General features: G+C 44.6%; 1 long non-coding RNA gene across 1 annotated transcript; it reads left to right on the top strand.

Annotated features, from left to right (window-relative positions):
- Positions 1–30024: 30024 nt before the first annotated feature.
- On the top strand, positions 30025–41958 carry LOC115094637. Its single transcript, XR_003857607.1, has 3 exons — positions 30025–30118; positions 38867–38957; positions 41836–41958. It is a non-coding gene; the product is annotated as an uncharacterized LOC115094637 (long non-coding RNA).
- The last annotated feature ends 30131 nt before the right edge of the window (positions 41959–72089 follow it).

Raw genomic sequence — 72089 nt, 5'->3', positions numbered from 1 at the left:
ACTGCAGACTATTTAGACATCCATTTGTAGGTTGTACTCTAAGGCACTATTTATCAATAAGAGTACAACTACTAGGGTGAGGACCTGTATGCCTATACTGCCTATCAATGTTAATGTTGGACCCATCCAAAACATCAGTTCTGGCTATACCACTGGTTGTCAGACAGACTTGATAGGCCTCTCTAGCAGACCTGTGAAGCCCCAAAGACAGGCAACACACTGGAGATGCCCTCCCTGACCTCGGCACCAGACATCTTACTCTCTCAAGAATCTTCTCAAAATTCACTAAGCTTGCTTTATCTCCTCCTCTTCTTCCATTCCAAACCCATCCCCTTTGGGAAAAAGAAAATGCTGTCCATCACTCCTTTGGCTCACACCTCCTAAACTATCCCTGATTCTCCCTCTACTGGGAGATTTTACATTTTACTGAATGGCACTTTTCTAGTGAACCCAGAGAGGGGTCACACTCGCAGCCACTGAGAAAAAAAATTAGTTTGAGAAAACATGAAAGACAATTTTCTTTTCTATTTTACACATCCCCTTATTCATATTAGATACATTAATTTCACAATGTTAATGATAACAATCAAAAGATGGTAGTGGCAGATCAAGGCCGTATTCCAAGAAGACCTCTCGGAATTTTTATGGTCAGCATGGAAATTTACCTTGACAATAGAGAATTTTTGAAATAGTGCTGCCACCTGCTGACAAAAAGTGGTTAAGACATCTTGCATCACAGTCCAGATTAACACAGGATTTTTTTCTTTAGCAAAGAAAAATGACAAACACAGAAAGTTACTCATCTGTAACTTCCATTCTGTGACCTGAAATTTGTCACTCTCCATGAACTAATAGCACAACAATCAAATCCACATACCCTCACCAGTCTCTACAGGGGACCAGTAGTGAACCCTTCATCACTTCTTCTGCACTAATCTCCTGGGTAGAGAAAATGATCTTCCTTATATCCTTTAAAGAATCTGTGTTAGAGAAACTGCCACCACAACACAGTCTCCATAGAAGACAATATCGCACCTTTTAGTTATCATGAATCTCTGGGTTAGAGGCCCACACATGAGCTGTTTAACATCTCCACGTTGGTAAAATTAATATTCTGATCTCTTCATCCTCCAAATTGTAGCTGGATGCTGCATGGAAAACATATAGTTAATGAGAGAGAGTATTATCATATGCTAGACACTCCTTCCCTAGAGAGAAGAAAAACATCCTTTAGAGGATAACTTACAAAGATCTCCACATAGTTCATATATGGCTTGCAGAGATGTACTATACTATTTTATAATCTGCACAGATTCATCTGCATAAATTATTATATAGTATAGTATAGTAGTATCTGTGCCCCCAAATATATGTGTGTACATTCACAATATTTGCAAATGTTTGCACGTATATGGTGAATGTATGGACATGTGTTTTGATGCACGTGTGCGTACTTATGGTTCTTCCAGGGTGAGCTTATTCCAAGATGGCCCCTCCACAAAGGCATCATAATTTTACCACCTGGTACATGTCTAGGCTGGCACCTCTAGCAGTGAAGATGGAAACCAGACTGTTTCCCATCCAGGAGAGTGGGTCTGGGGGTCTGCCGAAATAACCAAGAGCCTCCTATCCCCTTGGGGTAAGTATCAGGCCTGGATTTGTCAGTAGATACACTAGGCCTCTGCCTAGTATGGTAGATGTCTGGGGGGCAGCAGAAAGGCTGTTTATTTGTTGCTTTTCAGCTGTGCTGAATCTCAGCAGAGAATAATCCTCTGCTTTCTGATCCATCCCCTCTCCTCCAGGCAGCATTAGGGAGCAGACACAAAAAGAAGGGATTAGGTAGGAAGGGCACAGTAGAGATCATTTGAGAGTGGGATGAGAGAGGTATAATCTGAGAGTGGGGGGGGCATATGTGTGTGTGTGTGAGGGAGAGACAGAGAGGGGAACAAGAGTAGGAGGGCAGTGATTGTGTATGAGTGAGAAAGAAGGGATTGTGCCAAATATATGTGTATGCTATATTGAGTGGGATGTTAGAGAGGAGAGGCAAGGAGAAATAGGACATGGGCATGGTAGGGATACCTCCCTCCTCTTCTCCCCACCCACTGCAATTCAAATCCTCCCTCCCTTGAACTTGGATTCTATAACATCACTTCCTTTGATCCTTTCTACCTCTCCCTTCTTCCCAGATCCTGGAACCCACTCTCCAACCTTTCCTACTCCCTTCTCCCCTTCCTCAATCCAAGAATCTCCCTCTCTTTACCTCCTCTTTTTCATCCCAAATTCCTAATCTTTTCAATGTTCCGCATCTCTAGTTCTTTCCTTCTCTTCTTCACCCCATTCCTGATCCTCCTCCCTTCCTCTCCCCATCCCTGAGGTCTCCTCCCTGTACTGATACCTGAGAACTTTTCTTCACCCAATAAAAATAAAATGAATTATACTAGTAATTATAGCATAAAATGACTCTTTTTAATAATGTTATATAAAAAATGGAAATGGTTTTACAATTTCCTTCAGAATTTTTAAATGTGTGCCATAGGAAACTAGGGCACATACATATTCTGCTCTCTGTTATGAAACCTTGGAGGGTAGGGAGAGGGAGGGAAGGAAATGGGAGAGGAGGTAACTGAGGGGGGAGGGGGAGACAGTACCAACAGTGCCTAGGGGTGCCAAAATGCCAAATCTGTCACAGGTATGTAGCAAATAGAAATAGGATGGAGGAAGTTGTTTGGGAGGGGGAGGAGGTAGGTGTTGGGTGAATGGAGGGGGTGTAATAGGGTGGGGTAGGTGGTAAGAAGGGGAGTGGAGGTAGGGGGCAAATTCCAAACAGGATTTATAGATGCACAAAAGAGCTACATGGTGTTGAGAAAAATGGGTCAATGGATTTTTAGGGAAAAAATGTAACATTGCAATGATAAGGTCATACTACCAGAAACAGAGAAATTAAAACATTTGATTCCTTTTTCTCTCTATAGTTTGAGGACCTCATGAAAAAGGCCCAGAAGCTTCAACTGAAGGAGGGGGAGTGGGTTGATCAGCTGCATGCCAGACAGGAGGAGGATGTAAGTAATTTCTTCTCTGCCCATCAGGGACATGTCATCCTTGTCAGTCTATTAGCGGCTTCCATTACAGGCTTCGTTATTGCCCTGCCGATCAACAAGATGCTGTCATTGCTAATAGCTGATAGGATCCCTCATACATATGAGTGTCTTCTTGTTAAAATCCTAGCTTTATGGGCAGCACTGTCCTGAAATACTACTTTTACATTACTCACTAGGCTACAATCAATGTAAGAAGAGTATTATAACCCACTCTTTATACTATTATCTGGGATTGTCAATGTCTCCCTTCCTACATGGACTGATAGACATGTGGTTGCATCTTGGCTTGGAATACAAAGAACACTCTTTCCCATACTTCCCAGCCCCTGGGGCTACCACCTTGCTCTTTGTTATGGTTTCAAGGTGTTTGAGTGGATTCTTGGGTACTGCGGAGATGGCCACTCCCAAGGGGAGGAGCCCCGTGGGGAACTGCAGACACAGAGAATTTGTGTTTATTATACAGCTTGGTGGTACTGCCCAAGGGGTGGAAGCAGTGAGGTAACCCAGTAGAGTAATCCAGGGGTTGTCGGCAGCTGTCCTTCAGAGAATGGTACCATTGCGATAAGGGTGTTGCGTCTGTCGGTCTCAGACGGCTTCGACCTCTGTGCCTCACCTTTCTTCCTTCTCTTTCCTCGGGCCTTGGGAGGATGGCTACTGCTGCGTCTTTGTGCCACTCTCTCCAGTGTCCCCAGAGAAGCAACGGCGACGGTGTTCACCATGGATTTCCTGAGGGCCTCTTAGGGTGCGCGCGCGCACCCCACCCATGCCTTTTTCCACGCCATGGCGGGAACCTCGGGGGCGTCCCTTCTGAGTGATGTCACACCATCCGGGTATTTAGCCTGCCCTTCGTTTGCTAACAAATCAATAGTGATCAGAATATGATCAAATTTGAATTAATGACTGGAAGAGGAACAGTATGCAAATTCATGGCTCTCGTGCTAAACTTTCAAAAGGGAAACTTTGATAAAATGAGCAAAATTGTTAGAAGAAAACTGAAAGGAGCAGCTCCAAAAGTAAAAAGTGTGCAAGAGGCATGGACATTGTTAAAAAATACCATTCTAGAAGCTAGGGGTGTGCATTCGTTTTTGCCGTATTGGTGATCCACAACGTATATTGCACTATTCATTGTATTCGTCGGTACCTGTGACATAGTGAGGGCAAAGGCGATCGGCACCATTTTGAGTACTGGCATCAGACGGCTAGTGTGCAGGAGGTTGCTCCCGGACCCCCGCTGGACTTTTGGCAAGTCTTGTGGGGGTCAGGAGGCCCCCCCAAGCTGGCCAAAAGTCCCTGGGGGTCCAACGGGGGTCCCGGAGCGACCTCCTGCACTCCTGCCATCCGATGCCAGTACTCAAAATGGCGCCAATAGCCTTTGCCCATACTATGTCACAGGGGCTACCGGTGCCATTGGTCAGCCCCTGTCACATGGTAGGAGCACAAGATGGCGCCAATGGCCATGTGACAGGGGCTGACCAATGGCACCGGTAGCCCCCGTGACAAAGGATATCGGCGCCATGATGAAACCGGCACAGAGGGTGTGAGTGCAGGGGATGGCTTCCGGACCCCCCGCTGCACCACCAGGGAGTTTTGGTAAGTCTTGGGGGGGTTCAGGAGGGTGGGGGGTTGTAGTTAATTTTAATTTTAGCTGGGATACAAATAGAAATCGCCGTATTAATGCATCGGGGCGCCATACGGCCGAATGCAACGTATCTGCTCCTCGACGAATCCGAATCATGAATGCAACGTATGGCGTCCCTCTGCACATCCCTACAGTGGAGTGCCTCAGGGACCTGTATTGGGACCCTTATTTTTCAATCTATATAAATAAAAATGTAAATGTTTGTTCAAAATCTTAAATCTCCGAAAGTTCTTCACCGATTGCTTTGAAATTTTGACACAACATTGCATTTGAATATGCGCGTGTTTTTATATACCTATAATTATATAGATGTCACACCTGTGACAGGTAAAAACATGCTTTTTTGGAAAAACAGCGCCATCTGTTGGACATAGTTTGTTGACACAGTTTCCATGGTAACTGTGCATTATGACGTCATTACGTCTGGTTCCGCGTGGGTTATTTAATTAGTTTATCCTGGAGTAACCGGTCTCTGTCCCACGTTTTTTGCGAAGATACCATTGAGAGACTGGGAGTCCGTTTTGAAGGAGGTTGGCATCGCGCTAATATGAGCTAAGTGCAATTCTTTTATTGTCCCGCTATTTGCATTGATATTTTCCTTTTCTTGCAAGGTTGTTACCCCTGATGAAGCTGCCAGGCAGGCAGCGAAACACCGGCCGCTGTCGGGAATTTTGCTAAAACATTCACGGGACATTGGACATTGTTTACATTTGTCATTCATGAATAATACTATTTTAAGGCTTAAATGCTATTATAAATCACCAACAGGCCTCACGGCTGGTAAGAGCCACAGATGAAGAACAGACCGGACGGTCTGACCGGGTGAGGTTAGACACGTCATCAGGCTTGCAGATGTGGCTCCTGCCTTTAGAAAAAAACTTTTTTGCTTTATACACTTATCATCTGTCTGCATGCCTTAATTGGTTTACAATCATTAGAATAGGTGCCTTTTGTGTTTTTTATTTGAGTTTGAGGACCTACTATACACTCTTTTTTGTTGAGATTTGTCAAGTCGTTGAGCTATGTCAGGAACAGAACCGCTCAAAACTCTTAGTTACTCGGATGCTGATTTACAAGCCTTGTTGGCTAAACCATCGATATTTGGCACCACAACTGTGTTAACTACAAACGAACAATGGACTGCTTTAAATAAGTTGTTTCGATGTTCGATACATACATCATTACATGCTGATACCCTTTTGGAATACTGTAGACAACAACGGATCCCTAGAGGACTGCGCATATTCAAGGAACCTCATCTTTATAATGAAGATTCTACTTTTCTCCAAGATTGGAATGCAATTTTAAACAAGTGTAGTCTAGATTTAATGATTCTGATTATAAAAACTGTACAGACTAAGATATAGAAATTAAAACAGAAATTGCATCTATAAAGGAACAATTAGAGAATACTATGGACTATGAGGCATACACAGAGCAACTCAATAAGTTGAATAAGTCTATTGACAAATTTCAAGCTGAAATTAAGAAAGTGAAATTAGAAAAATTTCAGAGGGATGAATGCGATTATACCCAGGGGTATGTATACCCCTGGATGAGTGAAAAAGCTAAGAGCTGGATTTTAAAAACATACGCGCGCGCGCGTACTTTTGTTCGTGCACCAGGCGCGAACAAAAGTACGCTGGATTTTATAAGATACGCGCATAGCTGCACGTATCTTATAAAATCCGGGGTCGGCGCGCGCAAGGGGGTGCACATTTTTGCAACTTGCGCACGCTGCCTGTTCCCTCCGAGGCCGCTCCAAAATAGAAGCGGCCTCGGAGGGAACTTTCTTTCTACCGCCCCACATCTTCCCTTCCCCTACCTAACCCCCCCCCCCCGGCCCTATCTAGACCCCCCCTACCTTTATCGGAGAAGTTACTACTGCCTCCGGGCAGTAATAACTTACGCGCGCCGGTGCGGCAGGCCCTGACACAGGCCGCTGTGTCGGGGCACTCGGCCATGCCCCCGGACCTCCCACACGCCCCCGGACATGCCCCCGACCCCTAACCGTGCCCCCTGGCCACGTCCCCGACCGCCCCTTTTTGCAAGCCCCGGGACTTACGCGCGTCCCGGGGCTTGCGCACGCCGCCGAGCCTATGCAAAATAGGCTCGGCGCACGCAGGGGGGATTTGGGGTAGGTTTTCGGGGGGTACGCGTGTATCTTATGCACGTACCCCTTTGAAAATCTACCCCTAAGTCTAAAGCTCACAAAACCACGTTTGACTCTGGAAGTGATGACTCATCCGGAGAGGACATTCCTCATAGACCACCAGCGAATCAGCAGAACAACGAGTCTCATGGTGATAACTGTTTTTTAGGTCTTGGCCGGGCCGGTCGGCGCCCACCCCGGTCACGAGGAGTCAAGTGGCAAGACGACCCTCCATACAGTCACAGACAAACTCTATCTCAATCTCGTCAGAATCCCTGATATGTAATTTATCTTCAGTTACTCTCACTCCTTCAGAAATCAGAGTCCTTGAAAGAGGATTAACTTTTATTCCATCTCCAAAGGCAGATTTGTTTAATATTGAAGTGGCTCTTTTTAAATTTATCTGCTCTCTTTATATTAAACACTTTTTCACTTATCAATTGAGGGGTCCCGATATATCCATTTTGAAAAACAAATCGACATGGATGCCTCAAGGCCCCTTAGATCCTGTGATTGCTACTTTTCATCAAAAGATTCTTTCTGATTTACATGCTCAGTTTACCAGCAAGCGTTCTTTCTCTAATCTCACTAGACAAGAATCAATTGCATTAAAATCTTTGCGAAATAATCCAAATTTGATCATAAAACCGGCTGATAAGGGTGATAAGGTAGTTCTCCTTGATCGTATTGAATACCTCACAGAGGTCTACAGACAACTTAATAATTCTGATTTTAATTCACCTCTGTCCACTGATCCGACTAATGAATTGGCAAAAGAAATTGAGATTTTGGTTGACCCTGGCGCTGAAACTGGTTTTTTGACATCTCAAGAAGCTACTTTTTGAAGAAAAAATTTCCAAAAGTTCAGTTTTTTTATCTCTTACCCAAGATACATAAAACTCTTACGCATCCTCCAGGAAGACCCATTGTGTCTAGCGGGGTTCTTTATTAGAACCATTATCCAAGTTTATTGGGTTTTTTCTGTCACCTTTTGTACCATTACAAGAATCTTATATTAGAGACTCATCATTCATGATACAATTTTTGGAATCCTTTAATATGGACACATCTCATCTGCTTATGGTCACACTTGATGTAGAGGCTCTATATACGAGCATTCCGCAAGATGAAGTTATAGAAATCGCAACAGAGTTTTTCAACATACGTCCATCACCACAAATAATTCCCACTGAGATTTTACAATCTTTATTGCAGATTGCCTTCACAAAAATCTTTTTTGCCTTTGAGGGTTCTTTCTACCAGAAAATAAAGGGGACGGCCATGGGGGCAACCATGGCCCCTGATTTGGCTAATTTATATATGGCTAATTTTGAGAAGCAATGGATTTATTCTAATAATCCTTTCTTACAACATATTATAACATGGAAAAGATACATAGATGACATTTTTCTTCTATGGTCTGGGATTATGAGTTTATCGTCCATTCATCACTTTCTTCAATGGTGTAGCTGCAACTGATTTTTTGGTTGGACCCAAAATTAACATGAGTGGACAAAACCGACTAGTTGCACTCTTATCAATAAATAATGCCTTAGTGTGCACCCTGTAATAGATTTCTAAGTAGTCTGCAACAGACATTGTTTATCATGAGTGTAACTTTAAAATATGTTAACTCAGTTTCAATCACATACTTAAACATAGAACACAGAAACTTAGAAATCTTTAAGTGATGGCAGAAAAGAACCTAATGGCTCATCCAGTCTGCCCAGCAAGCTCCCATAGTATCAATTTCCCATACTTATCAGATAGATACTCAGACTGCCAACTCAGGGCTCTTGGTTACTGTTTGAGTCCAATTTCCTCCCCCCCCCCCCCCCACTCCCCCATCATTAAAGCAGAGAGCAATGTTGGAGTTGAATCAGAAGTGTACTATCAGGCTTTTTGGTTAAGGGTAGTACCCGCTGCATCAAGCAGGTTACCCCCATTCTCTTGTTGGTTACTGTTTGAGTTCAATAACCTTTCCCCCCTGCAGTTGAAGCAGAGAGCAATATTGGAGTTGCATCAAAAGTGTAGTACCAGGCTTTTTGGTTTAGGGTAATAACCGCTGCATCAAGCAACTTACCCATAAGATATGCCATACTGGGTCAGACCAAAGGTCTATCAAGCCCAGTATCCTGTTTCCAAAAGTGGCCAATCCAAGTCACTTGGCAAGTATCCAAACATTAGATAGATCAAAAGCTACTATTGCTTATTAATTATTGTCATAGCAGTTTATGGATTTATCCTCTAGGAACTTACCCAAACTTATCCCCATGCTTATTTATTTTCCCAAACTGTACAGTTCAATGTCCATGTTGGTTGTTGTCTGAATCCAATTTGTTTTTTCCCCCTGCTGTTGAAGCAGTGAGCAATGATGGAGTTGCATCAATAGTATGAAGGCTTATTTAAGGGTAGTATCTGCCACACCAGCAAGTTACCCCATTACTTCATTCCCTTCCCTCTTGCCTTCAGGTATCCACAGTGTTTATCCCATAGAGATGTGAATAGTTTTTCTGATGGATGAAAATATCATATGATATTTTCTCATCCATCAGGTATCAGGGGGTCCCCGAAAGTGATAGAAAAACCCCACAAAATTTTTGTGTGGTTTTCTTATTGTTTTGGGGGTGGGCAGGAATAAAGGGCACACAGAAAAACAACTCCCAAACCCACCCCAACCCTTTAAATTTAATTATTTAGAATACCCTCACCCTCCCTCACCCTCCCGACCCCCCCACAACTTTTCTAAAGTACCTGGTGGTCCAGCTCTTGGGCCATCAGCTGCCACTAATCAAAATGGCACCGGTGGCCCTTTGCCCTTACCATGTGACAGGAACTATTGGTGCCATTGGCCGGCCCCTGTCACATGGTAGGAGCAATGCATGGCTGGCACCATCTTAAAAAAAATGGCGCGGGCGTGTGGTCATATACATGTGCATATGCTTCCACATGGAGTTGTTTGAAAGTTATCCTCATATCCTCATATCTTTTCATGACAGTAGATATTAAGAAACTCTGCAGTTCTCTTCCTTGAGGCCAAAACTGCTAGTGGCAAATCAACGCCTAAGTTCTTTATTCAGCTAAAAAGCATGGAACTGTTTAAGTGGATATATGGACATTCAAGTCCTGAATCAGCCATTCTGATAAAGTAAATTTGAATCTCGAGCCTCCCTGAATCTGCTGCAGCACTCTTTTTTTGAACTGTATAATACTATAAATGTTTTTCCTGTTATTATACAATACCTATGATAAACATCCTTTAATGAAACAGGCCCATAAGAGTTTATTTGTTTCCCATAAACATAAGTTTGGATCTACAATCTTTCTTCATGTAGTACTTTGGAACAAACTGGGAATATATCTTAATAAAATGCAAATGTTAAGGGGGTTCTAAAAAAATACTATAGCTACTTATTAAGTAAAGCATTGCATTTTAAATGAGTATAGCTTCTAAATAACTCCCATTTATTTCTAGTGTCTTTTAATCAAATATAGCAGGTAGAATAGCCAAATAGCAATGAAAATGATGGTGTTTATAGTCTGTAACTAGAAAACAATTATAAAAATACATATATAATCTTTTGTGTTTGTTGCTGATATCAATGAAGCTATGGAACAAAAACCGCATTTAGAAAATAATAATTCTGTCATTTCAGAAGCACAACTGAGATCAGTTTACAAGCAGATGCAGTGGGGTATTTTATCACTTAATTATAAAACACATTCCTATTATATTATTTGTTCTTAGTTCTATTTTTTATACTTTATTTAGCAGTAGAGTATCTCTTCTATCACATCTCATCTGTTGTACATTAACTCAGACTAGATAAACCCTACTCTTGCAGCTTATTTTTAACTGACAGTATACATTTATACAATTATTTTATATAACATTCTGAAACAAATTTGCTTGCACAAATTTTGACTCTGGTTTGCAGTTTGGATTTCCTTATGTAAGACAGAGACTAGGACACAATCCCAAAAACACAAAGAAAGAAAGTTTATTGGAAAAAGCAACTCAGATATAAGTAGAAGTGGTACTCAACTCCTTCTTCTCTCCTCCACTCAGTCTCTCACTTCCTACTCCCTAACTCTACAGACATTATTTGCTGCACATTGCTTCTTAACAGTAGTTATAGTGAATAAATGCATGGATGTGGCATATTCTAACATATTAAACATACAATTATGCATTACAAAACCTCATACCTCATCTTGAAAGGTAAGTCTTCCCCCCACACATACACACAAAGGCACATAGAAACATTAGATAACTCTTACATCCACAAGATTCATCTCACTATGTGCTGCATTGTAAGGGGTTAGCTGTAAAAACCATACTGTTTGATGTCCTGTTGAGGTTTGCCATCATAACTGTGTCCTTACCTTTCTCTTCACACTGTTGGCCTCATCACTGGCCTGCTTCAGAAGCTGGTTATTGTAGCTCTTCAGTGAGGCCCCCATCCTGTCCCTAAAAAATAGAAACTGACTGACCTCACTTTTGGTGAGTAGATGTTCTATAGACAAAAGGCCCATTCCAGTCATATACGTTTAAGAATGACCAGCGCATCCTGTGATTACTTATGAATATCTTGCAATGAGGGGGGAAGGAAGCAGAATGTTTGGCCTATATGAGATACTCAAACAACTGTGGTGAAACAAGGACACAATCAAATGTTCAGTAAATATACCAAAGATGCCCCTTGTGCCCCTTTTAGTTATCAAAGTAGCCAGTCATAATAGGCACTTCTGGCAAAAATAGTACTTTCCTTTGCATTTTATATATAATTATAGGTCAACAGTTCATTTTTTAATGTTTAATGTTTAATAAAAAAACAACTTAAAAAAATCTTTAAAAAAATCGTCTGTTGGCCTATGATTATATATAAGGCAAAGAAAGGTACTATTGTTGCCGGAAGTTCCTATTATGACTGGCTACTTTGATACTATGACGGTTCTACCAAATACCGTTATAGAAATTCCAATAAACAAATAAATAAATAGCTAAAAGATTTGCAAAAGGGGCATCTTTGGTGTAGTTGCTGACCTATAAGAGAAATACCCAGCAATTACACCTTTCACCAGCTATGTTCCCCCAGAATAACCATTTCTACTTCTCAATGCAACTAGAAACTTGCATCCACTCTTCAGGACACCTCAGAACTTGGGATGAGTGGGAGGTGCAGTTGCTCTGAAAATGTCAGTAGAAGACTTAACTGGCTATTTTTCACCTGGTGGTCTAAGAATCTGCCCCTTCCCTATTAAAGGGTAGTGGGATTTCGGATGTCATCAGCTGGGGCAAGAGTCATCACTGTGATCATCTTATAGTCCAGAAAGAACTGGTGAACTGGCACAGTGAGCACAGTGATCTTGCCAGGTACAGATCTTGCTGGACCCTGGCAGTTCAAGTACCCATGATAGTGATCATATTAAAGGAGCATTTACTATGGGGCAGATTTTCAAAGGGGTACACGTGTAAGATATGCTCGTACCCCCCCGAAAACCTGCCCCAAGTTCCCCCTGCGCGCGCCGAGCCTATGTTGAAAAGGCTCGGTGGCGCATGCAAGCCCCGGGATGCGTGTAAGTCCCAGAGCTTTCCTGGGGGGGAGGGCATGTTGGGGTTGTGTTGAGGGGGTTGGTCACGGTGGTGCGTAATTCCGGCCTGGGGGTGTTTTGCGGGCATGGCATAGGCCTCTGAAACTGCTCCCGGGCCAGGGAATCGTGCGGCCGGGGCAGGCGTAACTTTTCAAACAAAGGTAGAGTGGGTTTAGATAGGGCGGGGGGGGGGGGGGGGGGGGGGGGTTAGGTAGGGGAAGGGAGGGGAAGGTGCGGGGGGGTGGAAGGAAAGTTCCCTCCGAGGCCGCTTTGATTTCGGAGCGGCCTCAGAGGGAACGGAGGCAGGCTACGCAGCTCGGCTCGTGCAGGCTGCCAATTTTGCACAGCCTTGCATGCGCCAACACCAGATTTAAAAAATCCGGCGTACGCTTGTTTGCGCCGGTCGCGCGAACAAAAGTACGCGTGGGCGTACTTTTTAAAAATCTACCCCTATATGTAGTAGATTTGAATTTCAGCAAACTTTTTGTTGCTGTCCTACAATGGATTCTCATAAACAAACTGATCAGCCCCAGTGTTCACCCTAAGGTGATTAATTTTGTTAAAAATTGGTCGAATGATAGACAATGAAGGTGTTTTCAGGTTTGCTCTGTGGTTGTGGTAAGACACAAGGCTAATATCCCCCCGAGCAGCATCTCTGGCAAGATTCATGATCCCAGACACAAGACCTGCGTCCTTCAGGCATCTCCCTGACAGGTCCCACTATCCAATAGGGTCATTTATCAAAATGCTATAAGGTGTTTTTGCATGTGTTAAACACCATAATGTATGGTGTGATGCAAATCTGAAAAAGAGGAGGAGTGGGTTTACTGTTTTGTGAAGCCCTATTGCATGGCTGTCATTAATGGCTGCACCCTAGATAGGTATTTATATCTCTATGGGAGGCCCACCTAGTAACTCGAGATGAGGTTTAGGTAGTATTGTAGGGGTTAGGGGCCACTTTGACATTCAAAGTGAGACGTACGAACAGAACAGTGTTCTCTTGTGAAGATTTGATGACCCCTCGGAGTGAGGAAACTCACTCAAAGATGATATTTGTGCAATGTTCTCTCAACCTAGCTTGATGGATGCTCTAACAGGATAACATCAAGCTAGGTTGAGAGAACATTGTACAAATCTCATCTTTGAGTGACTTTCTTTACTCCGAGGGTCATCAAATCTTCACAAGAGAACACTGTTCTGTTTGTACGTCTCACTTTGAATATCAAAGTGGCCCCTAACCCCTACACAAATACCTAAACCTCACCTCGAGTTACTAGGGGGGGCCTCCCATAGAGATATAAATACCTATCTAGGGTGAGTTTATTCTGTTTCTCTCTCTCTCATATTCTGGTACTTATCACAAATTGTGGTAACATAAGTATTACCATGAAAATGCCCCTTTTTCTATAGCAGATGATATTTTGTGCATTTTGATAAATCTATGCCTCTGTCACCTGGTTGATAACTTTATTCAGGAATATCTAAACTTCATGTAAGCTTTATTTTACATGAAGTTTGGCTGCTCCAGAACTCTGGCTTATTGAAGTCTTCAGCAAGTCTTTGCTCCCAGCACCTTGTGTGGCTGTTTTCAACATTTCTTGTCGTCCATTGTGATATTCCTGGTTTAAGCTTTGTGCTGGCAGTTATCATCTGACTTTCAGCATACATCCAACTTGTTAAAATTCATGGTCAAGCTCTCATTGGCTCAGTTCAGTTTATAGGCCCTCTTTGGTCATATTGGCCAGTTTAGCAAAAGTCCACAGCACTTTCCTGAGTTGTACATCTGCAATTATTTGGGTTTCTTTCCCTTCTGTGCTGAGTTCTGGCAAATCTGCATGTGCAAGTAGCTTTTAAAATGTCAACTTATGTGCATAAATGTTGGCCCCTGCCCAAAAACACCCTTAGACTACCCCTTTTTATATGTATGCGCAAAAGCAAAAATACATTCATATGTTTGATGTTTATAAAATACCATGAACATGAGTAGAGGCTACTTATTCATGTAAATGATCATTTTTATGTGTATAACTCTTTGCAAATTCACCCCAAGGCTAAATTTATCATCTCTTGTCTGAATGTACATGTTAATTCAATAATAGCTAAGTTTCTTTAGCAATCTGGAAAACTTGTTAAACTTTGTAGTCTGGCTGAATTTGAAGTAAGCAGTGTTAGTTTGCTTATTTCACAGCAGGTTTATTTTCTTGATAGTAATTATGCCTCCTGTTAAATAACTCATGTGCCAGTACATTCTGTATTATAATTTTACATGACAGAGTGTCTTTGAATTCAAGTGCTGTATAATATCAGTCCTAATCAAATGTGTTCATTTTTTCTAATTTCGCTTTGGCACTTTTGATAAAAGCTGTAAATAAATGAAAGAAGAAATGTATGTATGATATAATGTATAACTTAAAACAATTATTATTTTGTGGTATGGTTAAAGGTCACTGAAATAATTGCAGTCAGAATATGGTAGGAAGTTTCATTGTGTTCAGGTTTCTGATTTCTCTGCTTTTTATTGCAATTTTTTTTATTTTTGCCCTTAAATTTCCCAATTTTATTATTTCTTTACAACACATTTCTTTATAAGCTTTATATTATTTCTATTAGATTAGGTTGTAGGTCTGTATAATCTGAAAATGGGGAGACTTTAGTCTTAGAAAATAAGCAATTTCTTATAAGCTCAGCACTATAATTTACTGTGATGTGGTTTCAGAAAGCATTACCATTTTATCAATGGTTAAATCTATCTGCTAAGATTATGAGCATGGCATTGTATTGATTTTTAATTCAAATTGTAATTTATATTTGTATAAATATATTTTCATGTCACTCATTGCCCAACTAAACCTTTGTTAGTCATCAACAGCATAAATACAATGCAGGCAATTTTCAAAAGGATTTACGTGTGTTAATAGACTTTTGAAAATTGCTGCAATAGATGCTACTTGTATGCACTCAATAGATTGGAAATAGTTTCTCCATCTATTGTGTTCTATCTTTCCAAGTTTCTAAAATAATATGGAATTTAATTTGCCTTGTGAAACATGAAAGTATCTATGTTGTCTTGGAAGCTTATGTATAAATACATCTTTGGATAATTCTTATGTTTGGTAAATATAAGGTATCAACTTGCAAAGATACCAATTTTCTCTAGGATCAAGAAGGATTGACTAGAGGTACTCCCAGCTATTAAAAAAACCATGAGCTTGCTGCATGTTTTATTAATGTTCAGTTATACAATGAGGAAATATGGTATAGTAAATCCTACAAAAAACAGTTTACATATCTTTTCCATCAGACAAATCATCATATATTATTTTACACATAATTATTTACTGGCTTAAAATGAAAGAGAAAACTAAAAAACTGCATTTTATTTGCTATTCATTTGTTTCAAACAGGTTGCAGTTAAAGATATTCCAACGGAAACATGCTACTCTTTCACAGATCCACTCATGCTAACATTTGATGGACAGTCAGTATTTAATCTTGCAAATATTGCTTTTGATAATATTACTTCCAAGCATAGTCTTTTGTATCTTGTTTTTACCTCCAGTTCATCATTTTTTATTTAGATTAGGGTATTAGGGCTTGATTCACTAAAGGGTGAATTTTCAAAAGTTTACGCATGCAAAAAAGCACATATACAAGTGTATATGACTTATACACACAATGTATATTTTATACGTGTGCAACTGTCACTGCAACATACTTATGTATATAGGCCTTCACATGTAAAACTAGGGGGCATGTGAAAAAAGGAAGCATTTTAGGGGCATGATTTGAACATACATGCATAATTAGCTATTTTAAAAATGACATTTTCTGATAGGCAGGCTGCCTTATCTGGTTGAGTGGACATGGCAGCAGGCTAAGTGGTGGCAATGAGTGTTCTTGGGACAGATTGGGCCATAAGGAGTATAACTGGGACATACTGGGCTAATTGTGTGTGCGGGATGAGTGATTGTCCCTTGGATAGACAGGCTCATACTGAGAAGTTACTGGGACATAATAGAATATATTGGGAGGTGGGATTCCATAGTGGTGAAACCATATCCATAATGACTTTCATGTTCTTATGAATACTCATTTCACAATGGTTGAGAAGGGAGAGAGGAGAAAGAGGAGGTACCCTTTACAGAGAGTATACAGGACTAGGGCACAGTTTTTTGTTCTCTCAGAAGAACAAGACCTGCATAGGTTCATATTCAACAAGAAAACCATACTATACCTATGCCAGTAGTTAAAGCAGGAACCTGCTTCCTTACACCCACAGGGGCCAGCCTTGCCTGTACAAATCAAGGCCAATACTGCCCTGGTATCTTTCGCCACTGGCACCTTCCAGATACCTTCAGGGGTCATGAGGAAATAAGTCAATCTCCTACTTCTATGTGTATAAATCAGTTCCTGGCAGCCATTTTCCTTCTGGCAGCCATTTTCCTTCTGTACTTACGTTCCTTATAGTGCCATATCTCAGTTTAATTAGGCCTTGTTGTTCCTTGCAAGTTCCTTATTGTCCAAGTTCTTTATTATTATTCTGTTTTCATTGTAAGCTGCCCAAGAGGCAGTCCAAGTTATTTATTGTTAGTTTTTGTTTCATTGTAAGCTGCCCAAGAGGCATCAGTTTGATTTCACTGTAAACCGGAGCGATATGTATTTTATACAGGAACATCGGTATATAAAAATAATAAATAAATAAATAAATAAAATACACCAATATATCTCTTTCCCTCTGAACAGAGCAACATCAGGAAATAATGACTGAGTTCTACCCATTTGCACAATTCTCCTCTGTCTTGGATCTATTTATTTCACTCATGTCACTATAAGGGCACCAGGAGAACTATCTCCCTGTCCAACACTAAAGGATACCTAATTCTGATCTCACTGTGTACCTCCCACAGTTGATAGAGGATATCCACTCAAAACCTGGCTTATGATCCTGCTAGCTAACCCACAAAATGCTGCAGTGGCCCATCAGCAGACCAGGCCAGTCACTGAGAGAACCTTTGGTTTACTCAAAATGTGTTTCCACTGGACAGATCTGGTAGATGACTTCTCTACAAAGCCCCCTAAGGTCTGTGTGATCTTTCTACTTTGCTGAATGCTTCATAAACTGGCCAAAACCACAGGCCTGTCTCCTCCTGAAGGACAAGAAAATCATATAGATGAAAAGGAGGAGGTGGAGACACATGACCTCAGTCAAGAGGAATTGCAGGAGATACATTGCCAGACTCAGCAGCAACCTTTCCTAAAGCATCCTCACCCAAGTTTGTCATCACTCCTCCTAAATGGCTCCATACCCTCTGGGCCCCCAAGCCAGCAAACATTTCCTCCACCTTTCAGGTCTCTAATCTTCTGTAGTCTTGATAGGTCAAGGTCTATAAGCCAGCATTATAAAGGAATGTAAGTGGATTCTAGCTGTGTGTTCCTAATTTGTTTTCTTGTAATAATGGTGACTTATTGGCTCACTCTTGCTGTATTGCTGATGCTGTAGCCATGATTTATTAGAAACCAACAGTGATGTTCAACTTTTCTACAAGGTGTTGCTCCAGAGGGAAATGAGACAGTCATGACCACTTCTTATCATTTTATGCCAAACAAAAATCTTTATATACTATGAGAATAACATTCAAACAATTGTGCAAGGAAGCATATACATATGTATATGGTAGCACATACATTCACAATAGTATTTTATAACTCACTTTTATTGCATACATATGTATTATAAATTATGTTTATCTCTACCCCTAAATATATGTGGGTTATGAATGCTTACATGTGAATACATGCAGTGCATTGAAAGTATTTCAATACATATAAATGTGCATACTTTTCCTATCTATTTTCCTTTCTATTTTAAAAATATATGTGCATATATTTTACATGGGAAAATAAAGTAGGACTTATATAAAACCTGATTTCTGTGTGCAAGTCAGTATATTTTAAAACATAGGCACACAATTGAAATTATCAATTTACAATTACTTGACTTGCTCACCCAGTCATCGAGTCCATCCCGGTCCTTCAGCTTGAGCTACCCCAGTTTTCCCAGACTTCCAACCCAGCAAATACTATACAATAAATAGTTAATTATCACTTATGCAAGATAATAAGCAGGTGTAAAATTATGCAAATAAGTTGCTAAATGTACATGTGTAAGTCTCTCTTAAATGAGCAACCTACATGTGTAATTGCCAGCTCTATTCTGGAATGATCCTAGATTGCCCCTTTTTTTACCCATGTATATGTGTACACAAAACATAATGTACATATGTACTTTTTTTGATATCTATAAAGCATGGAATATGTGGGTAGATGCTGCTTATATGCATATCTGCTCATTTTTATGAGTCCAACATTTTGAAAATGCACCTCTTTTCTTGCATGAATTTCTAAAAAGAAATAAGGTGCCGAGCCAGGTGGTGATGGCTAATGGGGGGTGGGGCAGGGAGCAGGAAGCAAAGGGGAAAGGGGTGCCCACACTCATCTTTTTCTCTCTCTCCCCAAGAGCATATTTCTCTTCCCTACTCCCAACTACCTGCAATGGTGGCTATGTAAATCCTTTATATCTTCAGCAGCCTAAAGGATCAGCATTCCCAGCTGCTTCTTTGAGCATTCATCAGCTTGTTCTTGATGAACTGCTGATGCTGTGTCCATGGATTACTAGAGACCAACAGTGATGCTCAACTTTTCTACAAGGTGATACTCCAGTGGTGTGAGAACATGAGATAGTCAGGCTCTTTCCCATCATCTGTGTCCATGGTGGCACTGCCAGCTACCATGGACACCGAGACTGCCACCTTCTTCCTCTCCTTGGTGGCTGGCCTGATGAGCACTTCCAGATGTCCCATCCTTGCAACAACTGCAAAGCATTTTTAAAATGTGTAGGTTGGCATGTCCTACTGATCTTGCAGGATCAATAGCCAGGAAGTACCAGCTGTGAATTTTAAAAATTTTCACGGTTTCTAAAGTGTGTGGCTCCTATATTTTCACTGTAATGTCTCCAGAGCCTTGTACTGCAGCAAATTCATGGAAAGTAAATTTGTTGCAGTTCAATAAGGTTCTGAGATGGTGATCTGGCATAACCCAGCTGAATAGCACCTCACTGATGCAGGGTTTATTAATATTTTTATAGCAATGTTTCACATTTGCTTTTGTCTTGTGATTGAATTTGAGGCTGCTAGTGTATGATACTATTTGTATCCAAATGTTTCCTTTGCTACCAGGGATGTCTTTATGGAGTAGGGCTGCCATCTAGCTCCAGATTCTCAGGACAGGTTAATCCAGTCCTAGTTTTTATCCTATTGCATGAAGGGACATGTAGTCTTGCTTTTGTTAGGGACTGCAATAGAGAAATCAGAACTACAAGTAGTAGTGCATTTAGTGGAATAAAACCAGGATTGGACCATCCTATCCCAAAAATCTGAAGCCATTTGGCAACCCTATTGTGGAGTGTTGCCCAAAGTTCTCCAGGACTAGTTCCAGAATGCAGTTATTTTCTTTGAGGTTCACGTGCAACATCTGTTGGCATGGCCATGCCCCTGCCACTGTTTTGCATGGTATAGCATCCAGCACCTCCTCCTCTTAGAGAGATGCAAAGAAAATATTGTTTCAGTTTGGTTCTTTTTCTGAAACAAAATAAACATTAAATAAAAAAAAAAATATATATATATATCTACCTTATAAATGGCCTGTGACCGACGGCCCACAAATGCGCAGTAGAGACCAGCTCTACCGCGCATGTGCGGGCGAGCACGTCGCTCTGAGGCAGCTTCAGAAAGAAAAAAAAATGGCGGCGTCCAGTGGCAGCAGCGGCGGTACCGGCAGCGGGCGGCGACGGCGGTAGCGAGCGACGGCGGTAGCGAGCGGCGGCGGTGGCGACGGCGGTAGCGAGCGGCGGCGGTGGCGACGGCGGTAGCGGGCAGCGACGGCGGTAGCGGGCGGTAGCGAGGGAGGGAGAAGAGAGAGAGAGGGAGGGACAGACTGAGTGGGAGGGAGGGACGGAGAGAGAGAGTGGGAGGGAGTGACTGAGTGAGAGGGAGGGATTGAGTGAGGGGGAGGGATTGAGTGAGGGGGAGGGACTGAGTGAGAGGGAGGGAGTGGGACTGAGTGAGAGGGAGAGGGGGGACTGAGGGAGGGAGTGGGACTGGGAGAGAGAGGGAGGGAGTGGGACTGAGGGAGAGTGAGTGGGACTGAGTGAGTGAGAGGGAGGGGGGGGGGGGAGTGACTGAGTGGGAGGGAGGGATTGAGTGAGGGGGAGGGACTGAGGGAGGGAGTGGGACTGAGGGAGAGGACGGAGGGAGTGGGGACTGAGTGAGAGTGAGTGGGACTGAGTGAGTGAGAGGGAGGGAGAGAGGGGGGAGTGAGTGAGACTGAGTGGGAGGGAGGGACTGAGTGATAGGAGAGGGAGGGTGGGGAGGAGTGGGTGAGGGAGGGGGTGGTGAAGAGTGAGGGGAGAGAGAAAGAGGGGGAGGTGAGAGACAGAGGGATGTAGCCCGTTTTAACGGGCTTAACGGCTTGTATATATATATATATAAAGAACTAAAACAAGGCATTCTCTATTTCCCCTGCCACTGCCAACTGAGATAAGGCTTTTGTTCTCTCCCACTGCTGCACTCACAAATAAACCTGAGACCTAGGGCCTCTCCACCACTCTGTGCCACAAATAAGCTGGTCCCAGGGCCTCCCCAGCTTTCACTTACCACTTCCTTGGAGGTCTTTCATGAAGAAAGGAGCAGGAGCAATTCTTAGTTGTTTTTGCCCTTCCGGCTCCCATTTAAAATGAATCTGGCCTCAAGGCATTTACATTTTTTATAGGTGCATTGTTTATAGCCAATACACTTTATGACCTTAAAACAATATGGCACTGGCCAGCCTTGAGGCTGGCTCTATTTTTAAATGTGGGCTGGCAGGGCAGGAGCAACTGGAAATTGCTCCTGCGCTTTTCTTTATGGAACACGTCCAGAGAAGGGATATGCGGGGCCAGGAAGAGACTGGTCATGACTTACTTGACGGAGGCAAGTTGGAGGGGTTCAGTGAGGCCCTGGCTTTTGTTCTTGGGAGGGGGCAGGGAGGTGGTTTGGAGAGGAGCATTGGAGCCAAGGGAGGCCCAGACTCAGCTAATATCACTGTGGAAGGGGGGAGCCTGGGGAGGTCCTCCTTTTTGTTTGTTTGCTTTTTTATTTTTAAAGCAAACTGCAAATATTAACACATTTTTTGATGTTTTCAAGAAAATCTATTTTCAGTTCTTTCTATTCAGAACGAACTGAAAATAGATAATTTCTTTACAAAAAAGCAACAAATTCCTTTAAAACAAGTGGACATCTTGCATTTCTCCTCCTCCTCCTCTTCTGCAATTTCCTCTACCTCTTCAATATACATAGCAGGGGTGTGCTTTTGGGAGTACCTGTCCCATTTACAAGTTTTCCTTCTTCCCCTGCTATGCTGTCCTGCATTTCTCCACCTATTATCTAAAGGACCTAACTAGGGCTAAGTGAGGTTCTTTGTGCACCCCTGTAATCTGACTGCTCTGCCTCCACCCTGCCGCACCACCACCTTTCCCTCTTTTTCTCAACTAACACTGTATCAATTCTTCTTTCTGTAGCTTCCACACTCCTCCTCACACTGCCACCCCTTTCCCTATTTTCCTTACTACAGCTACGCACTCTTTTCTACTCAGTCTTTTACCTCTCACACATCTTATATGCCTATTCAAGCATTCAAATCCTTCAATGCTCCATTCTATAGCCAACTTCATTTACTCTTTCAAGACTCTTATTGAATCAGAAGCTTGATGGAAAGAGATACGCACTCAACCACTCACTATTTGGTCTCACCTACAGACCTGGAATAATCATCAAGGAAAGGACAGATAATGCTCAAAAAGAGTATAAAATATCCAACAAATTTTAAAAGCAGCCCAGGTGCACGCGTATCTCCTGCTGCGCACATATCTCACTTGATTTCAAAAAGAGGTGTGGTCTGGACATGGTTTGGGTAGGTTGTGGGAGTTTCAAGGCAAGGCCAAGAGATGTGTATATAAATACTTATGCGCCCCAGTGCCCACCTAGGTCCACTACTGTGTAACTTTACTTCTGCTGTGGAGGAGATGTAACCGCAAAAATTAAATAGATTAGCTATTTCTGTTGGATTTAAAGGGTCTTGGGTAACTGGGGGGAGGGGGGGGGGGAGTGCAGGCTATCATTCCAGGGGGTTTGGAGTCCTAGCTTTAACTGGGCAAACTGGTGGACTCCTGTTATAAAATGCCCTGACTTATGCATTAGATTCAGGAATTGCGCACCTAGCCGTGCCCCTACTTCAAATTGGGTACACGTGCACACGGCAAGGTTATTTTATAATGTGTGCACATATGTGCGAGCAAGTTATAAAATGGCCATGTATCTGGGTGTGCACTGATGCACACGCACGAATGTGTGCCCGCTTTCCGGTTTGAAAGTTTCCATCTAGGTCAATTGCTACCATGCTCAAGGCTGCACTGATTTGAAAAGAACATGTGCCCAATTTTACAAGGTTACAGCCTAAAAAAGACAAAACCTTCCTGAAGAAAGCTTCAAATTTGTATTGTGACAATGGCACACCATTCTCATGAACCAATAACTGCCACTGTCCTCCTCCCTGACGTAGCTTAACCTCCATATATGCTTACATTCTTGACACCAGTCAGAAAAAATGATCCACACTACTATGCAACATTAAAAACTAGAGATGTGCAGTGATACTGCAATTCGGCTCGGGCTTCATTTTTGACCTGCAGCGGAAAATTTCATTTTTCCCGCGGTTTGAGCTTTTTTTTCAGGGGACGCCGAAACCCGAAAAATGAATTTTTCTGAAATTTCGTAAAAATTGCATTCCTTTTTCGATTCTCCAGAACCAGGATGAATTAGACAATTTCTTTAAAATTGTCTAATTCATGAAAAACAAATGCACATCCCTATTAAAAACTGACCCAAATCTCTCTGTGACTGGGAGAGGAATGGATAAATAGGAAAAAAGTTGTTTATCCTTTCCAGTAATACTAGGCCTATGATACACATCATGAAACTAATAGGTGGCCCAAGGGTTCCGCTCTCCCAAGAGCCAAGTGATGCATGCTGAGCCCACACCATCGGCCCCTGAAGGCTGCACTCTCACAAAAAGTTAGGTGCTCAGCATGGATGTGTCTAACTTATGTGCCTACATTAAGATGAATGAATAGCAGATCTAAAATTATTGCTTCAGTTTAAGGTATCTAAGTTACACAAATCCCCAGCCCAAATATGAGGCACCTATTTTCAGGTGAAATTTAATTTAGCTTCTTAAAATGGAGGCACATAGGTCAGGAGCTCAGAGGACAACGTTTAGTAAGTCATAGGGATGTGAATCGTGTCCTCGATCGTCTTAACGATCGATTTCGGCTGGGAGGGGGAGGGAATCGTATTGTTGCCATTTGGGGGGGTAAAATATAGTGAAAAATCGTTAAAAATCGTTAAAAATCGAAAAATCGAAAAATCGAAAAACCGGCACATTAAAACCCCCTAAAAACCACCCCCGACCCTTTAAATTAAATCCCCCACCCTCCCGAACCCCCCCCAAATAACTTAAATAACCTGCGGGTCCAGCGGCGGTCCGGAACGGGCTCCTGCTCCTGAATCTTGTCGTCTTCAGCCGGCGCCATTTTCCAAAATGGCGCCGAAAAATGGCGGCGGCCATAGACGAAAAAGATTGGACGGCAGGAGGTCCTTCCGGACCCCCGCTGGACTTTTGGCAAGTCTCGTGGGGGTCAGGAGGCCCCCCACAAGCTGGCCAAAAGTTCCTGGAGGTCCAGCGGGGGTCAGGGAGCGATTTCCCGCCGCAAATCGTTTTCGTACGGAAAATGGCGCCGGCAGGAGATCGACTGCCGGCGCCATTTTCCGTACGGAAAATGGCGCCGGCAGGAGATCGACTGCAGGAGGTCGTTCAGCGAGGCGCCGGAACCCTCGCTGAACGACCTCCTGCAGTCGATCTCCTGCCGGCGCCATTTTCCGTACGAAAACGATTCGCGGCGGGAAATCGCTCCCTGACCCCTGCTGGACCTCCAGGAACTTTTGGCCAGCTTGTGGGGGGCCTCCTGACCCCCACGAGACTTGCCAAAAGTCCAGCGGGGGTCCGGAAGGACCTCCTGCCGTCCAATCTTTTTCGTCTATGGCCGCTGCCATTTTTCGGCGCCATTTTGGAAAATGGCGCCGGCTGAAGACGACAAGATTCAGGAGCAGGAGCCCGTTCCGGACCGCTGCCATTCCGGACCGCCGCTGGACCCGCAGGTTATTTAAGTTATTGGGGGGGGGTTCGGGAGGGTGGGGGATTTAATTTAAAGGGTCGGGGTGGGTTTTAGGGGGTTTTAGTGTGCCGGCTCACGATTCTAACGATTTATAACGATAAATCGTTAGAATCTGTATTGTATTGTGTTCCATAACGGTTTAAGACGATATTAAAATTATCGGACGATAATTTTAATCGTCCTAAAACGATTCACATCCCTAGTAAGTCAGTTAGGGCAAAAATATCTGGTGAAAGTTATACATAGAATTTTTCTGGGATATTTAGCAAGGCTTCTGCATGCAAGTCTGCATCTGTTTATACTTGGATAAAGTTACAAATGTAACTTTACTTGGTATATTTAGAACAGGTATTTTCCTGGCCAGAATTCTGCATATAACTTTGGCAGGTAATCACTCAGTATATGCAGTAGATGGCTAAAATGTAGTTCTGCCCCTATAAAGCTTTCATTAATGCCCCTTTTTGTCTGGTTAATTTTTGTGTGCATAACAATTTGTAAATGCAAATGTATGCTATTGGCTATTTCAAAACTCAATTCTGGTACACATAATTTCAAAAGGTTACACACACAAAGGCTTTGATCTATCAGCATCTTTTGAGTATTGGCCTAATAGTTATCATCAACCCTGAACAAGTAATCTGAGTTGAGTTATATAGTTACATATATTTGTTTATTTTAAAATTGGGTAACAGTAATAATATTTATACTAGTGTTCATTCCTATATTCAGTCACATCTCAGCACAATGCAGACTGAATATTGTCAAGCTTGAGATGTAGATTTGATGTTATTTATTATTATTATTATTATTATTATTATTATTATTATAGAGTGGTGCCAGGCCAGGGCATGGACAGGGAGGGGGGGGGAGGTCTGGCCATGCATTCTTATTACATGGTGACATGGCATCGGGCGTTGGGCCACAGTCCCAGATCTTCTCATACTCCCAGCAATGCAGCAGTGGCGTTGTGGTGTGCTGACGTTGGCATGTCATCGCATGTATGATTTGCCACTTTTGCGATGCTGACTACATAAAAAACTGGCACCTGATGCCGGAAGCACAAGGGACGAAGGGTAGGGGAAAGCCTTTTGGGGAGTACAGGGAGGGACAGAGCAGTTCAGGGTGGTACTTGGCTCCCCCATTGGGGGCTTCAAACAGGTGGCCATGCAAAAGGTGGACTGGACAGTCAGAAGAATTGTTGGACCAGAGGCAGCATGGATTCACCAGGGGAAGGTCCTGTCAGACAAATCTGATTGACTTTTTTGATTGGGTGACTAGGGAATTGGATCGAGGAAGAGCACTCAATGTCATCTACTTGGATTTCAGCAAAGCTTTTGATACGGTCTTGCTCAGGAGGCTTGTGAATAAAATGAGAAGCTTAGGAGTGAGTGCCTGTATTGCTTAGGAGTGAGTGCCTGGATTGCAAACTGGTTGATGGACAGAAGACAATGTGTGATGGTAAATGGAACTTACTCTGAAGAAAGAGCAGTGTTAAGCGGAGTGACGCAAGGATTGGTGTTGGGACCGGTCCTGTTCAATATCTTTGTGAGCGACATTGCGAACGGGATAGAAGGTAAGGCTTGCATTTTTGCAGATGATACTTAGATCTGCAACAGAGTGGACATGCCGGAAGGAATGGAGAGAATTAGACAGGATTTAAGGAAGCTGGAAGAGTGGTCGAAGATATGGCACCTGAGATTCAATGCGAAGAAGTGCAGAGTCATGCATATGAGGTGTGGAAATCCAAAAGAACTGCATTTGATGAGGGGTGAAGGGCTGATTTGCAAGGAGCAGGAGAGAGACCTTGGGTTGATAGTGTCTAATGATCTGAAGTCGACGAAACAATGTGACAAGGCGATAGCTAAAGCCAGAAGAATGCTGGGCTGCATAGAGAGAGGAATATCTAGTAAGAGAAAGGAAGTGATGATCACCTTGTACAGGGCCTTGTTGAGGCTTCACCTGGAGTACTGTGTTCAGTTCTGGAGACTGTATCTCCAAAGGGACAGAGACAGGATGGAGGCGGTCCAGAGAAGGGCGATCAAAAAGGTGGATGGTCTTCATAAAATGACTTATGAGGCGAGATTGAAGAACCTAAATATGTATACCCTGGAGGAGAGGAGGAGCAGGGGTGATATGATACAGACTTTTCATTGGAAAAAATTCAGTAGAATGAGGGATCACGATTTGAAACTCCAGGGAGGAAGACTCAGAACCAGTGTCAGGAAGTATTTCTTCATGGAGAGTGTGGTGGATGCCTGGAATGCCCTTCTGGAGGAAGTGGTGAAGACTCAAACAATAATTTCAAAGGGGCATGGGATAAACACTGTGGATCCATAAATGCTAGAGGATGGGAATGAAGAGAAGAGCCATGGGGGTGGCTTGCTGGAATGGTGGCTACTACCTGGTGATTACTACCCTTACTCAATAAGCCTTCACACGGTTAATGAAACTCCAACATTGCTCTCTGCTTCAATGGCAAGGGGAAATGTGGAAAAGTGGATTTGCATTCAGACAGCAACCACCAAGGACTGAACTACACAGTCTCAATAAACAAATAAGCATTGGGGTAGCTTGCCTATTGCGACAAGCTACCCCAAACCAATTAAGCCTGATACTTCACTTTGAATGCATATACAGCATTGCTCTCTGCTTCAATGGCAGAGGGAAATAGGGATGTGAATCGTTTTTCGACGATTAAAATTATCGTCCGATAATTTTAATATCGTCTTAAACCGTTATGGAACACAATACAATAGAGATTCTAACGATTTATCGTTATAAATCGTTAGAATCGTGAGCCGGCACATTAAAACCCCCTAAAACCCACCCCCGACCCTTTAAATTAAATCTCCCACCCTCCCGAACCCCCCCCAAATGACTTAAATAACCTGGGTGTCCAGCGGCGGTCCGGAACGGCAGCGGTCCTGAACGGGCTCCTGCTTTTGAATCTTGTTGTCTTCAGCCGGCGCCATTTTCCAAAATGGCGCCGAAAAATGGCGGCGGCCATAGACCAACACGATTCCACGGCAGGAGGTCCTTCCGGACCCCTGCTGGACTTTTGGCAAGTCTTGTGGGGGTCAGGAGGCCCCCCCCCCAAGCTGGCCAAAAGTTCCTGGAGGTCCAGCGGGGGTCAGGGAGCGATTTCCCGCCGCGAATCGTTTTCCGTACGGAAAATGGCGCCGGCAGGAGATCGACTGCAGGAGGTCGTTCAGCGAGGCGCCGGAACCCTCGCTGAACGACCTCCTGCAGTCGATCTCCTGCCGGCGCCATTTTCCGTACGGAAAACGATTCGCGGCGGGAAATCGCTCCCTGACCCCCGCTGGACCTCCAGGAACTTTTGGCCAGCTTGGGGGGGGCCTCTTGACCCCCACAAGACTTGCCAAAAGTCCAGCGGGGGTCCGGAAGGACCTCCTGCCGTGGAATCGTGTTGGTCTACGGCCGCCGCCATTTTTCGGCGCCATTTTGGAAAATGGCGCCGGCTGAAGACAACAAGATTCAATAGCAGGAGCCCGTTCTGGACCGCTGCTGTTCCGGACCGCCGCTGGACACCCAGGTTATTTAAGTCATTTGGGGGGGAGGGTTCGGGAGGGTGGGGGATTTAATTTAAAGGGTCGGGGGTGGGTTTTAGGGGGTTTTAGTGTGCCGGCTCACGATTTTACGATTTTTCACGATATTTTACCCCCCCAAACAGCAACAATACGATTCCCTCCCCCTCCCAGCCGAAATCGATCATTAAGACGATCGAGGACACGATTCACATCTCTAGAGGGAAATGTGGAAAACTGGATTTACAGTCAGACAACATCCAACAAAGCATTGATTTGTGCAGTCTGGGTAAAGCAGCATCGGAGGTAACTTTCTTGATGCGGCATTTACTACCTTTAATCATTAAGCCTTATGCTTCACCTTTGATGCAACTCCAACATTACTCTCTACATAAATGGCAGGGGGTGGCAGGAAATTTGAATCAAACAGTTACCAACAAGGGCTCTGAACTTGGTGTTTGGTTAAACAGATAAGTATGGGAAAATAATTGTGGGAGCTTGTTGGGCAGACGGATGGGCTGTTTTGTCTTTTTCTGCCATCATTTCTGTTTCTATGGATTGCAGGACATTGATCCCAATCTGTCCCTTTGCTCCTGCTCCCCACACTGCAGGCTTCTGCCTTGTTCTCACCCTTCCTCCCAGAACATTCAGTTAGTAGCTTAGTCAGCATTCCCTGTATATGAAGTTGTTTCTGATGTTATATATTTGTATTGTTGAAGCTGTGGGATGGGGGTGCCCGAGCCTGGAAGGGGGTTTGTTTCATATCCAAGGCAATGCATGGTATCACCAGTATGCTGAACCATCTCTGCTAGGGACTGTCTGTCTTCAGGGCTGGATGGCCCCGGGTTGACTGCAGACCAGATATTTCACCCAAGTGGGCAGTTAACTTGCTTGTGTGTGGAGGGCTGACCAAAAAGCCCACAAGGAGTGAGCGCCACTCGCAAGGACAAGGCTTTGCTAGACAGCAGCCAGCCTTTGAGTCCAGGTGCCCGATGGTTAGTACTTGCTATTATGGCTCTGATTCCAAGGACTTTATTGTGACATTGTTTGTATAATAAAGCTGCGGCCTATTTTCACCAAGTCCTTGATGTCTCAGTTGTTGTGTAAGGGATCCCAAGTGCGCATGGTCCTTCCCCCACAACATGGTGATGCACTGGTCATTGCTGTACAGGTTGTATCATTGCTGATAGTAATAGTATTGTTCAATTATGTTTGAAAAACATGGGCATATGAAGATAAAGTGTTAATAACAACAATCATGGAAATAATGAGAAGAAAAGTATAGAATCATAGTTAAGAATGTAGATATAGCATTTTCATTTATTGACTACTTGAATTATTATTTATTAGAAATATGAATATAAAACAAAGGTATATAATCATTTATTACAAACTGGTTAACACCTTCCATTGATAATATTTAATCATTTTACTCTTCAATAAGGATGCTAAACAAAATGAATTTATTTTTTTGATGGAAATTCAGGAACCTAGTTTCGCACATGGGCTCAATACACTGGTTTTCATTTTCCTTTTTTTTTTCTAACAGATTATTTTCCCTTCAGGAACATTTTTTTTTTCAGCTGATGTGAATGATTGAGGAATGAGTTTGACAGTGAGGGCATCAAGCATTGATTTTAACAGCACCAGAGTTTTATGCGGCTTCTTTGACAGTAACAGCCATAATGATTTCCACAGGGCTGATGGAAGTCCTTTCCTATCAGACAACAGTAATAAGCCTGAGGACTTCATAGAAGAGTGGAGGTACAAAGTAGAAAGATTTTAAACCTGTAAGCTGAACTAAAAATCATTGTAAAGTGTCTGTGCTGTACATTTTCCTCTCTATATAGTCTTTTAACTGCATGCTAGGGACTTGTCTAATAAAATGAATACATAGAAAGAGAGAGAGTATAAATGTACAAGTATGCTTTAGTTTCTATTTGAAATAAAACATGATATTAGCTTAATACATAAAGAGAAATTTATATTAACAAATGATTTTATGATAAAAGCAGTAGAAGCATATCTGGAGAAGAGTTAAGAACCCAGGGAAACTATAATGTTTTAATCAAGAACATATCTGCATAGGAGAAAAGGATAAACTTCAGCATTTTGTATAGCCACATGCTAATTTTGACTAGAAAACACCAAAGATCAACAATTCTCACTCAATAACAGGGAAAATTTTAGTCACACAGTTTTTTTGTTTTGTTTTTTTTTTATTAGCTACAAGTTACACAGGTAAAAAAAAAGAAAAAAATCTATGATTCAGACTAACTATACACTAGAAAGTATATATGATTATTTTAAAACAGAATATTACCATGTATTATACCTTCCATGACTTAAACACTCCTCCTGGAATAACCATTTTTTCAGTAAATAAATATAGCTGCATTGTGAAAAAAACATGCCCTTGTCAATTTTCTTACCTTGGGATGTACCTATTAGTAAAACTTTTCTTACCTTGGGATGAACCTATTAGGTTACAAATTTTTACAATTTTTACTATCATTAAAATCATCCATTGTACCTGAAGACTAGAGGATAGCTAATGTAACCCCAATATTTAAAAAGGGTTCCAGGGGCGATCCAGGAAAACTACAGACTGGATAGCGTGACTTCAGTGCCAGGAAAAATAGTGGAAAGTGTTCTAAACATCAAAATCACAGAACATATAGAAAGACATGGTTTAATGGAACAAAGTCAGCATGGCTTTACACAAGGCAAGTCTTGCCTCACAAATCTGCTTCACTTTTTTGAAGGAGTTAATAAACATGTGGATAAAGGTGAACCGGTAGATGTAGTGTATATAGATCTGCATTCTTTTATCACGAATTAGGCAATTTCAATGAAATTGCCTAATTCGTAGTGGTTTGGGGGACCTGAACCATGAAACAGATTTTCTCTGAACTTCGGGGAAAATTCGTTTTTCGGGTCAGTGTGGGGGGAGGGGCACATTTATAAAAATAAATAAATAAATAAACACCACCCCAACCCTTCAATTTTACTTTCTTACAACCCCCCCACATCCCAATCCCTCCCCAAGACTTACTAAAAGCCCTGGTGGTCTAGCAGGGTCCTGCGAGCGATCTCTCCCTCCGGGCCGTCGGGCTGTCAGGCCTACTACAAATCAAAATGGCACTGATGGCCCTTGCCCTTACGATGTCACAGGGGCTACCAGTGCCATTGGTCGGCCCCTGTCACATGGTAGGAGCAATGGATGGCCGGCACCATCTTGTGCTTCTACCATGTGACAGGGGCGATCAATGGCACCGGTAGCTCCTGTGACATCGTAAGGGCAAAGGGCCATTGGTGCCATCTTGATTCGTAGCAGGCCCGACAGCCCAGAGGGAGAGATCGCTCGCGGGACCCCGCTGGACCAGCAGGGCTTTTAGTAAGTCTTGGGGAGGGATCGGGATGGTGGTGGGGGGTTGTAAGAAAGTAAAATTAAAGGGTTGGGTGGTTTTTACCGATTTTTTAATTTCCCGATTCGATTTTTTTTTCAATTCGTTTTCCGTCTCGTTTTCCCGATCCACGCCGACAAAAAACGATCGGCCGAAAAATGAAATTTTTTATGAAGCGCCCGAACCGAAATATGTCCTGATACAAAAAAACGAAGCTCATCTCTAGTAGTGTACTTGGTTTTTCAGAAGGCGTTTGACAAAGTTTCTCAGGAGAGGCTTCTAGGAAAAGTAAAAAGTCATGGGATAGGTGGTGATGTCCTTTCATGGATTACAAACTGGCTAAAAGACAGGAAACAGAGTGTAGAATTAAATGGACAAATTTCTCAGTGGAAGGGAGTGGGCAGTGGAGTGCCTCAGGGATCTGTATTGGGGCCCTTACTTTTCAATATATTTATAAATGATCTGGAAAGAAATACGACGAGTGAGGTAATCAAATTTGCAGATGATACAAAATTGTTCAGAGTAGTTAAATCACAAGCAGATTGTGATAAATTGCAAGAAGACCTTGTGAGACTGGAAAATTGGCCATCAAAATGGCAGATGAAATGTAATGTGGATAAGTGCAAAGTGATGCATATAGGGAAAAATAACCCATGCTATAGTTACACAGTGTTAGGTTCCATATTAGGTGCTACCACCTAAGAAAGAGATCTAGGCGTCATAGTGGATAACACATTGAAATCATCAGCTCAGTGTGCTGCGGCAGTCAAAAAAGCAAACAGAATGTTGGGAATTATTAGAAAGGGAATGATGAATAAAATGGAAAATTTCATAATGCCTCTGTATCGCTCTATGGTGAGACCGCACCTTGAATACTGTGTACAATTCTGGTTGCCACAGCTCAAAACAGATATAATTGTGATGGAGAAGGTACAGAGAAGTGCGACCTATGAGGAAAGACTAAAGAGGTTAGGACTTTTCAGCTTGGAGAAGAGACGGCTGAGGGGGGATATAATAGAGGTGTTTAAAATCATGCAAAATCTAGAATGGGTAGATGTGAATCGGTTATTTACTTTTTCAGATAATAGAATGACTAGGGGGCACTCCATTAAGTTAGCATGTGGCACATTTAAACTAAAAGAGAGGCTGCTACAGTAAAGCAACATCACCAAGTATTGGAGACGCTGGCTTCTTCAGTAGAGGAACTACTCTCCCAGCTACAAGAGACTGCTATGGCCAACCCTGTGGGCCTCCCGGCCACTATGCTTCCTAGAGCAACTTTGGCACTTCCTGCACCTCCAAGGTACAATGGGGATCCACACTCCTGTCGTTGCTTCCTTAATCAGTGCTTTATGAAATTTGCTCTCCTGCCTTCCTTGTTTTTGAAGGAGATCATGAAGGTCACCTTCATCCTGTCCCAGTTGGACAGGCATGGACCTCTCCCTTATGGGAATGTTCTGATCCCATCCTCTCCAAGATGTCTGAATTCATTACTCTTTTCAAGCAGACATTTGGAGATCCTGGTCGGATGGCTATTGCCAGTCATAATCTACTCCATCTTTGTCAAGGGTCAAGGACCCTCTCTGAATACATGGTGGAGTTCCGAACCTTAGCTTGAGTGTGAAGACAATTGCCTACAAGCTATCTTCCTAGAAGGACTCTCATCTGCTTTAAAGGATGAGCTCTTCGTCCGTGAGACTCCCACGTCTCTAGAGAACCTGATATCGCTTGCCGGAAGGATCAGTCATCTCCTCTGGCAAAGACACCTAGAATTAAAGGCTCTGCGCTCTTATGCAGTATGGCCTACAAGCATACCCTATACTCCTACAAGGAACGTAACACCACCATATTCCTCCATGGTGGAACCTATGGAGGTGAACCGGGGACTGCTGTCTCCCACTGAACATCTCCGCTGTAGAAAAGAGGGGCTTTGCCTTTACTGTGGTATTTCTGGATAGCGTGTGTAGTGCTGCCCGGTCCGTCTGTGAAAATGCAATACCTGAGCCCAGCGGGGGTCCCGAGCTTGGCTGCAACTGTTTCTGGCCCTCAACTCCTGTTTCCAGTATCCCTGGGCATCAAGACCCACACACTCACCACCACTGCTCTCCTTGATACCGGAGCGAGTGGCAGTTTCATTATGGACAATATCACCAAAATCTTGGGGATACCACTTCAACCATTGGAGGTGAGTCTCTGTATCACTTCCATTCAAGGAAAACATCTTCTCTGTCTAATCACCCATCAGACCATGGCTATTCACCTGTCAGTGGGCACATTGCATAAAGAAGAAATATCCTTCTACGTGTTGAAACACTCACCGCATCCAGTAATTCTGGGGTTGCCTTGGCTCCAGATTCATGAACCCCAGTTCGATTGGCAATCCCTGTAGCTGGTACGGTGGGGTCTGAAATGCCAAGCTACTTGTCTCCAGCTGGTGTCTCCCATGATCCTGGTTTTGAAGTTTACAACCCTTCCTGGTCTGCCTTCTCAGTAAGCGGAATTCTCAAAACAGAAAGCAGACACTTTGCCTCCATTACGTAAGTTCAACTGTCCCATTGAACTGCTGTCGGGCATGATGCTTCCCTAAGGCAGAACCTATACCTTGTCACAGCCTGAGATGCAGGCTATGTCAGAGTACATAAAAGAAAACGTGTAGAAGGGGTTTATTAGACCATCTGATTCGCCCGATGGAGCGGGGTTCTTTTTTATGAAGAAAACAGATGGTGGACTCCACCCCTGTATTGACTATCGGGGTCTCAACACCATAACGTGCAAGGACCGTTACCCACCACCCCTTATCAGTGAATTATTTGACCGCCTCGAAGGTGCCAGGGTGTTTACCAAGCTGGATTTGAGAGGTGCGCATAATCTAGTACACATCCAACCTGATGACATCCAGAAGACAGTGTTTAATACTAGGGATGGCCATTATGAATACATGGTCATGCCCTTTGGGCTATATAATACCCCAGCCTTATTTCAGCGTTTCATGAATGAGATCTTCAGGGACCTATTGTACAAGTTTATTGTCATCTACCTTGACAACATTTTGATATTCTCCAAGGACATCAAAATTCACCATGAACATGTTCGTACTGTCCTCCAACGACTATGAGAGAATCATCTATACACTAAACTAGAAAAATGTTTTTTTGAACGCACTCATCTACCCTTCCTAGGACATATAATATTTGACCGAGGTTTTTCCATGGACCCGGAGAAAGTCCAAGGAATCCGTGACTGGCCACAGCCAATTGGGCTTCAAGCCTTGTATTGGTTCCTAGGCTTTACTATTATTGGAGCTTCATTGCCAACTACTCCTCCATGGTCGCCCCACTCACATTGATGACTAAGAAGAGGGCCAATACCCAAGTCTGGACACCAAGAGCCATCGCGGCCTTCCAAAGGCTCAAGGATGCCTTCATACAACAAAATCCACCTACAGGAAATCCCTGAGGCTTGCTAAAGCCACTCCCAGTGCCTACAGAACCCTGGTCCAGTATTTCAACAGATTTCATCACGGATCTTCCACCATCACAAGGCAACATGGTGATCTGGGTCATAGTCGACCGCTTCTCCAAGATGGGGCACTTCATCCCATTACCAGGTCTTCCGTCAGCCCCGGAACTAGCAAAACTCTTCTTGAGAAACATCTTTTGACTTCACGGGCTCCCCAAGGAGATTGTCTCCAATCAGGGACCACAGTTTGCCACCAAGTACTGGCGCTCCCTATGCCATAAATTCAGTATTTCCTTGAGTTATACCTCGGCCTACCACCCCCAGGCCAATGGGCAGGCTGAGAGAATGAATTGGACTTTGAAAATGTTCCTACGTTCATACATCAATGACCAACAGAATGATTGGTCAGACCTCCTCCCTTGGGCCGAGCTGTCACATAATACTCATCTCACAGCAGCCACCAATGTGTCTCCCTTTTCAGTGGTCTTTGGAAGGTAGCCCCATCTGCCTCTTCCTGTTCCTGTTATGGTTTTGTCTCCTGCAGCACAATCCATGGCTCAAACCATCCGCCAAGTATGGACTCAAGTACGAGAATGTCTCTCGCAGGCTGCTGAGCACACTAAACGCAGCTCGGTTCTCCATCAATGACCTGCTCCACTCTTCCGACCTGGACAGAAAATTTGGCTGAGTGCCCACCATCTCCGTCTTCCATCTCATTGGCTGGCCCTGAAGTATTTCGGTCCTTTTCCAATATTCAGAAGAGTGGGAGCCGTTTCCTATCAGCTCAAGCTACCCCGGTCCATGGGCATCCACAACACGTTCCACGTGTCATTGCTGAAGCCTCTTGTCATGATAAGCCCTCTCGCAAAGATCCTCCAGCTCCATGCATCTCGGCAGAACCTGATACTTCTCTGCAGGTAAGAGAAGTCCTTGATGTCCGACAACATCGGGATAAATTGGAGTTTCTCCTCACTTGGGAGGGCTATGGGACCGATGAGAACTCGTGGGAACCATCTCAGAATATCCTTGACAAGGATCTCTTGAAGATCTTCCATAGACAGAATCCTGAGAAACCCCAGCCGCATAGGGGGAGGCCTAGAAGGGGGGGGGGGGGTACTGTTATGCACCCTACCCGTGGTCGTCCCATGCATGGGACCACTCACCTTCGGGGTCACACAGCGGGTCCCAGCTCTGTCTCCCTCGTGGCTCTTGTAAGTCCAGCTAGGCCCCGGCATCCCGCAGCGGCGGTTGCCGGGCCTTCAGTCGCATGCCAGGCCTCACGCTGGGCCTCGGTGTCTCAGCAGCTAGCCACACCCCTTTGCACAAGAGCATGGACCAGCCGCTCTGATGTTGGTTCCAGGGCGGGGTCTAGTTCCACGGCGCACCCTGATTGAACTCATGTTATAAGGAAGTTCCTGGCCTCACTTCCTTGCCTTGGCAATTGGGTCGGTTTGTTCCTGAGATTGCTCTTGCTTGTTCCTAGTCTCGTTCCAGGATCCTTCTGTTCCTGCTTGTACCTGCTTCCTTGCCCTGCTTGTTCCAGTGTTCGTTGTTCGTCTCCCTGGTCTTACCCCAGACTGACTTACTGGTAAAGACCTCAGCTTGTTCCTGACCTGCCTGCCACCTGCCAAAGACCTCAGCTTGTTCCTGACCTGCCTGCATGCCTGCTGCCTGCCAAAGACATCAGCTTGTTCCTGACCTGCCTGCCTGCCTGCCTGCTGCCTGCCAAAGACCTCAGCCCGCTCTTCGACATTACCTGACCTCTGGATCTTGACCCTTGCTTCGTTGACCACTCTTTGGACTGATTCTTGGACTTTGACCTTGCTCGCCTGACCTTGCTTGATTCTGGCTCTGTCCCTAGCCTTGTCCTCACCAACACTATTCAGGTTCCAGTGCCAGCCCCTGACGAAATAACTGACGAAACACGAGCCGTGTCTTGGGCAGGAGTCTCTACTTGTGGATCTCCACATTTATTCATTTTTGCTCATCTCCCAGCGTGCAGCCACCAGCACAACAAAGAATAATATAAGTACAATGGAACCGCATATGTTGCGCAATATTTAAGTGCATACAAGTTCCCAGCGGGAAAGCAGCATATAAAGTGTCAGCGGGAAAATATTTGAACTTTGAATAAGTAGCGCTCAAGCGCTATATATTGCTGACAAAAATCTGCCAGCGGGAAAGCAATATATAAATTGCCAGCGGGAAAGTGTCTGAACTCTTAACTCTTCAACAAAGTCGCCGTGCAATTCAGTATATATTGCTAAGAGTAGCACTTAGTATTTGCAGATAGAAGTTCAAAAAATAATATAAGAAATATACTTGCTTGCTACCTTTGTTCATTGTTAAAAAGAGGAAAAAGAAAAAAAAGGAAAACAGAGTAAAATTTGTGAGTGAGACCTATTAGGAGTGAGATCCATGATTATATATGATTGAAAGATGGTGAATTAATGTACCTGTAGAATTACAGGATACACTAAGCAAGAGCTATTGGTAATTAGTAGGGATGTGAATCGTTTTTTGATGATTTAAAACAATCGTCAGATATATTTTAAATCGTCAAAAATCATTAGAGCCGTGATACAATAACAATTCCCTCGATTTATCGTCAAAAATCGTAAATCGGGGGAGGGGGGGAGGGCGGGAAAACCGGCACACCAAAACAACCCTAAAACCCACCCCGACCCTTTAAAAGAAATCCCCCACCCTCCCGAACCCCCCCAAAATGTTTTAAATTACCTGGGGTCCAGTGGGGGGGTCCCGGCGCAATCTCCCACTCTCGGGCCACGGCTGCGTTAAGAGAAATGGCGCCGGTGGCCCTTTGCCCTTACCATATGACGGGGCAAAGGTAGCGCCAGCGCCATTTTGGTTCCTGTGACCTGACGTCACTAGTGCAGGAGATTGCTCCCGGACCCCCGCTGGACCCCCAGGGACTTTTGGCCAGCTTGGGGGGGCCTCCTGACCCCCACAAGACTTGCCAAAAGTCCAGCGGGGGTCCAGGAGTGACCTTCTGCACTCGGGCCGATTTGCCAATATTCAAAATGGTGCCGGCGCTACCTTTGCCCTCACTATGTCGACATAGTGAGGGCAAAATGGCTCCGGCGCTTCCTTTGCCCTCACTATGTCGACATAGTGAGGGCAAAATGGCTCCGGCGCTTCCTCCTAACTCCTCCCCTTCATGCTCCCCCGTTGCCTTTTCTCGAACCTTCTGCCTATCCTTAATACCATCTCTATATTCCCGCTCGCCTGCTTTTCCCCAGGTTATGGTTGCAGCGCTGGTCAGGCACGCTGCTTCTCTTTAATTACATCATATGAAGCAGTTCTATTGATAATATAGTCTATTTGGAGGCAAATGACCTAGCTATAAACAGAGAGGTCAATATTGAAAAAAATTCTGTGCACCTAAGTTATGGGTCATTCATCAAATTGCGTTGGAGACTGAACACATGATAATGGGGTTTAATACAAATTGTGCATGTGATAAATAGCACAACGCAAGTTAACATGAAAATTTTAATTTTAGCATGCAAGTGGGAGGAGTTAGAGCAAATTAAGGTGTTCTACCACATTCTGCTATAGAATAACGCACACTAATGCATGATTTAATGTCAGAAAATAACTACACCTTTTTTTGTTTTTTTTGCAGTACCAGGAAAAAAAGTTTTTAGCATGAGTCTGCGACCATTATTGCGGATTGTGGCTATTATTTCGGTGGTTATTGAGGACGATAAAAAGAGGTATTTGATCAGACACACTTACCAGATCCTTCTGGGCCAATAAAAACCCCTGTTGTCACCGGGCTTGTGTTCTTCAACCCTTAATGTTTGTGGCAAGATTACTGGTTGGGGATACTAGATGCTTCATGAGGCTCACTACAGACAACAACAAGAGGAACAACAACCACAAGAATAGGCATGGAAAGTTCTAACCCCTCCTAGGGAAGTCATTGCATTGGAGCCCACTCTACTAGCCTCACAGGGAAAGGGTCGTGGGCCACGACAGTGCCTGGCATGCAGGCAGGAATAGAGGAGGAGATATAGGGTGTGCATTTTTCCTCCACAGCTTCATTGCTTGGCATTCCAGTGGATTATTTGGGTAGCAGGTATCACCTCAGCTCTCAAACTATCCTGGAATTATATGAAGAAATCAGGGAGGATCTGGATCCAGTCATGGAAAGATCCCATGTAGTGCTGAGCCTTACCAAACTTTTGGCCACACTGCATTTCCTGGCAAGCGGCTTCTTCCAAATGACAGTAGGGGGTCATGGGGGAAATGTCCCAAACCAAGTCATAAGAGCTGAATCTGACCACATAAATCGTTCCTTAGCATTTCCTCAGGATAGTAGGGATGTGAATCGTGTGCCTGATTGTCTTAACGATCGGGTTCGGCTAGAGGGAGAAAAAAATCTGATCAGTATTGATGTGAATTGGAATCGGTTCTGATTCATATTGTTAATTTTTTTTTAGTGAGGCCTGACCCTTTAAAATTGACCCCTTACCTTCCCCCACCCTCCCGAACCCCCAAAACTTTTTACGAGTACCTGGTGGTCCAGTGGGGGCGCGGGGACCGATCTCCTGCTCTCGGGCCATCGGCGCCATTTTGGCTGCCACTCAAAAATGGCGCCGATGGCCCGATAAAAAAAAACCAACTCGACCCTTTAAAAATGACCCCTTAGCTTCCCCCACCCTCCTGAGGCCCCCAAAACATTTTAAAATTACCTGGTGGTCTAGTGGTGGTCCCGGGAGTGATCTCCCATTCTCAGGCCGTCGGCTGCCACTCATAAAGATGGCCCTCTTTCATCTTTAAAGATGGCGCCGGCCAGTCAGTGCTCCTACCATGTGACAGGGGCCGGCCAATGGCACAGATACCGTGTCACATGGTTAGGGCAAAGGGCCATCGGTGCCATCTTTATGAGTGGCAGCCGACGGCCTGAGAATGGGAGATCACTCCCGGGACCACCACTAGACCACCAGGTAATTTTAAAATGTTTTGGGGGGGTTCGAGAGGGTGGGGGAAGCTAAGGGGTCATTTTTAAAGGGTCGGGTTGGTTTTCTTTTATCGGGCCATCGGCGCATTTTTTGAATGGCAGCCAAAATGGCGCCGATGGCCCGAGAGCGGGAGATCGGTCCCCGTGCCCCCACTGGACCACAGGTACTCGTAAAAAGTTTTGGGGGGTTCGGGAGGGTGGAGGAAGGTAAGGGATTAGTTTTATAGGGTCGGGGTGGGTTTAGGGGTTGTTTTGGTGTGCCGGTTTTCCCGCCCTCCCCCGATTTATGATTTTTCACGATAAATCGGGGGAATTTCTATTGTATCGTGACTCTTAACGATTTTTGACGATTTAAAAAATATCTGACAATTTTTTTAAATTGTCAAAAAACAATTCACATTCCTACAGGATAGGAAGGACTTGATGGAATTGAAGAGAGGTTTTTATGACATTGCTAACTTTCCCACTGTTCTGGGAGCTATTGACTGCACTCACGAAGCCATCATCACACCCCAAGACAGGGAGGAGATCTTCCACAACAGAAAGCTCTTCCACTCCATCAATGTGCAAGTGGTTTGTGATGCTTGAATGTACATCCTCAACATGGTGGTCAGGTATCCGGGAGCTGCTCATGATTCCTTTATACTTATGGAATCCAGCCTCTTTGAAAATATTGAGGAAGGCCTCTATGGTGATGGTTGGCTCATAGGTAAGACAGATGCTTCTTTCTCTATTCCTTCTCCGGCTATCTGTTTGCAGCAAATGGCATGGACATGGGGAGGGGGGGGGGGAGCTTTGGGGGATGTAACAATGTCGCTGACATGACATGTGGCTTGTACAGTTAGGTTTGCAGGCCCTTGTGCCAGGGCCTGCCTTTCCCACCCTATGCACAAGAGGCTTGCTAATCTTGTGAGGCCAAACATTGCACGTGCCCTAAAGCTTGGTGTGTGAGCAGCCACTACACACTTTCTACAGGTTCATTGTAAAAAATGCCCTTTTCCAATCTTCCCATTTGGACCAGTCAAAATCTCACAGATGAATCACAGCATTTAAGTTTCCAAACTACTGGTACTTGCACATCATATGTGGCCTGTTAGTCATGGGTCAGCCAGGATGTCAGGCACAGTTTGTCTTGCCCACTACAAAGGTAAACCAGAAGCAGCAGCAAGTGCATTTTTTAGCCTGGCATATTACCTGTGTCAGGGTAAAAAAAAATTGTATCTGTGGAGGGCATATGGCAGAGCATCCAGGGATGTGCGCATTCAGACCACAAGGTAGAGCTTTTTATGCTAGGACAGGTGTGGCACCTCTGATGTACTGCTTTAGGGTTTGATGGCTGCTATGAATGAGTAATCTTAACTTGGTTGTGAGGGGCTGCAACACATTTGGTTTAATCTCCAGATGCAGTTTATTAAACTGGAAGATGTGACCTAGATTCAGCTAATGCTATGCTGTTCATATAGTGTTCCAGAAAAAGGTGGCATGCATCTAGGGAAAGGAAATAGGCTTTTAAGGCTGAGACTAAGCTACAGGCTAGCTTCTACTGTCTTACAGCATGCAATGCCTTGGCAGAAAAATACCAGAGTGACTGTGGTGTCATTGATGTCCCTATTCTGTCTTTGCCACAGGAGATTCGGGATATGGTTGCAGGACCTGCCTTCTCACCCCCGTTGCTAATCCCAACATGCCAGCAGAGACGTACAATGAGGCCTTATGTTTTTTACCTGCTATGTTATAGAATGCACATTTGGAGTTCTCAAAAGTACATTTTACTGTTTGGGCAAAATGGGTGGAGTTTTAATGTATGCCCCACCCAAAGTAGCATATATAGTGCTGCTTTGCTGTGTATTCCATAATCTCGATCTTCGCCATGGCATACCAATGGAGATACTTCTGTATCTACCCCAGGATTCCCCATGTACACCCCCTCAAGCCAAGGACACCACGGTAAGTGGCATCCAGCTTAGTCAAAACCTCATAGAATGCTACTTTGCCTGATAGGCCTCAACTACCACGTCCCCTTCCATAGAAGTGGGTCAGTAGAGTATTTGCAGCTGCTCTCCTCTCTATCATCTTTCTTTCAGTCACTGCTCCTTTGCCTGGGTCATTGTGTAACAGAAAACATGCATGTCTATTTAGGCTTCATCTCCACAATGGAGCAATATACTGTATCTGAAAGATTGTAGTCAAATTAAAGATAACACCAAATATTAGAGATGTGCATCATTATTTTAATCATTTTGGCTTCATTTTGGGGCCCCCCATGGGAAATTTCATTTTTTCACGCAGTACAGAGTTTTTTTTATTGTTGTTTTTTTAGGGGGTCCTGATTTTCCGGTTAGTGAGCACTAACTCCCGATAGTGCACGCTAACGGGTAAAAGTTAGCATGCACTAACTGGAGTTAGCGCGTACTAACGGGAGTTATCGCACACTAACTCCCATTAGTGTGCACTGATCTGAAAAAATAATTTTTCTGAAATTTCAGAAAAATTCCATTCATTTTTTGCTTCCCCCGAACCATATTGGATTAGGCAATTTCAACGAAATTGCCTAATTTGGGAAAAACAAATGCACATCTCCAGTAAATACATGTGGCTGGCCTAATGTTTTCCGACTGATAGTGATTCTAAAAGAGTCATGTGTTGCAAGACAGTTCGTGTACGACTGCCAACACGGTATACATAGCATGGCCTAGCTTGCGGCATTTGGCTTGCTGGGCCTAGCCCTCACATGTGGGTAAGATAGTGACATAGGTATGATGGGACTCCCACTGGGCCTTGAACATGGAGAGCAACAACTCTAGAAAACCTATAAATCACAAGTAGCTTGGAAGCTTAAAGCACAGCCTAAAGCTACTGGAAGACAATTTAAGGTATCAATCACAGAGTTCCCATTTTATAGCCTCATTCATAGCTGACAAACATCTGCATGTCAAGTTATACACCTGTACTTGGGATGCTTTCTGCCTCATGGGCTTTCAAAGACACTGATGACAGCAGTGCCTCAGCTGTTTCATAACCAATGCTGACATCAGAGTGCTCATCTAGTAGGCCTTCACTTACAGTCTTTGGTAAAGCACCTGTGCAACATTATTGTATTCCCACAATGCTCACAGGTCCTTACAAGCTAGCATACCACTTTGTGGTTGCATTCATTCATACACAGATGCTCCATGCTACACATATCTAGGCAAATGCTACACATACCTAGGCAAATTGTCAACCTTTGGTACAACAACAACAACCTCAAAAACGACTCACAAGACCAGAAAACACTGAACATTCAAACAACAAGCTGGCCCAATTTTGAGATAGCATCTTCTCTGAAAATACAAACGATCATCAAAAAAATGAACCCAGCCAAACACCCTATTGACGACATACCCATTATGATGATAAAAAATCTTGAACCATCAATAACTAAGACACTAACTGACATCATAAACCTTTCCCTCACAGAAGGAAACTACCCAGAATGCCTAAAATCTGCAATCATCAAACCCATTATGAAAAAGAATAATCTTGATCCAGAAAACCCAATGAACTACTGACCCATATCAAACTTACCATTCATTGCCAAAATCATTGAGAAAGTCATCCACACACGTCTCAGTGACCACCTGAAAGAAAACAACATCCTGCTACCCACGCAATTTGGCTTCAGAAAACAACTGAACACGGAGACTCTACTACTATCATTGAATGACTTCGTACTCAAAGGTTTCGAAAATAGCCACATCTACCTTCTAGTCCTGCTCGACCTATCAGCAGCCTTTGATACAGTAAACCACACTATCATGATTGACAGTCTATCTGAAATTGGGGCAAAGGAAATAACCCTACAGTGGTTCACCTCATACCTATCACAAGAACCTACCAAGTACTGCTCAACGATACCCTCTCAAAGAAAATTAATCTAAACACCATGGTTCCCCAAGGATCCGCTCTATCAGCGATGCTCTTCAACATCTATCTACTTCCAATATGCCAATTCCTATCAAATCGTAATCTGAACTACTTCATCTATGCTGATGACATCCAAATATTAATCCCAATACAAAAATCACTAGAAGAAACTTACAAACTAACAGCCACTTACCTAAACAGAATAAAGCAAATACTAACCAATTTAAAACTCATCCTAAACTTCAACAAGACTAAAATAATCATACTAGACAGAAAGAACAACGCTCCTCAACTGCCACCACTCAACCTAATGAACCAAAATACGGTTATATCTCCGGTCAATCATGCCCACAATGCTGGAGTGATAATTGACAAGGAACTCTCCTTCAAAACCACATCAAAACAAAAATAAAAGACCGTTATCATAAACTACTAACACTCCATCAATTAAAACCTTTCCTTTCCACCAATGACTTCAGATCAGTCCTTCAATTACTCATTTTCTCAAACCTGGACTACTATAAGTCTCTCCTTTTCAACTTTCCCCAAAACACCATCCATCCACTCCAAATCCTACAAAATGCAGCCACAAGAATCCTCACTGGATCTAAAAAACATGACCACATCACCCCAACACTTATCTCACTGCACTGGCTACCAATAAAATTCAGGTTAGAATACAAAATACTATTCATACTACATAAAATTATATTTGAAAAATAAACAAACTGGCTAAGTCCCTCCATAAAATTGCATAATCCAAGCTGAAACCTCAGATCAGCAAATAAAGGACTTTTAAAAACGCCACCTACTCGCTCCAAACAACTCACCTCAACCCAAAAGAGAGCACTCTCTCTAGGAAGCCCGAAACTCTGGAACTCCCTCCCAATTGAACTCAGAACACAAGAAAACCTAAAAACTTTCAAAAAAGATCTAAAAACATGGATATTCACCAAAGCATACCAACTCACCCAATGAATAAAGTAATGCTAACCCCCTCCAGTTTAACCTTAAAAAACTGGAACTCAATACAAAAATATATATATAATACAAAGAACTGAAAGTGTAAAAACTGTTCTGCAAATAATTTGTATTTGATGTTTAGAGTTTAACTTTGTTTTGAACCTTTTGGGATTCCATGTTAACCTTCTTAACCTTGTAAACCATCATTTGGTAAACCGTTGTGATGGCGAAACCAAATGACAGTATATAAAACTCGATAAATAAATAAATAAACTATAATGTCCAGCTGGTGAAGACCTTGGTCATTGGGATGTCATGTAGGTTAGGTTAGCTTCTCGTGGAGGCTACACAAGGATGCTGGTCAGACTGTGTGAAATCAGGATTGGGAATCAGATGGTGCCATGCCTTCACTTGTATTTGCAAGTCACCTCATAAATGTCAACATCACAGTATAGTTTCTAATGACTCTAAGAGCACCCAATTGTCTTCTAAGAAAAGGTTCAAGACATTGAGCCCAAGGCAAAGTTGTGTTATAAACTATTTGCCTCGCCTGACCCGTCACAAGTAGCCTTAGTCAGATATGGAGATGTCATGGTGCTGCAAGGCCCCTGGCTGGTCGAGCTCAGGGCTAGTCATGTGGTGCTGCTGTATGTATGTAAGTACCTAGAAAATATGCTGTGCACTTTGCTTGTTTTGATAGCTAGTATCAGTTGTCATCCTTATGTTATCTGTGGCCACCCTTAAAGCACAAAGGCTGAGGACTCCTGGGGTGAACAACTTGCAGAATGGTCCATTTCCAAGGTCAGTCACCAACTTTCAGGGGGTTTATGGTTGCAGGCTCTTTCTGATCCACATGGCTGGTAGGACTTGTGGCAAAGCTGGAAGAGTTGCTATCCTCATGTGTTGTTTACCACTTTTACAGTTAGTTTTGAGTAGGGCAGGTGACTCTCACTCATCAGGTCTGTGTATAGAATAAAGACTTACAAAGCTGATGTCAGTTGATGACCTTAAGGACCTACAACCTTTCTCATTGGAAAACCAGTTACTGTGCTGAAAGTATGGGGCAACTGCTCTCAGAGGTGTGATGTGGTTGGCATGATGGCTTATGCAATTCTGTGTTGGCCTTTTTCAAGACAAGCATTTCCTGCCCTCTCAGGGCTTGAGGGGCCCATGTCAGTACCTGTGAGAAAGTGCTTATCATATATGCTTTTCACAGATGACTGTCATGCTGGTAGGTGTACCTAATCTACTATACGTACTTTGCACTCTGACTCCCTCTTTATTACATAGGGACTAGGCAGCCAAAGACAGCACTGATGTTGGATTACAGATAAGCCAGGAACATACACATTAGCCATGTGTAGGTGCACAAACTGCTGGATGTAATCTGTCCCCAAAAATGGACCAACCCATATGTGTGTGTGTGTGACTGGGTGAGTGACGTGCTGTGTGATGTTTGCCTCATTGTTCCCTCTATTACCACTCCTACGCATTCCCCAGAGCAGGCAGTGTATGTGTGCAACCATTTTGCTGCAGTCTATCTTTCGACACAAGTGATCTTGTGCTTCCACTGTTTACAGTATATCATTGGGTGAAAAAATGGGCTCGTGCTTACTCAAATACTATTCCACCTATGGCCCACACTGTTTATTCCTTGTGTTTAGAGGGGGTGGATGTGAAACTTAACAGCGTCAGAGTTCAGATATGGTGTGTCACATTTCTGGATGAATAGATATCTGCCTGTAGTGTACCCCTTCCAGCCCTAGAACCCTGATGTTCTTCCACCTAATACTTAGAGTGGGCTTAATTGTCCTGATTTTTGGAGATATTCATGGCTCCTAGAGCTTCAGCTGCCAGAGAAGATTTGCTGTTTTGTTTAGGGTTTATTTGGGGGAGAGTGTAGCTTGAGGCCTGGTAACACTCCTAATAGAGGCTCCCTTTTTCCAAATCATGGCCTACTGACCCTCCTCTTTGTAGAACAGATCCTGGATTCTCCACATAGAGGCTGCAATACCAGGTCACATCTTTTGTGCCTCACTCTGCTAGATGTATATGCTGGCAGCCTACACCTACAAAGATGCTGCCATATGTAGCTCGATATGTTTTGTGTGCATACATAGAAGTAATGGCACATTTTTGCAGCTGATTTTAGTGGACAGGGTTAGCAACCAATTTTACCAGCATAAGTTTTCCTTTATACAGCCTGTGCATAATATGCACCCCTGTCTTTCTGGCTGCTCAAATACCATATCAGCAATTGTGTGACAAATGAGGAGGAGTGATGAAGTTGTGTAGGTTAGACCAACCCCACAGCCTGAGAGCTGACAGCTAGGATCTATATATTACCTGTTAGCTAAGGCTATTTAGTGAGCAATTATTATACAGATCCATATGCTAGGCCAGTACAGAGGAGGCAGTCTGTGGAGGTCTGCTTACTCCCAAGCAACAGCAGGCCTCCTAGCTGTCTGCTCTTTGGCTATGGGGTTGGTCTAACCTACACAATTCCATCGCTCCTCTTCAGTTATCACACAGCTGACATGGTGTTAGAGCAGCTAGCAAGTAGAAGATATTTTGCTTAGTGTGGCACCTAAAAAGGGTTTTGTCCAGATTACCTTTTAGGTAGAGTAAGGACCCAAGAATGGGTCTTAATGTAAAGTCCCATGGGGTGATTTGTATGACTTGTCCTTAACACCACACAGCCTTTACATTTATACTATTTTCTCTCTGTTCCCGACACCGGCAGCTGCACAATTATGCTCCCTAGAGATAAAACATACCGAGGGATTTATGTCATTTTCAAGTAGCCCTCTGACTGAAGACGTATGTCAAGATAGCTTCTTGTGCCAAAGCCAGAGAGAAGGGCCATTGCTTGGTTAGAGGTGATATATCTTCACAATATTACCAGCCAATGGTTTGTAATAGGTGCACTATTACCTTCACATAGCTAGACAACACATTGGTCCCCAACAGAGTGATGTCAGCAATGAACACAGTGGATAGATCGGTGTAAAACAGGATTTTATTGAAGCTTGGTTAACCAATGCTGAGCGGCGACTGGGAATGCAATACCCATACTTTTAAAGCCTTGCTTTTAAAAGTATTCGATCTGAATACCTTTTTTAAAAAATCTGCTGTGTAACTCTTCTTTGACTCTGCTACGCAATATTTTTTGAGATGCTTTAAGCCAATTCGAGTGGCTTGTAAGCCACTGAGGCAGCTCTTTGGCGAAACTCGGCCAGAGTCGGGCAAGCTTCAATAAAATCCTGTTTTACACCGATCTATCCACTGTGTTCATTGCTGACAGCCACCTTGGATCGGTTACCGGTTTGTTTTCTTGGACCGCCCCAACAGAGTGATGACATAACTACTGCACCTCTAGCCAAACATTTCTACATCTTTTCCACCAGACTGTGGATGGAGGTGAACACTAGCTAGCTAGTAGGGATGTGAATCGTTTTCCATATCGTCTTAACGATAGAAATCATGTGGCAGGGCAAGAAAATCGTGTTAGGCACAATTTTTTAGTTAAAAAATCGTTAAAAATCGTTTTTTCCGATTAGTGTGCACTAACTGGGAGTTAGTGCGCACTAACTGAAAATGATACAATTTGACACTTTTCAGGTCAGTTAAGGTCAGTTTAGGAATGAATATGTATTCCTATTGGCTGCCCTCTTATTTATTCATGTTACCAATGTTCCCACTGACAGTATATGGGGGATGGGAAATGGAAACAGTTTGTAGCTTGACAAAACAAGTAATGTGATCAGTCAATGTGACTAGAACTTGTGCCCTAACCCTGAAACCAGGGGTATTGTGATCTTCCTGCACACAGTGCCCTATCCCTATTAATACCAGGAGTGTTGTGATCTTCCTGCACACAGTGCCCTAACCCTGACACCAGGGGTGTTGTGATCTTCCTGCACACAGTGCCCTATCCCTATTAATACCAGGAGTGTTGTGATCTTCTTGCACACAGTGCCCTAACCCTGGCACCAGAGGTGTTGTGATCTTCATGTACACAGTGCCCTATCCCTATTAATACCAGGAGTGTTGTGATCTTCCTGCACACAGTGCCCTATCCCTAATACCAGGGGTGTTGTGATCTTCCTGCACACAGTGCCCTATTCCTGATACCGGGGGTGTTGTGATCTTCCTGCACACAGTGCCCTATTCCTGATACCGGGGGTGTTGTGATCTTCTTGCACACATCCCGGTATCAGGGATAGGGCACTGCATGCAGGAAGATCACAACACTCCCGGTATCAGGAATAGGGCACTGTGTGCAGGAAGATAACAACACCCCTGGTATTAGGGATAGGGCACTGCGTGCAAGAAGATCACAACACTCCTGGTATTAATAGGGATAGGGCACTGCATGCAGGAAGATCACAACACCCCTGGTATCAGGGATAGGGCACTGTGTGCAGGAAGATCACAATACCCCGGAGGAGTGAGGGTCAGGCAGCTCCCCCCTGTCTGTGAAGCCAGCCTCTCACTAGTAATGCAGGGAGGGAGCTGTCTCAGACTTCACCATCCTCCCCCCCCTCACCCACACACCATTCACTGGCTGGGACATGGGGGAAGTCAGGAGTGAGGGTCAGGAAGCTCCCCCCTGTCTGTGAAGCCAGCCTCTCACTAGTAATGCAGGGAGGGCGCTGTCTCAGACTTCACCATCCTCCCCCCCCCCCTCACCCACACACCATTCACTAGCTGGGACATGGGGGAAGTCAGGAGTGAGGGTCAGGCAGCTCCCCCCTGTCTGTGAAGCCAGCCTCTCACTAGTAATGCAGGGAGGGAGCTGTCTCAGACTTCACCATCCCTCCCCCCCTCACCCACACACCATTCACTGGCTGGGACATGGGGGAAGTCAGGAGTGAGGGTCAGGCAGCTCCCCCCTGTCTGTGAAGCCAGCCTCTCACTAGTAATGCAGGGAGGGAGCTGTCTCAGACTTCACCATCCTCCCCCCCCCCCCCACCCACACACCAGTCACTAGCTGGGACATGGGGGATATCAGGAGTGAGGGTCAGGCAGCTCCCCCCTGTCTGTGAAGCCAGCCTCTCACTAGTAATGCAGGGAGGGAGCTGTCTCAGACTTCACCATCCTCCCCCCCCCCTCACCCACACACCATTCACTAGCTGGGACATGGGGGAAGTCAGGAGTGAGGGTCAGGCAGCTCCCCCCTGTCTGTGAAGCCAGCCTCTCACTAGTAATGCAGGGAGGGAGCTGTCTCAGACTTCACCATCCTCCCCCCCCCCCTCACCCACACACCATTCACTGGCTGGGACATGGGGGAAGTCAGGAGTGAGGGTCAGGCAGCTCCCCCCTGTCTGTGAAGCCAGTGTCTCACTAGTAATGCAGGGAGGGAGCTGTCTCAGACTTCACCATCCTTCCCCCCCCCCCTCACCCACACACCATTCACTGGCTGGGACATGGGGGAAGTCAGGAGTGAGGGTCAGGCAGCTCCCCCCTGTCTGTGAAGCCAGCCTCTCACTAGTAATGCAGGGAGGGAGCTGTCTCAGATTTCACCATCCTCCCCCCCCCCCTCACCCACAAACCATTCACTAGCTGGGACATGGGGGAAGTCAGGAGTGAGGGTCAGGCAGCTCCCCCTGTCTGTGAAGCCAGCCTCTCACTAGTAATGCAGGGAGGGAGCTGTCTCAGACTTCACCATCCTCCCCCCCTCCCCCCCTCACCCACACACCATTCACTGGCTGGGACATGGAGGAAGTCAGGAGTGAGGGTCAGGCAGCTCCCCCCTGTCTGTGAAGCCAGCCTCTCACTAGTAATGCAGGGAGGGAGCTGTCTCAGACTGGTATCAGGGATAGGGCACTGAGTGCAGGAAGATCACAACACCCCTGGTATCAGGAATAGGGCACAGGTTCTAGTCATATTGACTGATCACATTACTTTTTTTGTCAACTACCAACAGTTTCCATTCCCATCCCCCCAACCATCACCTCAGTGGGAACCTGGTTAACATCAATAGATAAGAGGGCAGCCAGCCAATAGGAACACATATTCATTCCTAACTGACCTTTACTGACCTGGAAAGTGTCAATTTGTATCATTTTCTGTTACTGCGCACTAACTCGAGTTAGTGCGCACTAACACGATTTAACGATTTTTAACGATAAATCATTAGAATTTCTATTGTATTGTGTTCTATAACGATTTAAGACGATATTAACATTATCGGACGATAATTTTAATCGTTGAAAAACGATTCACATCCCTACTAGCTAGTGGCCAGTTCTCATATATGCCCATGAACCCAACAGTTAGCTTATACTCTCTGCAGGTAGCATCAACCTTCTTTCGGCTCAAGGGTCCACCTTCACAACAGTGGGTGCTTGTTGTCCAGGAGGAAGCAAATTAAAAGACTGTGGTTTTGTGCAGGTGGGGGAACTTGTTGAGATGAGAGGAGGTTAATTTAAATGTCTGGGTGCCACAGGAGAATGGGGATAATATTTGATCCATTGAGAAGTAGATTAAAAGATCTGTGTGTCGTGGGAGGTGGTGATTTTCTAACTGTTCTAGGGTTGAGGAGAGATAGATTTAAATGTCCAGATACTGCAGGAAGCAAGTTGTATTTGTTATGCTGGAAGGGATAGATTTAAATGTCAATATACATTGACAACACTGTAGGCTATTCAAAATTGTCTTCATGAGCCACAAGTTATAATTTCACTATAATGCATACCATCATCGGCATCATTATCATCAGCACATTTTATTTATTATTTAAATTATATATTACCCATTTTACTTACAAATAGGCTGAGTACAAAAAAGCACCCATAGAAAGAAAAAAGAAAAAAACAAACACAAACAGCTTTCATCATCAACCTGTAACCCTCTGCAGTGGCTGTCTAAAAACCTGTAATCATTCAGACCCACTTTATTCAGCAATTTAGTCTCTGAAAGTTTGAACAAGCATTTATATTTTTAACTGCTTCCTGAAGGAGCTCAAACAAATTTCATCCCTCAGCTCATCCAGCAGAGCATTCCAGCTGTAAAAACTCACATTTCTTTGTCATCATCCCATATGGAATGCTCAAGTTTAGATTTGGCATAATAATACAATAATAATACATAATCATTAAAATAAAACAATACAAAAAACTAATATTATATAACCATCAAAAATAAAACAATAACACATTGCATTCATATACCCACTGGACCTTCTTTTTAAAAGAGATTTTCCAAAGAGACAAAATGAAATCAATTATTTAAAAAATAGGACATTTTGTATATAGGAACATGATTGCAATAATCTATTCAAATGATAGAATGGTTTTTATTTTATTTTATTTTTTTATAGTAGAATTACAATAAAGGGATCTGTGATTGCAGAATTCAGGTGCTCGTATAAAACATCAAATTGATCTAAACAAAATCTCTTAAAAAAATGGATCACTTCAAAAAAATGTTTAAGTTACTTAAAATAGATTTTAGATTTTCAGCAGCTATAAATTGTTATACTCTGGCTTGTGAACCCTTGGACCGACGGGCGGATGGTATACCTTAGGAAGTGGATCCATAAGTTCTCCCGTCGGGTGGCGAGGCAGAACAAAAGAAGTGACCAGCTGACCCTCGGCACTGGAGACTGAGGTGACTGTGGAGGCAGACGAAGAGTTGTGACGTCAAGGAGAGGAACTGTGTCTTCGCCACTGGAAGCCCACGGTCCCCCCAGGAGGAGCCCGTAGGGACCCGGGCCGCTGGGACTTAGGTGGATCTTTGAGAGGTCAAGGAGTCGTGAGGACGGTGCAAGAGCTAACTGGAGCTTCACCCTTGGAAGCCCATGGTCCCCCTGGGAGGATCCTGTAGGGACCCGGGCCGCTGGGACTTAGGTGGGCCCTTAGAGACGATAGTCCAGAAGAAGTCCAAGGTCAAGTGCCAGAGGGTCGTTGCTCACCAGTCCGAGGTCAAACACCAAGGGATCGCCGCTTGCCAGTCCAAAGTCACAGACCAGGAATCACCGCTTGACAGTCCGAAGTCAGGAACCAGGAATCACTGAGACGAGACAAGAACCAAGGAGCAAGGATCCAAAGTACAAGAACTCACCGAAGCAAGCAGACCTGACTACATGGAACATTGCCAAGTCAAGGAATGACTGTGGAGAGCCTCCTTATATACTTCCCTGTGCCTGACCCACCAGGCACAGATGAAGCCAATTTAAAGGACGAGGCCCCTTTAAATTCAGTGAGGAGGCATGGCCTCGCACCTATGGCGGCCATCTTGGATCCTGGCTGCAGGGGAAGGGCAGCCCGACACCGCGAGGGGAAAGCAGGGTGCTTTCCCCTGCCGGCAGCTACCACGGAGGCCCGTGCCAGTGTAAGGGGGAGATGGACCTGACTTCCCCGGCTTCCTCGACACTGCTTCAGTGGGCCCGCCGGCGTGGGTGAGGTAGGGGTTTGCGGCCACGGCCATCTGCAGCTGCGGGACACAACAGTACCCCCCTCTTTAGGACACCTCCCAGGAGGTCTGGGTTTAGCCGGATGGTCTCTGTGAAACTGAGGTTCGTCTGAAGCTTCTGTAGGCTTGACCTTCTGCTTAAAAGAAACATCTGAGTAAGCAGCATAAGGAGCAGACAACCTTTGGAGACTAAGGAGAGTGGTGGAGCATTGAATAGGGACCATCGCTTGGAGACAATTGTCATGGCAATTCGGCCCCCACTGGGTTAACTGTAAAGTTTTCCAGTCGAATTGGGGGCAGTGATCTTGGAGCCAGGGGAGCTCCAAGACGATGGGATGTATGGAGTGTTCCAGGATATGGAAGGTCATCCACTCGTGGTGAAGGGGCCCAACTCTCAGTTGGACAGACTCAGTGAGGTGTGTCATTCATTCTGGGAGGGGTTGACCTTGGATTGATGAAATGACCAGTAGAGCTGGAACACGGACCTGTGGAATCTTCAAGTGCTCCACCAGACTCTTCATAATGAAATTGGCGCCGTCACCGGAGTCTACCAGAGCTAACATATGGAACTCACTGTTCGCAGACGTTAGTGCCACTGGTAGGGTTAATGGAGGTGCGGGTGAGGTTAGGCCCAGGAAGAGACCTCCTTCAGGTCCAAGACCCAAGAGTTTTCCCAGCCGCGCCGGGCATACGGCTATTTGATGGCCCACCGCGCCGCAGTAGAAGCAGAGTCCTTCGGTACTTCGCCGTCGGTGTTCTTGTGTGGAGAGTCTCCCATGGCCCAATTGCATGGGCTCTTCGTCTGGTGTTCGGGGTTCTCCCGATTCCCTTTTGGGAGAAGACGAACGTCGAGGGTGGCTCGAAGGAGTCGAGGTTTTCGTAGTCATCTGGACCTCTTGGCGGCATTCTTGATGGCGCCTATCTATACACCCTGCCAGGTCGATAAGAGCATTCAAGGACCTAGGTAGTTCCTGGCCCGTGAGTTTGTCCTTGATTAGGGGGCTAAGGCCTTGAAGGAAGATGGTCCGTAGGCAGTCGAGACCCCAGCCGAGCTCCTAAGAAAGGTTCGGAAATCAATAGCGAATTCGGCCAATGTCCTTGAACCTTGGCGAAGTTGAAGCAGCTTAGGGCTGGCAGAAACCTCCTGAGTGGGATCACCAAAATTCATTTGGAAGAGCTTCCAGAAGTCTATCATATTACTTAGAACGGGATCATCCCGTTCCCACAGAAGGGAAGCCCACTCTAGGGCCTTCCCTTTGAGGACAGCGAGAATGAAGGTGGCCTTGGTAACATTGTCGGGAAAAAGGGCCAACTGCAGGTGGAACTGCATTTTGCACTGGTTAATGAAACCCCTGCAGGCCCGGGGATCCCCAGAGAAATGTGGCGGTGTAGGCAGGCGGATTACTGAGCGGACCCTGGAGATCACAGACGGGGATGGAAAAGGGGAATTCATGGACCCTAACGCCTCAATACGCTGGTTCAGGCCCTCCACTGCTGAGACAAGGGCATCCAGGGTCTTTTGCTGGTCCATCAGACGCTTGGCCATTCTAGGAATGGCCTGGCAGGCAGATACCTCCATTGGGTCCATGACTTGGCAATCTGTTATGCTCAGGCTTGTGAACCCTTGGACCGATGGGAGGATGGTATACCTTAGGAAATGGATCCGTAGGTTCTCCCGTCGGGTGGTGAGGCAGAACAAAAGAAGTGACCAGCTGACCCTCGGCACTGGAGACTGAGGCGACTGTGGAGGCAAATGAAGAATTGTGACGTCAAAGACAGGAACTGTGTCTTTGCCACTGGAAGCTCACGGTCCCACCAGGAGGAGCCTATAGGGACCCGGACCGCTTGAGAAGTCAAGGAGTCGTGAGAACGGTGCAAGGGCTAATTGGAGCTTCACCCCTGGAAGCCCGCGGTCCCCCTGGGAGGAGCCCGTAGGGACCCAGGCTGCTGGGACTTAGGTGGGCCCTTGGAGACAATAGTCCAGAAGAAGTCCAAGGTCAAGTGCCAGAGGGTCGTTGCTCACCAGTCCGAGGTCAAACACCAAGGGATCACCGCTTGCCAGTCCGAAGTCACACACCAGGAATCACCGCTTGCCAATCTGAAGTCAGGAACCAAGAATCACTGAGACAAGACAGGAACCAAGGAGCAAGGATCCAAAGTACAAGAACTCACCGAAGTAAGCAGACCTGACTACATGGAATGTTGCCAAGTCAAGGAATGACTGTGGAGAGCCTCCTTATATACTTCCCTGTGCCTGACCCGCCAGGCACAGGTGAAGTCAATTTAAAGGACGAGGCCCCTTTAAATTCAGTGAGGAGGTGTGGCTTCGCGCCTCTGGTGGCCATCTTGGATCCTGGCCACAGGGGAAGGGCAGCCCGTCGCCACGAGGGGAAAGCAGGGTGCTTCCCCTGCCGGCAGCCACCACGGAGGCTTGCACCAGTGTAAGGGGGAGATGGACCTGACTTCCCTGGCTTCCTTGATGCTGCCGCGATGGGCCCGCCGCCGTGGGCGAGGTAGGGGTTCGTGGCTGCAGCCATCTGCGGCAGCGGGACACAACATAAATGAAGTAAATTATATACTTCAGATAAATTTGCTACTAACCTTGGTATTTTTTTTTTTGTGCTCTCCTTATCAGAAACCCTCCCAGGGAAAGATTATATGAGATGACACAATCACCATGCTGTTACACTTTGCAACTGCAAACAGAGAGAATATTTCAAATAATTCCTACCAGCAATCTCTGAATTGACATTCATATGATAATGTAGATTATGCTTTAGTAATTTCATTTCTAGAAGTTATTTCACAATAAGAAACAATCCTAGAATCTAAACCTTCTTTACAATAGGATATTGCTATCAAAGTCTTTTGAAAAAAAAATATCTGTGAAAGGGCTTATTTACAAAAGGTTTTCTCCAATTTTGTGTCTATGGGAAAAATGTAATAGCAGTAGTAATAGTCTGAATCAGCAATATAGTTACAAAGCATCACTGGAAAATGCTAGACACACTACTGTGATTAATTCTTTAAAAAATGAATTTATACTGCTTAAAAAAAAAAAAAAAAAAGAGAAGAAGATCATGAACAGCTCCCAATTTTTAAGTTCCAAGATCTAAGTCAAAAAAACTTGGAAAACCTTACTTATTTTTTCTTAGATGTCCATTTTTCAAATTCTTGGTCACAATTCAGCCAATATGGCATACTCCTAATGCATTAACATCTTTCCAAGCCTTGGCAATATGTCATCAGTTTCTTGAAATTTCAACTATTGGTTTTCTCTGCAAGGATCCTTTTGGAAGCAGACTTGAAAACACAATAAAAGAACATATTGGGGTAGATTTTCAAAGGGGTACGCGTGTAGGATACTCGCGTACCCCCCAAAAACCTACCCCAAACCCCCTCTGTGCGCGCCGAGCCTATTTTGCATAGGCTCGGTGGCGCGCGCAAGTCCCGGGATGCGAGTACGTCCCGGGGCTTGCATGGAGAGGCGTGCCGGGGGGTGTGGCGGGGGTATGGCGGTCGTGACGCGGCATTTCGGGGGCGTGGCGCGGGTGACGCGACTTTTCGGGGGCGGTGCCGTGGGCGTGGTTTTGGCCCAGGGGCGTGGCCGCGCCCTCCGGAACAGCCCCGGGTTGGGTGATGGCGTGCCAGCAGCCCGCTGGCGCACGCAGATTTACGTCTGCCTCTGGCAGGCGTAAATCCTCCGATAAAGGTAGGGGGGGTTAGATAGGGCCAGGGGGGTGGGTTAGGTAGGGGAAGGGAGGGGAAGGTAAGGGGAGGGCGAAAGAAAGTTCCCTCCGAGGCCGCTCCGATTTCGGAGCGGCCTCGGAGGGAACGGAGGCAGGCTGCGCGGCTCGGCGCACACAGGCTGCCCAAAATCGGCAGCCTTGCGGGCGTCAATCCCGGATTTTAATGGATATGCGCGGCTACGCGCGTATCTATTGAAATCCCGCGTACTCCTGTTTGCGCCTAGTGCGCGAACAAAAGTATGCGCTCGCACAAAATTCTAAAATCTACCCCATTGGATCTACAACTGAAAGATGACCATGGGAAGAAGGCATAGTAGCATTTTTGAAAAATGAGTTTTAAAAAAGCGCTTCTTGAAAACAGAAATAAAATGGATATTTTAAATTCCCTTTGCAAATAATTTCATAAAAATAATTTTCTTTATAGCTGATCTGAAACCAGGTTGCTGGTCAACAAGGTGTAGAGACCCCCTAGATATCCACTAGATGGGTCTAGCCTAAGCCCTGGATTAGGAAAATAGGAGAGGGGCATACTATTCTTAACAGCACCTCCTCTGAGGATTGCTGGAGTGGTGAACTCTTGATTGCATAAAGGTAGATGAGTTATTTTCCTGGAACTTCATTTTTTGAGTTTTTGCCTTTTGTGAATCCCTAGTCTTGGTCCAGAAAGGGAAAAGCCCTGTCTTGAGGAGGACAGGGTTAGAGAATACCTGCTGTGCCTATTTGACAACTCATGGCAGGACAGTGGTGATACTGACACAAGAGAGGTTCAGCTGCTGGTGTTTGAGAAAATGTTTTGCCTTTTGAGTAGGCAGGACATTTTTGCTGCCATCTTTCTTGCCCAGTGATTGGGGAAAGGAAAAGAGCTGACCTTTTATAGACACAGGGCCTTTCAGTAAGAGAGATCCTACTGTTTTGAGAAGAGAGCCAGTGTAAGACATTATGTGATATCTGGAGACCCCTACTAGAGTCTTCACCCTGGCATATAGGACAAGGACTGTTTCTTGAACATCTGGAATTTCTCCTAGACATCAAATGTTGTTGAAGAAGGGATTCCACTGCATCTAGGATACCCTAGGGATGTGCAGAAGGAAAACATTTGTTTCAATTCGGTTTTCATTTCACCAGGACCCAAATTTGTTGCATTAGTTTCATGGTGGGGAAACCAATTCATTGATTAGTTTTATTTGTTGTCCGTTTTCCCATTAAAGTGAAAGGGGAAAGTATTTGCAGCCTATTTTTGGCTGCAGAATTGGGGTTTTCTTATCAATTCTGATGAAACTTCTGGGGAGCAATCATCAGAATGAGAAAAGAGCTCCAAGGTACTTGCTCCCCACCGCCAAGCGCCATTCTGGCTGAAGGCTTCCCTAGAACGCGCGCACCCTTCCCCGAGACTTAAAGGGGCCGCGACGCGCTAGGATTGCCGGGCCTCCTCTGATGATGTCACTCCCTCAGTATTATTTAAGGCAAGCTCTGGTAACCAGATCTTGCTTTTGCAACTGGCTTCCTCCATAGGTTGTCTGGGCTTCCTGCTATTGTCTCAGTCTTTTGAAACTCCTCGCTCAACTGTTATCTGACGTCGGCCTGCCTGTGACCTCGTCTGACCTCTGGAACCCCGACCTCTTCTTGATTGACCACGCTTGTCCCCCTACCTGTTCCAGTGTCCTTCTGTTCCAGTCCTGTTCCAGTGTCCTTGTGTCTCAGCACCTGTCTGTTCCTGCACCTGTCTGTTCCCCAGGTAGTACTCTTGGACTGACTCTTGGTACTGACCCCGGCTTGCTTCTTGACCTATCTCTCTGCCTGCTGCCTGCCTGGGACTGCAGCCTATTCCTCGACTCGCCTGCGTGCTGCCTGCCTTCTGATCTCAGCCTGCCTGTGACCTCGTCTGACCTCCGGAACCTGACCCTTGCTTCATTGACCATTCTTCGGACTGACTCCCGGATTTTGACCTCTGCCTGCCTGACCACATCCGCAGATTCTGGCTCTGCTTCTAACCTTGTTATCATCTACACTTTACTGGTCTTCCTTATTGCATCCAACCTCCAGTCTCGGACCTGACTGCGCTCCTCCTCTGTCTGCGGGCACGCCAGACCATCACTCTCCCAGGAGACCCTGAGAGGCCCACCTAAGTCCAAGTGGCCTGGATCCCTACTGGCTTCTCCCAGGGAGACCTCGGGTCTCCAACAGTGAAGCTCTTCCCAAGCCTCTATTTCCTCCACTACTCCACCCCCTGGGGGAAGTTGCCTCCTGATCCCTATCAGGAGGTGTTCCTCCACTGCCCCAGGACAAGGGTCCACCTCCGAGCATAACAAAATCCAACGAAGCAGTACATAACAGGGGATGAAATATTTTTAAACACTGACCAGGAGATAAATCTGAAGTTGTTCAAGTCTGATAATCTCAAATTAGCAATACAATGCGATGAGTGGTAGCCAGAATGAGAGAAATGCTAGAGTACAGAGAGGCAGGTATAAACAAAAGAAAAAATAAGGTGCTTATGCCTTTGAAAAGGTCATTGATGAGACTTTATCTAGAATGTTATATCGAAAAGTCCCTTTTCGCGTGCGATAGCTTGCTGGGGGCGGAGTCAGAGCAGAGTTGGGGCGGTGAGGAGGCGGACACAGAGCTTTCTTCGCTGGTGGCGATAAGTTAAGACACGTTATCACATTATCACATGTTATACACCACGGTGGTATGATCGCTATGGCTTTCGCAGGCCCGCCCTCCCTTCACCCCCCACCCCCGAGCCCCATTACCACAGGGATTCACCATTCTCTGCGAGAATGGAAAATCCCAGCCTAAGTTCTAAATCTGTATACTCTAGAGGAGTGGAGAGATATCAGGGTAATGATAGAGACATTAAAATCCATTACATATGTAAGTAATGCACAGGAAAGAAACCTTTTTCAGAGAAAATAATACTCTTGAATAAGAGTACATGATACAAAGATTTGAGAAGGTAAACTCAAGAGCAATACTAGGAAATATTTCTTCATAGAAAGACTAATAGATGCATGGAACTGTTTCCCAGTGAAATTTGTGGAGATAAAAAATGGGTACAGAACTCAAAACATATGGGATAAGAATAGAATATCCCTAAATGTGAGCAAGGGAAGAGAAAACCATAGATAGAGTTTATGGCATTGCATGAGGAATGAAACTGGACAAAGTTAAATAGACCTCACCATCCTTATCTTCTGTATATTCTATGCTTTTATGAGTTTAAATAAAAGAAAATTGCTTTTTTATGAAATGTTTCTATGGACATATCTGAGTCACAATTTTTGTTACATTAGCCTTACAGTTATAATTATTGCTCTTATACATTTCAAAAACCAAAATATCAACACACAAAACAGAAGTTAGGCAAAGGCCTGAGAGGGAAATGACCAGGAAACATATTTTAGTTTGCCAAGCCCTTCCATAAATGTAAACATGATAATTATGCACCTTAGGTTTATTTTGTTTTAATTCATCTGGTATATTCCTTACAATCAGTCTTATGACCTCACAATGAAGTCTCTCTGAAGCCATGCCCAAAAAACACTTGAATGCTGCTACAGTCATAAACTCGTATATCACAGGCCCTGATTCTCTAGTTTTATATTCTCTGGAGTGCAGCCTGGAAGAGAAATAAAGCAGAGGAAATATAAATCAAGCTCTTGAGAGTAAAAAAGTTATTTTTGAAAGATCTAGATAGGATATAGCAAAGTATGAATATTTATATTACTGCACACTCATAATCCCAGATGATAGATTTGGTGGAACAAAATGTAAAGTTGTCAGCACATTTTATCAAGAAAGCAACATTACTTAATTTTAAAGGAACACAATATTAGTACCTTTCTACAGTGAATCACTAATAGTGGCAATAGAATACTATGTAATATGGACAGCCTGTAACTCAAGCTATTGTATCTTTTCCAGAAATATGATCTAAAAGCAATTTAATAAAATACCAGCAAAAGCAGAAAGGGGGAGGGGTGAAAAATAATCATCAAAAATATAAAGCCATTAAAGATTCTGAGGAAAGGAATGGGGTGAAAAAAGCACTCTCAAAACCCCCATGGTACTGGAAGCACAGTAGGATCATAGCAGTCCTGGTGGCATCCAGTATTGCTCTGACAGCAATACTAGTATCATAAGTTACCTGAGTTTCTGTCAAATAATAAATTTAAGAACATAAGAACATAAGAATATGCCATACTGGGTCAGACCAAGGGTCCATCAAAAAAACTAAACGAGAAAACCCGAATTTTACCACGAAGTATCCGAGTCAAAAAACGACCCAGTAGAAAAAAACGAAGCACATCTCTACTAAGCAATGCTGAATGCCATGGAGCACTTTGATCCTACCATGTTTCCAGCAGCATCAGGGTGCTGGGGTGTGGTAGATGGAATGGAAGAGTTCAGGTTTGGATTGCTGGCAGGAGTGAGGGTTTTAAGAGAGGGCCAGGCGGCCAACAATAATTTCAAAATTCAGGGGAGGTGTGTGTGTGGAAAAAGTGTGTATGTGTGTGTGTGAGAGAGACATAGAGAGAGAGAGAGAGAGAGAGAGAGAGAGTAAAGGGTAATGGGCATATATAGCTCCTTTAAGGTAAGAACAAAGTTTGCTTCTGGCCTCAGATCTAAGATACTTCATAAGATACAATTGCTATTTAAGCAACCCTGCTCTCCTACTTATATGACTTTTTCCTTCTCACTCTTAAAATGTGCCTTGATAAATGTTTGATCAATAAACAATAGGTGTCCTTTATTTTAGATTTAATTATGGAATATATACTACACATTCTTGTTATCATAGAAACATAGAAACATAGAAATGACGGCAGAAGAAGACCAAATGGCCCATCCAGTCTGCCCAGCAAGCTTCACACATTTTTTCTCTCATACTTATCTGTTTCTCTTAGCTCTTGGTTCTATTTCCCTTCCACCCCCACCTTTAATGTAGAGAACAGTGATGGAGCTGCATCCAAGTGAAATATCTAGCTTGATTAGTTAGGGGTAGTAGCCGCCGCAATAAGCAAGCTACACCCATGCTTATTTGTTTTACCCAGACTATGTTATACCTTATTGGTTGTTTTTCTTCTCCCCTGCCGTTGAAGCAGGGAGCTATGCTGGATATGCGTGAAGTATCAGTCTTCTCCCTTGTTGTTGAAGCAGAGAGCCGTGCTGGATGTGCATCGAAAGTGAAGTATCAGGCACATTTGGTTTGGGGTAGTAAGCGCCGTAACAAGCCAGCTACTCCCCGCTTTGTGAGTGCGAACCCTCTTTTCTTCTCCCCTGCCGTTGAAGCACAGAGCTCTGCTGGATGTGAGAAGTATCAGTTTTTCTTCTTCCCTGCCGTTGAATCAGAGAACTATGCTGTATATGCATTGAAAGTGAAGTATCAGGCTTATTTGATTTGGGGTAGTAACCGCCGTAACAAGCCAGCTACTCCCCTCTTTGTGAGTGCGAATCCTTTTTTCCACATTTCCTCTTGCTGTTGAAGCTTAGAGCGATGTTGGAGTCACAGTAAGCATGTGGATGTTTATTTAATAAGGGTATTGACTCCGGGCAGTAGCCATCATTCTGGCGAGTCACCCACTCTTCATTGGCAGCCTCTTGACTTTATGGATCCACAGTGTTTATCCCACGCCCCTTTGAAGTCCTTCACAGTTCTGGTCTTCACCACATCCTCCGGAAGGGCATTCCAGGCATCCACCACCCTCTCCGTGAAGAAATACTTTCTGACATTGGTTCTGAATCTTCCTCCCTGGAGCTTCAAATCGTGACCCCTGGTTCTGCTGATTTTTTTCCTACGGAAAAGGTTTGTCGTTGTCTTTTGATCATTAACACCTTTCAAGTATCTGAAAGTCTGTATCATATCACCTCTGCTCCTCCTTTCCTCCAGGGTGTACATATTTAGATTCTTCAATCTCTCCTCGTACGTCATACGATGAAGATCCTCCACCTTCCTGGTCGCCCTTCTCTGTACCGCCTCCATCTTGTCTTTGTCTTTTTGAAGATACGGTCTCCAGAACTGAACACAGTACTCCAGGTGAGGCCTCAACAAGGACCTGTACAAGGGAATAATCACTTCCCTTTTCTTACTCGATATTCCTCTCTCTATGCAGCCCAGCATTCTTCTGGCTTTAGCTATCGCCTTGTCGCATTGTTTCGCCGACTTCAGATCATTAGACACCATCACCCCAAGGTCCCTCTCCTGCTCCGTGCACATCAGCCTTTCCCCCCCCATCGAATACAGTTCATTCGGATTTCCACTCCCCATATGCATGACTTTGCACTTCTTGGCATTGAATCTCAGCTGCCATATCTTCGACCACTCTTCCAGTTTCCTTAGATCCCGTCTCATTCTCTCCACTCCTTCCGGCGTGTCCACTCTGTTGCAGATCTTAGTGTCATCCGCAAAAAGACAAACCTTACCTTCTATCCCGTCCGCAATGTCGCTCACAAAGATATTGAACAGGACCAGTCCCAACACCGATCCTTGCGGTACACCACTTAAAACCGCTCTCTCTTCAGAGAAGGTTCCATTTACCATCACACATTGTCTTCTGTCCGTCAACCAATTTGCAATCCAGGTCACCACCTCGGCACTCACTCCCAAGCTTCTCGTTTTATTCACCAGTCTCCTGTGCGGAACCGTATCAAAAGCTTTGCTGAAATCCAAGTATATGATATCTAGCGCTCTTCCTCGATCCAATTCCTTGGTTACCCAGTCAAAAAAGTCAATCAGATTTGTCTGACAGGATCTTCCTCTGGTGAATCCATGCTGCCTCTGGTCCATCAATTCTCCCGACTGTAGATAGTTCACTATTCTCTCTTTCAACAGTGACTCCATTACTTTTCCCACCACCGAAGTGAGGCTAACCGGCCTGTAGTTACCAGCCTCCTCTCTTCCCACTCTTGTGAAGCGGGACCACCACCGCTCTTCTCCAATCACTCGGCACCACTCCCGTTTCTAGGGATCTATTGAACAGGTCGCACAGCGGTCCCGCCAGCACATCTCTGGGCTCCCTCAGTATCCTTGGATGAATCCCATCAGGCCCCATGGCTTTGTCCACTTTCAGATTCTTTAGCTCTTCCCATACATTATCTACTGTAAATGGATTTTCCTCTGTTCCGCTTCCCTCCAGTTTCTTGTTGTGTAGAGATGGTCCTTCTCCAGGGTCTTCTTTAGTGAACTCAGAGCTGAAGTATTTGTTTAATATTTCTGCCATTTCTTCGTCTCTCTCCACACATTGATCATTTTCACCTTTCAATTTCACTATACCAGTTTGGACTTTTCTCTTTTCACTGATGTATCTGAAAAATGTTTTGTCACCATATTTTATCTCCTTTGCAATACTCTCTTCCGTCTTCATGCAGGAGATTTGGCTTGTCTTGTCTAACAATTCTTAAGAAAAATCAGATGTATAGAGGTAATTTATCATAACTCTCTAAAATTCAAATATTTGACTATATGTACTATATGACTATATTGGGATCATTCTGGACCTTTTGTATTTAGCATATTCAATTATTCATAAATGATCTGGAGAAAGGAAAAATGAGTGAGGTGACCAAATTTGCAGGTAACACTAGATTGTTTCAAGTCATTAAAACAGCTGTGCATTGTGAAGAGCTGCAAAATGACCTTGTGAGAATAGGAGATCAGGCTTCTAAATGGCAGATGCAATTTAATATAAACAAGTGCATAGTAATGTACATCGGGAACAATAATCCCAACTACAAGTATGCAATACTAAGTTCAATGTTAGGAGTCACCCCCAGGATAATGACCTCGGAGTACTTGTGTACAATACTTTGAAATCTTTAGCTGAATGTTTGGAGGAGGTCAAAAAGAGTAATAGAATGTTAGGAATTATTTGGAAAGGAATATAGAATAAAACTAAGAATGTTATAATGTCTTTGCACAGAACATGGAGTGACTGCACAATGAGTATTGGGTGCAGTTCTGGTCCCCCCATCTCAAATAAAGTCAGAGAGGACATGAAACAGGTACAGAGAAGGGTGAAAAAATGATAAAGGGGATGGAAATGCTCCTTCATGAAGAAAGGCTAAACTGATTAGGTTTTTTAGCTTAGAAAAGATAAAACCGAAAGGAGATATGATTAAAATTTATAAAATCATGAGTGGGGTGGAACAACTAAATAGGGAATGGTTATTTATCCTATCAAACACCACTAGGATGAGGGGACACTCCAAGAAACTAGCAACTGGCAAATGTAAAACAAATCATAGGAAGCATTTTTTTCACTCAATGAACAATCAAGCTTCAGAATCGGTTACTGGAAGATGTGCTGAAGACAACTAACATAGGGGGTTCAAAAGAGGACTGGACAAGTTCCTGAAGGAAAAGTCCATAATCAGTTACTAGCTAGCTAGAAGTAGGGAATCTGGTGCTTATCCTTGGGAGTGAAATATGAGAAATAGATAGATCAACTACTGGGAATCTGATGAAACTATTGGGTACTTGTGACCCGGACTGGCCACTATTGGAGACAGAAAGCTGGACTTGATGGACCTTCATCTGACTCAGGCCTGGATTTATCAAAATGCACTAAATATCGCCTGCGATAGAAAAAGGGACATGTTTTATGGTAATAGGCACTTTATCGCAATAATACCTATGCGAAGAGCTAAGTTACCATGTCTATGAAAAGGTTTCTTCCTGGAAGGGTACATTTAAGGTGAAAGAAGCATACAATCAAGCAGCAACTCTTTCGTATCATTCTTATAGGTCTACAAGTGGTTATGATTAGGGATGTGAATCGTTTTTTGACGATTTAAAATATTGTCCGATATATTTTAAATCGTCAAAAATCGTTAGAGCAGTGATACAATAACAATTCCCCCGATTTAGCGTCAAAAAATCGTAAATCGGGGGAAGGGGGAGGGCGGGAAAACCGGCACACTAAAACAACCCTAAAACCCACCCCGACCCTTTAAAATAAATCCCCCACCCTCCCGAACCCCCCCAAAATACCTTAAATTACCTGGGGTCCAGAGGAAGGGTCCCGGTGTGATCTTTTACTCTCGGACCTCCGGTGCTTTGTAGAAATGGCACCGGCGCTACCTTTGCCTTGTCATATGACAGGTCAAAGGTAGTGCCGGCGCCATTTTGTTTTTTGTCCCCCGACATCAGGAGCGTAGGAGATCGCTCCCGGACCCCCGCTGGACCCCCAGGGACTTTTGGCCAGCTTGGGGGGGCCTCCTGACCCCCACAAGACTTGCCAAAAGTCCAGCGGGGGTCCGGACCGACCTCCTGCAGTCAAATCGTGTTGCCGTACGGCTGGCGCCATTTTGCGCAAAATGGCGCCGGCCGTACGGCAACACGATTCGACTGCAGGAGGTCGTTCCGGACCCCCGCTGGACTTTTGGCAAGTCTTGTGGGGGTCAGGAGGCCCCCCCAAGCTGGTTAAAAGTCCCTGGGGGTCCAGCGGGGGTCCGGGAGCGATCTCCTACGCTCCTGCCGCGAATTGTTTTTCCGTACGGAAAAATGATTCGCGTGCAGGAAGTCGTTCCCGGACCCCCGCTGGACTTTTGGCAAGTCTTGTGGGGGTCAGGAGGCCCCCCCAAGCTGGCCAAAAGTCCCTGGGGGTCCAGCGGGGGTCCGGGAGCAATCTCCTACGCTCCTGCCGTCGGGGGACAAAAAAACAAAATGGCGCCGGCGCTACCTTTGCCCTGTCATATGACAGGGCAAAGGTAGCGCCGGTGCCATTTCTACAACGCACCGGAGGTCCGAGAGTAAAAGATCACACCGGGACCCTTCCTCTGGACCCCAAGTAATTTAAGGCATTTTGGGGGGGTTCGGGAGGGTGGGGGATTTATTTTAAAGGGTCGGGTGGGTTTTAGGGATGTTTTAGTGTGCCAGTTTTCGATTTACACGATTTACACGATATTTAAAAAACCCAAACTGCGACGATCCGATTCCCTCCCCCTCCCAGCCGAAATCAATCATTAAGACGATCGATCACACGATTCACATCTCTAGTTATGATTGTGTTCCGGTTCATACTGTGCACACTGGCTTTCTGCCAAGGGGCTCTGATCTAGGAGGCTAATCTTACTGAGGTCTGCACTAGAGGTTACCTGAAGGGTTTATCACCTGCATGCACACAGGACTACCTCAGGTGCTTACCCAATAGAAACACACACAATCACTGGGATTACACCTGGGGGCTTGAACCTAGGAGCGTATTCCCTACACAAATAGGCACACACAATTACTGGGATTATATCTGGGGGCTTGAACACAGGAGCGTATTGCCTACACAAACTTTCATTCAGTACATCACAGTTCCAGGTACTTAGGAAATTAAGTTTATTTGAGCAATAGGAGGATAGAACAAATAAAATCAGATCATACAGAAGAAGTAATGGTTGATAATGACAATTGTTACATATATATAAAAAGCTTACATGTTTCCAAAGGATCGGCCTGTGCTATCACATCTAGAGGCATGCTCTCCCTCTCTCTCACTGTTATTTCTCATTATATACTAAAATGCTTGGGAAAGTAGTGATGTTTCCTTGGGAAGTCACAGCAGTGATGTTCCCTTGGAAAGGCGAAGCTGTGTGGCCTTCATTCTTTCTCAGGCTTTAGTATAAGTTAATTGCTTGCTTTCTCATCATAGAACTACTGGAATAACTAAAATAAACAGACTCTTGCCTGTTCAAAAACAATTCACAATGAAAAATAGTAAATATGAGTTTACTCAGAGGTTGGTCTGTGGCCTTCAAACTAGTCTAACTCTGAATCCATACAGCCTAACCTCTAAATACATCCTCAGCAAAAGTAATACAAAATGAATCCAACATAATCCACCTTTGGATTCAGAGGATTCACACTAACGCTGGATTAAAAGTTTCATATTCTATAGTTATATTGGTGCCAGCATTAATCAGAACAATGTGTATTACTTGGATATATACATGCATTAAAAGCTGGTCCCCTTGGGACTAACAAATATAAAAACCAAGCTACTACCATCCAGTATTTTCAAGGAAAGCTAAATCCATTAACTCATTGCTCCCTCTGTGCAATTGGTCAGAATACACTTATCAAGAATACCTAAGCCCCATATAAGCTTCATGGCACCTGGAGTTTAATTGACCTAGAGGTCTGCCCAATTTAAAACAACGATGGGTCGCACCGCGCACCGGGGAAACAATGCACAAACCCTCACATGGGAATTGAGCAGCACAAAATAAAAAATGCAGAAAATCACATAAAAATATTGTGAATAACAATTGAAGAATAAAATACGGAAGCCATCGAAGTGGCCAGTCAGACTAAAGGGCTGGACCACAGAAGGCAACCACACAAAAAAAACCACAAAATCTGGAGGTTTCCTAATTTGTTGTGGAGGTTGAAGAATTATATATTTTAGGAAACGAGGTTGGTTATTGTTTAGTCAATTTAAAACATTAGCAAGATGTGCCTCTGTCCTGCCAGGAGTGTCCACAGTGATTGGTCTCAGTAACTTCTGTCATCGTTGTGATCTCCATGCTAGTCATTGTGTTTGGTTGGCCTCTCTGACTTCTGGAGGACACCCAGCTCATCAGAATATATAAGCCAACTTTCTTTGATAATCGAGCATTAGGCATACTGTACTCAGAATAGCCTGCATCCACAAGTGTAGGTATTTGGGTGCCTCTCCACCCCGTAATGAAATATTGTCTCAAGCTTTTCTCAAAAGCCTCTCCCACTGGCAGCAAACAGCCTGCTAATCTCCTTATCTTTTAAGTATCTGGAACAAGTAAACTCAGGTGTAGTACATTCTCCCCCATCAACCGGTGATGCAAAGCAAAAACAAAATCCCTGCTTCAAAAATGTATTCTAGTTCTTTTTACAAACAAAAAATACTATCTGGGTTTCAGATTAACACAGAGAAGAGCAACTATGGAGCAATAAAAATGTATCATTAATGTGAGAATCAAAATAGTAGCATCTGCAAGTAACAATGTGACTAGGTATTTGCTAACGACCGGATTTTAAATGTCCTCGTGCATAAATCCGGCCGGATTTATGCGCGCAGGGCCCTCGCGCGCCGGCGCGTCAATTTTGCATAGGCCGTCGGCGCGCGCAGAGCCCCGGGTTGCGCGTAAGACCCAGGGCTTCATAAAAGGGGCGTGTTGGGGGCGTGTCGGGGGCGTTGCGTAAATGACACGGCGTTTCTGGGGCGTGACGCGGCATTTCGGGGGTGAGCCCGGGGGCGTGGCACCGGCCTGGGGGCGTGGTTGAGGCCTCCGGACCAGCCCCCGGGTTGGGTGATGGCGCGCCAGCAGCCCGCTGGCACGCGCTGATTTACGTCTGCTTTCAGCAGGCGTAAATCTGCCAACAAAGGTAAGGGGGGTTTTAGATAGGGCCGGGGGGGTGGGTTAGGTAGGGGAAGGGAGGGGAAGGTGGGGGGAGGGGGAAGGAAAGTTCCCTCCGAGGCCGCTCCGAAATCGGAGCGGCCTCGGAGGGAACAGGCAGTGCGCGCTGGGCTCGGCACGCGCAGGTTGCACAAATGTGCACCCCCTTGCGCGCGCCGACCCCGGATTTTATAAGATACGTGTGGCTACGCGCGTATCTTATAAAATCCAGCGTACTTTTGTTTGTGCCTGGTGCGCGAACAAAAGTACGCGCTCGCGCAAAATTATAAAATCTACCCCATTGTGTATCATAAAAATATTTCATCATGATAATCAGGTATTATATTTCAAAGAGATATAGATATACATATTGCTTATGAACAGTTTCTAAGAAAGGCCACCCCATTGGAATAAGGAAATTCTGAGCACTTCAGTGCATAAAGGGCCGGATATTAAGAATTATGCGCGAGTGTAGATTTGTGCACACAACCTGGCGCACACAAATCTACACCCAATTTTATAACATGTGCACGCAGCCACACGCTTGTTATAAAATCCAGGGTTGGCATGCGCAAGGGGGTGCACAATTGTGCAACTTGCGCGTGCCGAGCCACGCAGCCTTCCTCCGTTCCCTCCAAGGCCACTCCAAAATCGGAACGGCCTCGGAGGAAACTTTCCTTCCACCCCCCTAACCTTCCCCTCCCTTCCCTACCTAACCCGCCCCCCAGCCCTTCCTAAAACCCCCTTCCCTTTAACTTAGAAGTTGCTCCTGCCTCTGGGCAGGCGTAGGTTGCATGTGCTGGCCGACAGCAGCCCGTGATCCCAGGCACAGCGGCAAATGGCTGCTGTGCCTGGAGGCTCCAGCCCCGCCCCTACTCTGCCCCCAGATGCCCCGCCCCCACCCCACCCCCCTTTTCAAGCCCCGGGTCATACGTGCTTCCCGGGCTTGTGCTCGTCGCTGGGCCTATGTAAAATTGGCTTGGCGCACGCAGAAGTGGATTCTCGTGGTTACACGCATAACTTACGCATGTAACCCAAAATGAAGAAATCAAGATATTTTCTTTGGCAAAGGGTAGGATGATTTCAAGTTATGAGGTCAATGACAAATGATGTATACAAGTCTCACATCACAGCACTCTGAAGCTGTTCTGAAATTGCAGCCTCTGCACTTTCATCACTAATTTAGATGTTTGTGTTTATGGATTAATACCTGATATAAGATGAATAAAAACTGAAATTAAGTAAATATGAAACTGTAGAATAAACATCAATACCTTCTTGTATGCAGTAATTCCTATATACCCTATTCATATGCACATCATATATTGTTTTGTTAATAGTTCAAAGCAGCAGCTACATAATGTCCAATCCCTTCTTTGTTTCCAGCTTTTCTATAAGATAACATACAATATTCAGACAAAAGCAACCTAAATGTTCATTCATTCATTCATTCATTCATTCATTCATTCATTCAAACTGTACATATAAGATCATGACACCTAATGTAAACCCCAAATGGAAGGAAGAAATGGGGAAGGGGGAAAAAAATTCAAAAATACTTCTAAAAAAAAAAAACAAAAAACACCCCACAGTTCCTCCTTGCCTGCAAGTTCATGGATTGTGACTGAATTTAAACAAAAGTTAACAGGGGGAAAAGAAAAAAAAAATCAATTATCATATTATATTCTACAACACATTATTTAAAATATTTTGCCCATAAAACTTCAGCACAATGTATGTTTCACTTAAATGACATCTGAAGCTATTGTTTATTCATTTCACTTTCCTATAGTCAGTATTAGAGATGTGTATCGTGTGATCGATCGTCTTAACGATCGATTTCGGCTGGGGGGGGAGGGAATCAGATTGTCGCGGTTTTGTGTTTTTAAATATTGTGTAAATCGTAAATCGGGGGAGGGCGGGAAAACTGGCACACTAAAACATCCCTAAAACCCACCCCGACCCTTTAAAATAAATCCCCCACCCTCCCGAACCCCCTCAAAATGTCTTAAATTACCTGGGGTCCAGTGGGGGGGTCCCGTTGTGATCTTCCACTCTCGGGCGTCGGGCGCGTTGATAGAAAATGGCGCCGGCGCTACCTTTGCCCTGTCATATGACAGGGCAAAGGTAGCGCCGGCTTAAAATGGCGCCGGCCATATTGCTATACAGCAAAATGGCGCCGGCCGTACGGCAACAGGAGTGCAGGAGGTTGTTCCCGGACCCCCGCTGGACTTTTGGCAATTCTTGTGGGGGTCAGGAGGCCCCCCCAAGCTGGCCAAAAGTCCCTGGGGATCCAGCGGGGGTCCGGGAGCGATCTCCTACGCTCGTGACGTCGGGGAACAGGAACCAAAATGGCGCCGGCGCTACCTTTGCCCTGTCATATGACAGGGCAAAGGTAGCGCCGGCGCCATTTTCTATCAACGCGCTCGATGCCCGAGAGTGGAAGATCACAACGGGACCCCCCCACTGGACCCCATGTAATT

The sequence above is a fragment of the Rhinatrema bivittatum genome, chromosome 6 (assembly GCF_901001135.1).
Source record: "Rhinatrema bivittatum chromosome 6, aRhiBiv1.1, whole genome shotgun sequence".
Classification (NCBI taxonomy): domain Eukaryota; kingdom Metazoa; phylum Chordata; class Amphibia; order Gymnophiona; family Rhinatrematidae; genus Rhinatrema; species Rhinatrema bivittatum.
This window is presented reverse-complemented; position numbering and strand designations above follow the sequence as displayed.